The following is a 72,089-nucleotide window of genomic DNA, read 5'->3' on the forward strand; positions in this document are numbered from 1 at the left end:
GGCCCAGTTTTTTGGCCCAGACCGGCCCACTATAATCGGTCGGACACCACCCAGCCAGGGTTTAGAAATTAGGGAGGTAAATTTTTTTTTATACAAACTTTATTATCTAGAGATCAACTTAAGGTCAGTCACTCACAAAGTCATTTACAGGACGTGGGGGCACTTACAGGTGAGTGGCCTAAAGAGTGCACCAAAGCCCTGTGGTCTCTTATGCATTTATAATTTGGTGAATGGGCTAAATGCATACCAAAATGAGTTATACAACCCAACCTATTCATTCAAAATGCATTATCTATAATAAAAAGTTACCTGTTGTTGGTAAAAAAAATAATTTTACTGAAGTATTAACATATTTCACCACTTCTTGGCTCACTGAAAGTACACAAAATAAGGACAGACAAAGACAGAGACACAAAAAGCTGTACAATTGGTATATTGTATATATAAATACCATACTGGTAATGAGCAAATATGAGCAATTAATGCATGGAGCTGTTCCATCTTATTTCATTTGATACTAACTACTCAGTTCATAGAGATTTCAAGTATCCAAATGTGACGTACGTGGGTTGGTCATTATCATTGTTACTGTATTAGGAGACCATGTGAACATCAGATTAGTATCATGAGTTGGGTTATGTTGTTCTTGGTGGTGTGATGTGTCATCTTTTAATGCTGCCTCTTCTCTTCTTCCCAGAGACCACTCATCCTCCTGATTGAGCTGATTGCACCTGCTTGATTACACCTGTGGGCAGTTAGTGGGATGAGTGAATATAAGCGGGAAGATGACACACACGAGAGTCTCATTGCTGGAAGTCACTTGCCTTATGGTGGACCGGGGAGGCTGCTGTCTCGCCTGTCTATGGCATAAAACAACACTGTGTGGCACGGTGCCATTTTATCACATGGAGTGTGGGTTAGACTCCACAGCTGTGGTGGCCTAGGATGGGCCCAAGGTTGTACCGTAACTACTAAGTGTTTGTTTGTGTACCTGTATGTATTGTTTGTCCTCCCTTACCTTTTCCCCTTCTTGCATTATGGTGGAGGTTTGAATTCCTACCACCATAAATATATATACTTTACTAATTGGAAAACGTCTTGTGTTGTGTCTTTTTTCACCTACACCTGGGCCCTGTTTCATGTACGTGGTTCAACTAAGTCGATCAACATGTCCATTATCCAGCTTCAGTTAACCCGATGTTCAAAGCCGGGATTTTCCTGTTTCACAAAGGAGGATTCAGTCTCGTTAACTCAAGCCAGACTTGAGAGTCAGGCTCAAGTCAGGCTAGATGCGCGCTCCCGTTTTAGGTGGAAAGCCAGCACGTATCGATGGCAGAGACCCTGATTCTCAACGGCATTGATTGATTAATTGATTTAAGACTTTATTGACAGATTGCAATAGGCTCAATCGCCTCGCCGACAAGTTAAATGCGTTATCTATAGGCTAATTCTAAGTCCCTCATTACCTCAATCAATCAGATTATATTTCTTTAAACTTGCCTGCTGGATTGAATAATCAAATGAGATCTTGCTAGCGAAAATTATTAGTTAACTGTTATACAGAATTACGATACGGCTCTCTTACCCATTGATTGATGTATAGTCAATCTTTTACTTATCTTCTCTGTGGTGTAACGGGTTCATCTTTTGACTTTCACACGGACGACCGGGGTTCAAGGCCCTAGTCTTTTCCTTCTTTTTGCAATATAGGAATAATTCAATTTGGTGCACGTTGAGAGCTATATAAAGAATGACATCCTCAATGCATGTAGATTTATAATATTTTAACATAAAACCAGGCTACTTTGGCGTATAATCATTAATATTATATTCAAAAAAATCATATTGGAAACACGGGGATTTGAACCCCGGTCGCTGAATTGGCAGGCATGAGCACTACCGCTGGGCCACTGGGCCAGATGGGATAAATTCATTGTTTATACATTAATGAACGAGAGACCCGTGTTTAGAATATCCGTTGTTTTGAATGAAGTTTATCTCTTTATCCTCATTCATTAATGTGACGTCAACGGCTCATTCAATTTCTCAAATCCGTCAAACAGCGCATCTCATCAGACATCTTAATCCCAGTTACAATTAAAATAACCACATCATGTGTACATCGCACGAGCGAGCGCCACCGTCGCCACGGTATATATAACGTGCATTATTTAGGACAAAGTGAATTTAATATCAGCATTTTGGGTCTATTTTACATTTCAAAAGCCCCCTCTGGAAGAATGGAGCACAAAAACGTAATTCAGAATGGTATAATGCAGATCGTAGACTGTGGGAATAGTTTCAGGAAACGGGCTGTCACTTCTTTGCGGGGGCGTGGCGATAGTTCAGGCTAACTTGAACTTGAACTCTGCTTTCGACCAGGCTCAAACTTTTGGATATGTTGTCATGGTGATTTGGAAAATCCAGGTACATGAAATCGGAAAGTCAGGCTAACCCAGTTATCCAGCTAAAGTTATCCGGCTAACTCGGTTATCCCGGTACATGGAACGGGGCCCTGGGACCTTGATTTTGAACATATTTACTGAGAGGGGCTGCTTTTGCTCATGTGCCGCCCTCCAGTTGTTATTATCAGACCTGCGTACATGACATGGGGGCTCGTTAAGTTTGCGCAATTGTATGGTTCCTTGTTGGTAAAATAACGGGGTGACTTGTCGATTGAAGCATATCAGGTGTAATAAGATAGCGTTTTCTAAATTGGTAAGTTAGTGGGTTCCATTGTCCGTGCTACACAGTTGATTGATGTAAACCATTGTTGTTGTGATGCTCTTAACCATTCTATTTTTCTGCCACATAGGTAACAGGGGGGGGTCACCTGCTTGGCTAGAGGGTGGGGGGCACGAGTCGTGATTCCGGTGGAGCGCGCAATGAAATCGGTAAGCGACTGAAGATATGTGTAGCCTTCATCCAGGTAGTGGAGTAGTTTATCTGGGATAGGCTAGAGTGACACAGGTGACTCCTAGTTGAGTGGTTAGGACCATTTGTTATTGTTTTCATTTAGTAGATGTGGTCAGTTGGATTGTTTTGGTTAAGAGGTATAAAAGCAGAATGTGTCTATTATTATTGCGCACGGTCATGGTTAATTAAGTGAGGACGTGATATATATATATATTTTTTTTGGGTGTATCATAGTCACGCATAAAGACATATTATGGCTGCGTCGGCGTTTGTTTTTGAAGTCTTTGTGGCGGATCCAACAGAGGATCAGGTGGAAGGTTGCACTAAGGCGGAATTATGCCTTATTGCTAAGCATTATAATATTACTGTGCAAAGTTCCCAGTCCAAGGCGGATATGAAGGCGGCTGTAATAGCGGGGTTGGTGGAGCAACAGGTGTTCAGCACGGCTCGGGGAGTAGTGAGTCATAGTGACCAGGAGGTTGAACACACTGGCGAATGGGTTGACTCTCCCTTGCGTGATCTTAACCCGGAGGGTGGTGCTATTAGGAAGAATGGTAGTACGCCCAGAGCTGAAAGTGAGGGCGCGGGGGATTCAGATAAAGAATCCACGTCTTCTGGCCATACGCGCTCTAGTCTGCGTTTTGCCCGTCTCCAGATGGAGGAGAGAGCGCTTTTGCGCAGGGAGGAGCGAGACAGAGAGGACAGAGCAGCTGTACGAGACAGAGAGGACAAAACAGCTGTACGAGACAGAGAGGACAAAGCGGCTGTACGAGACAGAGAGGAGAGGGAGAGGGAGAAAGACAGGGGGGTGGGGGGGGGGTGCGCTCCCCTGTCTCTACCAGGCAGCAGTCCAGCTTTGCGCAGCTTGAGGGCTCTCCACATTTTTATTTTTTTTAACTTTCTTTTACTGCATTTTCCATTATTAACTATTTTTTTTAATTTACATTTTTTTATAACTCTTTATTTTTGAAATTTCTATTTATACATAAGCATATACAGTTCATAATAATAATATGACAACCACCACCACAGGACATACAGGACAAACAGGACTCACCGGACAAGACAGTGTTGTATGGTGGGGGGGGGGGGAGCGAGCTGTATTTGCTCTTGATATGTCAGGTCTATTTTGATTGTGTCATGGCAGTCTTTAACCGTCTGACGGCTCATATGTTGTCCATTTCGACCAGCGTCTGTCGTATGTCTCGACCTTCAACCTCAGCAGGAATGTCATTTTTTCCATGTTGCTTATCTCCTCCACTATGCCCATCCATGTCTCTTTGTCTGGAGCAGCTTCTTTGAGCCAGATCCTTGTGATGGCCTTCTTACCAGCTATTGTCATGATTTTGAACAGGTACAAGTCTTCATTGTGTATGGTCTCCTCTGTGATCAAACCCAGGTATATCAGCTGGGGTTCCATGGGGAATTCATAGCTAAGAATTCTGTACATTTCCTGTGTAACACTCTTCCAAAATGGTGCAAAAATGGTACAAAAGCTTTTGTGCCCGTTTCTAGCATTTGCAAAGTTTGGTGTCCCAGCTGTAACGGAAGGTGTGAACGTTTTTGACAGTTCAGGGACCGAATTGGATGACGATGTTTTTGAGGAGGTAGCAAGAGATGCATCCACTGGGGTGCTAATCATCAAATATGACACAGGTTTGATTACATTTGTAATATATATTTAATGAATAAGTTATTTGTCATGTGAAGCTTACATTCGATTAGATAAGGGACATCTTTATGAGGAAACTGTGTATAATCGTTTTATTTATTTATCCTATCTCCACGCTAGCCTCATCTGAGCAGTCTGTCTCCACGCTAGCCTCATCTGAGTGGTCCCAACCATCATCCCTGGATTCGTCAGGGTCCCAACCATCATCCCTGGATTCGTCAGGATCACAGGATACTGTCATCATTTCAGAGGACCCTTAACGAAAACGCCATAGGCTGGATACAGAAGCCAAGCAAGTAAGAGTTGACACACATGTAATATGTATGCATCACCCTGTGATTCACAACTCAGAAATGCATGTTTTTTACTGTCAATGTTATGCCCCCATCTTTTCCATTGTACTGGTCGCGTGCCTGTAAGAATATTGTAGCTCACTTGAGATTGGATGGATCTCTCAAATTATCATCTCCACGAGTCAGAAGCATGCTAGACAGACCTCAGATAGGGTTAAAACTGATATTAAGGATACTTATCCTTTACCTTAACTTTGAATTGCAGTCTACAGTATATTCCTAACACTGAATTGTTTTTTGTGCTTGTGCTTTTGTGCTTCAAGTTGGTGGAATCCATTCTTCGTGAGAAATCTGGTGGAGAACGCATAATAAATGAATACAATCGAACCAAGTCCTTGCACGATGACAACAGAAGGAAAATGGTGAACCTATTGGCAGCTGACTTGACAGAGAAGAATGGGTAATTAGCTCCTTGTTTTTAGTTTGTTCTCAATCTAGCTTTCCGATTAATTTGAAATCTAAATGAAATCCAGGGAATATGACTGAGAAACACATTCTTCTTTAATCTTCCAGTACTTCACCACCCAGACATCTGAAAGAAAAGTATGCCAGAGGAATCGTGACCTTATTCCCCTACCTCAGTGACCCACACTCTAAGAATGGCTATGTGAGTTGCACACAGTAATGGTTGTGGCAATGTTGATACATTTTTAATCCTACTAGAGCATGCTGTTTTTCACTTTTAAATGTGAAGTGTCTGTTTATCTTTCACCCTCCAAGGAGCATTATTATGATGGCCAGAGTGGCAGTGGGTACTTGGCCTGGAGGATTAAAACTATTCAGAGAACCGCTGCTAAAGACAAACGATCATCATTTGGAGGTAACACTAATAATGCATATATTGAGTACAACGAGTTGATTAACAAAACACGCAGCATTATTGATTACTGTATACAGGGCCGTAGCCAGGGTTTAGAAATTAGGGAGGTCCATTTATTTTTTTGGCCCAGACCGGCCCACTATAATCGGTCGGACACCACCCAGCCAGGGTTTAGAAATTAGGGAGGTAAATTTTTTTTTATACAAACTTTATTATCTAGAGATCAACTTAAGGTCAGTCACTCACAAAGTAATTTACAGGACGTGGGGGCACTTACAGGTGAGTGGCCTAAAGAGTGCACCAAAGCCCTGTGGTCTCTTATGCATTTATAATTTGGTGAATGGGCTAAATGCATACCAAAATGAGTTATACAACCCAACCTATTCATTCAAAATGCATTATCTATAATAAAAAGTCACCTGTTGTTGGTAAAAAAAATAATTTTACTGAAGTATTAACATATTTCACCACTTCTTGGCTCACTGAAAGTACACAAAATAAGGACAGACAAAGACAGAGACACAAAAAGCTGTACAATTGGTATATTGTATATATAAATACCATACTGGTAATGAGCAAATATGAGCAATTAATGCATGGAGCTGTTCCATCGTATTTCATTTGATACTAACTACTCAGTTCATACAGATTTCAAGTATCCAAATGTGACGTACGTGGGTTGGTCATTATCATTGTTACTGTATTAGGAGACCATGTGAACATCAGATTCGTATCATGAGTTGGGTTATGTTGTTCTTGGTGGTGTGATGTGTCATCTTTTAATGCTGCCTCTTCTCTTCTTCCCAGAGACCACTCATCCTCCTGATTGAGCTGATTGCACCTGCTTGATTACACCTGTGGGCAGTTAGTGGGATGAGTGAATATAAGCGGGAAGATGACACACACACGAGAGTCTCATTGCTGGAAGTCACTTGCCTTATGGTGGAGCGGGGAGGCTGCTGTCTCGCCTGTCTATGGCATAAAACAACACTGTGTGGCACGGTGCCATTTTATCACATGGAGTGTGGGTTAGACTCCACAGCTGTGGTGGCCTAGGATGGGCCCAAGGTTGTACCGTAACTACTAAGTGTTTGTTTGTGTACCTGTATGTATTGTTTGTCCTCCCTTACCTTTTCCCCTTCTTGCATTATGGTGGAGGTTTGAATTCCTACCACCATAAATATATATACTTTACTAATTGGAAAACGTCTTGTGTTGTGTCTTTTTTCACCTACACCTGGGACCTTGATTTTGAACATATTTACTGAGAGGGGCTGCTTTTGCTCATGTGCCGCCCTCCAGTTGTTATTATCAGACCTGCGTACATGACATGGGGGCTCGTTAAGTTTGCGCAATTGTATGGTTCCTTGTTGGTAAAATAACGGGGTGACTTGTCGATTGAAGCATATCAGGTGTAATAAGATAGCGTTTTCTAAATTGGTAAGTTAGTGGGTTCCATTGTCCGTGCTACACAGTTGATTGATGTAAACCATTGTTGTTGTGATGCTCTTAACCATTCTATTTTTCTGCCACATAGGTAACAGGGGGGGGTCACCTGCTTGGCTAGAGGGTGGGGGGCACGAGTCGTGATTCCGGTGGAGCGCGCAATGAAATCGGTAAGCGACTGAAGATATGTGTAGCCTTCATCCAGGTAGTGGAGTAGTTTATCTGGGATAGGCTAGAGTGACACAGGTGACTCCTAGTTGAGTGGTTAGGACCATTTGTTATTGTTTTCATTTAGTAGATGTGGTCAGTTGGATTGTTTTGGTTAAGAGGTATAAAAGCAGAATGTGTCTATTATTATTGCGCACGGTCATGGTTAATTAAGTGAGGACGTGATATATATATATTTTTTTGGGTGTATCATAGTCACGCATAAAGACATATTATGGCTGCGTCGGCGTTTGTTTTTGAAGTCTTCGTGGCGGATCCAACAGAGGATCAGGTGGAAGGTTGCACTAAGGCGGAATTATGCCTTATTGCTAAGCATTATAATATTACTGTGCAAAGTTCCCAGTCCAAGGCGGATATGAAGGCGGCTGTAATAGCGGGGTTGGTGGAGCAACAGGTGTTCAGCACGGCTCGGGGAGTAGTGAGCAGTGTTGGGACTAACGCGTTACAAAGTAACGCGTTACAGAAACGAAGTTACTTTTTGCCGCAACTAGTACTCTAACGCATTACTTTTGAAATTCAGTAACGCTACTTACGTTACTGAATGGTTCGTCACTGCGTTATTTGCGTTATATACGGCGTAGATTGATAGCGAGCGGTAGTGATTATTATTATTATCCTCATCCCCACCCGCGTAGAATGATACGAGGCGAGTCTGGCCACTGGCCAATCAGAAGTGCGCAAGAAATGCGGCTACGGAAAGAAATAGACCCTCTCTATTGTAAACAAAACAAACGCTCGCTATGAATCGACATAAAAAGAACGCAGTAACAAACTAACAAACCATTTAGCAACTACTTGGAGAGATAATTAATATACAACATGGAAACGAGATAAAGAACATGTTTGAGGCGCTGCTGGAGTCAACTGGACTAACGTAACGTTACTACATCTCAACCACCGCAGACTTTGGTGAGTCAGTGCAATGTGTTCACTGAAACTCAAGTTGATCAACGGATTTTGACTTTACGAAATCTGCCAGGGAATCTCATAATACTAATCAAACAATATAAATATAGTCCTTTCATGCACAATTGATATCCTAACTATTCTAACGTTGCAATGCTTTGATTGATATCTTAAACAACGTTGCAACTTGCAAGATGGTGAATGAATGAATGAATGAAAACTTTATTTAACAGATTGCAGAATGGTACAATACAGTACGGCTCAATACATACAATTGTTAAGGGGATGCAGACCTGAGAAAGACGTTTGTCTTGTTTCCATCAGGGTCCCCCATTTTCAATTCATATAGACATTTATGACATACACAACATACATGACATTTATGGCATAGGGACATAGGTATTTAGTACTGATACATTTGTGACATAAACGGTATTCAAATATACAGTACTGTTCAGTGTTACCCCTAGCTTTGGGTAGGGCGTTCCACATTGTTGTGGCATAATTGCGAAACGTTAGTCCCTTGTTTGAGCCGAATCTGGGTTTTACATGATTTGTGGAGCTCCCTCTGGTGTTGTGCTCGTGGTATTCACTGACCTTTGGAAAGTATTTTGACATGTACATGGGTACCCCGGTCGTATAGTGTATCTTGTAGACTAGGCCCATTGCAAGTTGCTGTACTCTGTCGTCTACTCTAAGCCATCCTAGGTTGTCAAAGTGGGCAGGGGTGAGGTGGGTTCTGGGGTTCAGGTCAAGTAGTAGTCTGACCAGTTTGTTTTGTGATGTTTGTAATTTTGCTTTGGTACCATGAGGTGCAAGCATAGTCGTAGTACCCTTGAATTATAATGGTTATAATGAAACGCTCCGGCGACATCAAGGCTGTTCCTTCAACCGGCGCACTTCTTATTATATGACTCGGGACAACATTTGTTTGTGTCAGATTTGTGTTTGTATCTAGACCACATTGCTTAGCAGAGTTCGGTGATGTGAATGGAAACTGTCAAGTTGATCAACCGATTTTGAGTACTATAGGGCATGGGACTCGGGAGCAATCTTTTTTTTTTTATCTTTTTTTTTAAATAACTAAATAGTTACTTTTCACAGTAACTCATTACTTTTGGGTGTAAGTAACTAGTACAGTAACGAAGTTACTTTGAAATGAAGTAACTAGTAAAGTAACTGAGTTACTATTTTTCAGTAACTAGCACAACACTGGTAGTGAGTCATAGTGACCAGGAGGTTGAACACACTGGCGAATGGGTTGACTCTCCCTTGCGTGATCTTAACCCGGAGGGTGGTGCTATTAGGAAGAATGGTAGTACGCCCAGAGCTGAAAGTGAGGGCACGGGGGATTCAGATAAAGAATCCACGTCTTCTGGCCATACGCGCTCTAGTCTGCGTTTTGCCCGTCTCCAGATGGAGGAGAGAGCGCTTTTGCGCAGGGAGGAGCGAGACAGAGAGGACAGAGCAGCTGTACGAGACAGAGAGGACAAAGCAGCTGTACGAGACAGAGAGGACAAAGCGGCTGTACGAGACAGAGAGGAGAGGGAGAGGGAGAAAGACAGGGAAGAGCGAGGAAGGGAGAAGGAGAGAGATAGAGAGCTCCAGATTACACTAAAGAGGATGGAACTGGAGAGTGTTGGCTCTTCTTCGCCCTCATCTGAAGGTTACCAGGGCAGTTTTAATGTTGGGCAGCATATTGCTATGGTTCCTGTTTTTCGAGAGTCTGAGGTGGAAGCATTTTTTGTTAATTTTGAGCGGGTAGCGTGGGCTTCGCATTGGCCGGAGGATCAGTGGGCACTATTATTGCAATATAAGCTCACGGGTAGGGCTCAGGACGCATGCCAGTTATTATCGAAGGATGACAGCATGGTATATGAGAAAGTGAAGGGTGCTGTCTTGCGCGTATATGAACTGGTGCCGGAGGCGTATAGGCAGCGGTTTAGGGGACTAAGTAAAGCTCCCTCGCAAACACATGTGGCATTTTCCCATGAACAACGGACGATGTTCACTCGTTGGTGTGAAGCGTGTAAGGTGGATGGGGTCGAGGCTTTGAGCGAGTTAATCCTCATTGAACAATTTAAAAAATTTGTGCCCGAACACATGATAATACAGTTAGAGGAGCGAAAGGTTTCTACCCTCCAGGAAGCTGCAGTTTTGTGTGACGAGTTGGCAATGATCCACAAAAATGTTTCTGTACAAAATGGTGTGTATGTAGGAGGGGGCGCGTTTTCTCCGTCGGGGCCGCCGTATCGCGGAGGTGACGAGCGACCATTCCGACCTCGCTCACCGCCGTCTCGAAATGCCTTGGGTGACGAGCGAGTGTGTCATTATTGTAAAAAAGAAGGGCATTTTGTGAAGGACTGTCATGCGCTAAGGGATCGACAGGAGACCAGGGAGTCAGCCCAGGAACCGAAAGGGGTGGGGTTGATTGGTACGGTGTCATGTCCTGACCAGCATAGCTCTTTTGAGCCCTTTTTGTTTGATGGTTGTGTGTCCCTGTCGGTTAAAGTTGGGGACTACCAACGGGTGAGAATACTCCGTGATACAGGAGCCTCTCAATCGTTCATCCTGGCTGCAGAACTCCATCAATCAGGCCTTTGGTAGATTCTTTTTTTTGTGTGTTTTTCCCCATATTCTGTAGAATCCTGTGGAGAATCATCTCGTGGAGGAGGACCAACTGCCAGACGAGATTCCCATGTTGTTGCAGAGACTGCCCTGAGCGAAGAGGAGTGCAAGGAAGCGATCTCACTAATGAAACATTCAGCTGATGAGGACACAGTGAAGAATAAGATGAAACTGACATTTGACTATAGGCACAACAAGGTCCTCGACCCCCAGCAGTCAAGCAGCATACTGTCTGACTTTCCACGTTTCCAAGACGTCAAGGGCTTGGTAATTATCTATAGTTAGTAGAAAAGACTCACGCACATCCCAAGTGTAGTCATGGGTGCTAGACTCAAAATAGATCTGTAATGTTGTGGAAAAAAAGTCTGCACACCGTCTGTAGTGTTCCCAAGTTTTAATATACTTGAACACAACGTTTCAGCCTGTGGTAATTATCTGCCATTATTTTGACGCACAGGACATTAAGCGTTATGATTTCAATTAGGGGTGTTCGATATTGGCTTTTTTACCGATACCGATATTCCGATATTGTACAACTCTTAATTTCCGATACCGATATCAACCGATATCAACCGATACCGATATATGCAGGGTTTCCCCCCCAAAAAAACGGAATAATTTCAGGTAACTAATAATTTCACTGGATGCAATATTGTTATTGTTTTTTTTATTTTTTTTTACTGATACCGATATTTTCCGATATCACATTTTACTGCCGATATCGGCCGATAATATCGGTCGGCCGATAATATCGGCCATCCCTAATTTCAATCTGATACTTGAGCCACTTGTCAATGATCTGAAAGTACTGGAGACAGAGGGACTTCAAATTCCCATGTTTAGACACGTGATTCGTGGTACCATAGTTCAGGTCACTGGGGATAACCTTGGCTTGCATGGTCTGTTTGGGTTTGTGGAGTCATTTGGGGCTCGGTATTGCTGTCGTTTCTGTCTCCTTGAGAAAGCTCGTTTTCAGACTGTATTCTGTGAAGATGATCCGGCTGTTGTACTAAGAACTGTTGAGATGCACGCACAACACTGTCAAACTATACAGACAGATCCTACGCTACCTCATATATATGGCGTGAAACGCAGTTGTTTGTTGAATTCACTTAAGTATTTCAACACAGCCACCAACTTCTCTGTAGATATCATGCATGATATTTTAGAGGGGGTTGCTCAGTTTGAGGTGAAACGTATTCTCAAGTACATTCTTCAGGAGAAACTTCTAAATGCTGAACAACTGGCTGGCAGAATACATGCTTTTGACTATGGTTACAATCAGCAGCGAAACCGTCCGCCAAGAGTCAAGTTGTTGGATGAAAGTAAGGATTTGGGGTTGAATGCCACACAGTCTTGGTGCTTGTTGCGCAATATGCCTCTGCTATTTGGTGATTTAATACAGACTGATGATAAGTACTGGCATCTTCTGCTTTTGCTTCTACAGATTGTTAACATTGTATTTACACCAGTCCTGTCATATGGCATGACCATTTATCTCAAACATGTAATCACTGATCATCATCGGCTCTTCAAGCAGTTATTTCCTAGAAGCAACCTATTGCCAAAGCATCACTTCAAGTTTCAAGTTTTTCAAGTTTCTTTAATAGTTGTCATACAGAAGTACAGAATACTTTCATACAAAATGCTTCTTACTGTTACGCTCCAGAGACTGTGCTAGACAAGATAGTATCAAATAACATAGTATAGCATGTAAATTAGAAGTAGAAAATGAGGTCACAGTGTTCAGTATAGACATATGTACAATGTTCGATGCAGAATAGACGTAACTGAGTTACCATATAATATACAATACTATGCAGTGTACTAATGTACAATACTATATAGTGCAAAGCAGAAATGGGATGAGGTACAATTTAGGTACAATTTACAGTAAGGTGTACGAGTTGTAGTGCAATCCTTCATCAATAAATATAAAGTGTGGGGAGTGGGTGCTACAGTGTGTTTGTTTAAAGTGAGTGTGTGCTATAAAGTGTGGGGAGTGGGTGCTACAGTGTGTTTGTTTAAAGTGAGTGTGTGCGTGTGGATGTGTGTGCTATGTGCGTTTGATGGTTGTTGTTGTGTAGTGTTCATTGTTCGTTGAGCAGCCTGATGGCCTGGGGATAGAAGCTTCTTCTGAGTCTTTCTGTGCTCGCCTTGAGACTCCGGTATCGCTTGCCTGACCGCAGCAGTTCAAAGAGGCAGTTGTTCGGGTGACTGGAGTCTTTAATGATTCTCTTAGCCTTGCCCCTGCACCGCTTGTTGTAAATGTTCTGGAGGGTGGGGAGCCCCCCTCCAATTGTGCGTTTGGCTGAACGTGTCACTCTTTGTAGTCTGCTTCGGTCTTGTGCAGTGCTATTTCCAAACCAGGAGGTGATGTTGCCAGTCAGGATGCTCTCTATTGTACATGAGTAGAAGTTCTTAAGGATCTTCTGACTGACTTGGAACTTCCTTAGGCGCCTGAGGAAGTAGAGGCGTTGTCGTGCCTTCTTCACAACACTGTCAATGTGTGTGGTCCATGTCAAGTCCTCGGATATGTAGGCTCCGAGGTACTTAAAGCTGTTGACTCTCTCAACCGGTGCCCCGTCGATGCTGAGGGGGCTGTAGTCCTTGACCCCCGACTTCCTGAAGTCCACAATCATCTCCTTTGTTTTGCTGACGTTCAGGGAGAGGCTGTTTTCCTGGCACCATCCCGCCAGGACCTTGACCTCTTCCAGGTAGGCCCTCTCGTCGTTGGCAGAGATCAGGCCCACCACCACTGTGTCGTCAGCAAATTTGATGATTGTGTTGCTACTCCGCTGAGCCACACAGTCGTGTGTGTACAGGGAGTAGAGGAGGGGACTCAGAACACAGCCCTGGGGGGCCCCTATGTTGAGGGTGATGGATGAGGAGGTGCAGTTGCCTGCTCTCACCACCTGGGGTCTGCCCATCAGGAAGTCCAAGACCCACTGGCAGAGGTCATAGTTCAAGCCCAGGTCCCTGAGCTTGGCTATGAGTATGGAGGGGACTATGGTATTGAATGCCGAGCTGTAGTCGATGAATAGCATTCTCACATAGTTCCCCTTCCTCTTGTCCAGGTGTGATGCTGCTGTGTGCAGCACATGGGCTATGGCGTCCTCCGTGGACCTGTTGGGGCGGTATGCAAATTGCAGGGGGTCCATGTTGATGGGGAGGGAGGAGCAGATGTAGCCCTTTACTAGCTTCTCAAAGCACTTCATGGCTATGGAGGTGAGAGCTACAGGGCGGTAGTCGTTGAGGCAAGCAGGCTTGGATTTTTTGGGTACAGGGATAATAGTGGACTTCTTCAGGCAGGTGGGGATGACAGCCTGTTCTAAGGACAGGTTAAATATGTCAGTGAATACCGGGGCCAGTTGGTCGGCACAGACTTTTAGGACGCGGCCGGGGATGCCGTCCGGTCCTGCTGCCTTCCTGATATTCACTTTTTTAAAGGTCCGCCTCACCTCATGCTCTGTTACCCTGAACACTGAGTCTCCATCAGCAGCAGACCCCCCCCCCCCCCCCCCCCCCCCCCCATTGCCGTGGCTTGTGGGCTGGTGTTGTTATTACCAGCATCAAACCTCGCATAGAAGGTATTGAGGTAATTTGCTAAGGAGATGTCACTGTTCAGTTTGAGGGAGGTGCTTCGTTTTGAGCCCCTGCCACATAGCTCTGGAGTCAGCCTGTTCAAACTGGAGTTCAATTTTATCCCTGTAGCGCCGTTTGGCCTCTGTCACTGTCCTCCTTACGTTGTATCGCGCCACCTTGTGGTCATTCATGTAATATAAGGAACATTGGCCCAATTCTGCACATGTGGTGCATGCATTATGAAGCTAAACATAACTTCTTTAAGAGACAATTAAAAAGCTTTAAAAACATTACAAAGACATTAGCCCAAAAGCACCAAAGTTGTATGGCAATGTATCGGGAGTCCTTTACCAAAGAAAGATTAACCATAGGTCCAGGAAAGATGGTGGCACTTGTTGAGCTCAAAGAAGGTCCAGAGATTGCTTCCTTATTTGGAGATGTAACCAGTGTTTTTTCTGCCAAGTGGATAAAACATCATGGTACAGAGTACCGCTGTGACTTGATTATCTGTACTGAGGTAGCATTTGAGATGCCTGTGTTTTGTAAGATCAAGACTATTGCTGTGAAAGATGACAGTGTATTGCTCTGTGGAAAACTGATGGAAACCATGTGTTTTGATGACCATTACCATGCCTTTAAGGTCAGAATGCATCCAGACAGAGTTGTAAAGGTCTTGGATATAAATCAGCTGTGTTACTTCAAACCATTTGATATTCAAATGAATTATCGAACGACAGATTGCTCAAAGTATATTGTTCCATATTGCCACTTTATGAAAACCTGCTGAGGTCAATGTGATTGTTTTATTACTGCATCCAGACGGAGTTGTAAAGGTCTTGGATATAAATCAGCTGTGTTACTTCAAACCATTTGATATTCAAATGAATTATCGAACGACAGATTGCTCAAAGTATATTGTTCCATATTGACACTTTATGCAGACCTGCTAATGTGATTGTTTTATTACTGCATCCAGACGGAGTTGTAAATAGGGTTGGGCACCGAAAACCGGTTCTAATAGTAACCGGTTCCTAAGTTCCGGTTCTGGAACCGGAAGTAACATATTTGCATTTCGATTATTAATATTTTTTTATTTGTTTTACTTTGTTAATTAATACCATAGTTACTGTACAACAACCAAATGAAAATGTATCAAGTCAACTGAAAATGTGAATAGTATGATTTTTTTCTTTTTTTTTTTCAAAAAAAATCGGAACCGGAATCGTTCAAATCCAAACGATGCCCAACCCTAGTTGTAAAGGTGTTGGATATAAATCAGCTGTGTTACTTCAAACCACAGATTGCTCAAAGTATTGTTCCATATTGCACTTTATGCAGACCTGCTGAGGTCAATGTAATTGTTGTTTATGTTTTATTTTTTTATAAGCCTGGCTGACCCTGCCTGACCAACAATAAAATTGTTGAATTCATTATTTTGTGGTAACTTGTGATTTTTAATGTATATTGTATGTAAATGTAATTTCACACTATACAAGAGTAAATTAAGTGTAAAATTAACACCAGTGAGGTTTATTTTCACCAATATAGTGTCCGGTTTCATTGACACTGTGCAGTGTTAATGGGTGTTATTTTCAGAGCTGTTTTTTCACTGCAAGTGAGTAAATTATCAACACAGTACTGTGTAATGTCAACACTTCAGCAGAGTTATTTGACCTCAGTGTTAACTTTTAATAACGCAATGCAGTGTTAATGAGCATTGGAATTCAACTCAATCAGAGTTCATTTGTTATCACACAAGAGTAAATTATCAACACTTCTGAGAATAATATTTACACTCTCAAGTGTTATTAAACCTATAGTGTTAAGTTTAAATAACACCATACAGTGTAAGCGAGTGTTAAATTTGTACTCTATTTAGAGTTAATTTAACTCAAAAATTTTAACACAGGAGCAAGAGTCGATTTAACACTATTCGTAGTTGGAGTTCAAGTTTCAAGTTTCAAGTTTCTTTAATAGTTGTCATACAGAAGTACAGAATACTTTTGTACAAAATGCTTCTTACTGTTGCGCTCCAGAGACTGTGCATGACAAGATAAGTATGAAATAAAAACATAGTAAAAATTAGAAGTAAAAAAAAGAGGTCACAGTGTTCAGTTTTGACATATGTACAATGTTCGTAGACGTAGTTACCATACAATATACAATACTGTGCAGTGTACTAATATACAATACAATACAATATAGTGCAAGGCATAAATGGACGAGGTGCAGTTTAGGTACAATTCACAGTAGGTGTACGAGTTGTAGTGCAAATCCTTTATCAATAAATATAAAGTGTAAGTGTGTTTGTGTGATCTAAAGTGTGGAGAGTGGGTGCTGCAGTGTGTTGTTTGTTTGAGTGAGTGTGTGCGTGTGGGTGTGTGTGCTGTGTGCATTTGATGGTTGTTGCATAGTGATTATTGTTCGTTTAGCGATTATTTTCGTTTAGCAGCCTGATGGCCTGGGGATAGAAGCTCCTTCTGAGTCTTTCTGTGCTCGCCATAAGACTCCGGTATCGCTTGCCTGACGGCAGCAGTTCAAAGAGGCAGTTGTTCGGGTGGCTCGAGTCCTTAATAATTCTCTTAGCCTTCCCCTTGCACCGCTTGTTGTAAATGTTCTGGAGGGTGGGAAGCCCCCCTCTAATTGTGCGTTCGGCTGAACGTGTCACTCTTTGTAGTCTGCTACGGTCTTGTGCAGTGCTATTCCCAAACCAGGAGGAGATGTTGCCGGTCAGGATGCTCTCTATTGTACATGAGTAGAAGTTCCTAAGGATCTTCTGACTGACTTGGAACTTCCTTAGGCGCCTGAGGAAGTAGAGGCGTTGTCGTGCCTTCTTCACAACACTGTCAATGTGTGTGGTCCATGTCAAGTCCTCGGATATGTGGGCTCCGAGGTACTTGAAACTGTTCACTCTCTCAACTGGTGCCCCGTCGATGCTGAGGGGGCTGTAGTCCTTGACCCCCGACCTCCTGAAGTCCACAATCATCTCTTTTGTTTTGCTGACGTTCAGGGAGAGGCAGTTCTCCTGACACCACTGTGACAGGTTCTCTACCTCTTCCAGGTAGGCCCTTTCGTCGTTGGCAGAGATCAGGCCCACCACTACTGTGTCATCAGCAAATTTGATGATGGTGTTGTTGTTCCGCTGTGCTACGCAGTCATGTGTGTACAGGGAGTAGAGGAGGGGGCTCAGAACACAGCCCTGGGGGGCCCCTATGTTGAGCGTGATGGATGAGGAGGTGCAGTTGCCGGCTCTTACCACCTGGGGTCTGCCCGTCAGGAAGTCCAGGACCCACTGGCACAGGTCATAGTTCAAGCCCAGGTCCCTGAGCTTGGCTATGAGTTTGGAGGGGACTATGGTATTGAATGCTGAGCTGTAGTCGATGAACAGCATTCTCACATAGTTCCCCTGCCTCTTGTCCAGATGTGATGCTGCTGTGTGCAGCACATGGGCTATGGCGTCCTCCGTGGACCTGTTGGGGCGATATGCAAATTGCAGAGGGTCCAGGTTGATGGGGAGGGAGGAACAGATGTAGCCCTTCACTAGCTTCTCAAAGCACTTCATGGCTATGGAGGTGAGGGCTACAGGGCGGTAGTCGTTGAGGCAAGCGGGCGTAGATTTTTTGGGTACAGGGATGATGGTGGACTTCTTCAGACAGGTGGGGATTAAGTGTAAAATTAACACCAGTGAGGTTTATTTTCACCAATATAGTGTCCGGTTTCATTGACACTGTGCAGTGTTAATGGGTGTTATTTTCAGAGCTGTTTTTTCACTGGGGTCATATACACTCTGGAATAGTGTTAAATTCGACTCTTTAAATGTTAATTTGACACTGCGAATTTTACTGTGTACTAACATTACCCCTGCACCCACCCAGTCTTCCCACATTACAGACTTTTTTACCCATTTTAAATGATTTATTATACCAAATTGAAGATCTTTTTGTATAGTAGGGGTCCATGCTACATGTCTGGTGAGCCCTTTTCCAACTCTCTCTAGCAAATGTCAGTACTGGGTCTCTATAAGGAACTTCCCCTCTCGTCTGGGATAGGAAGGCTTGCACTGATAATGGTTCCACTAGCTCTTTCTCTATCGCTATCCAAGCAGGAGCCCGGATCTCAGATAGGTTGACCTTGGACAGTTGGCTTAGTGAAGAGGCATAATGGTACTATTCGTGGGCATCCCAAACTACCTTCCTAGACTGATGCATATAATTTTGTTTTGTTGAAAGAGGGTTTCTTACCAGCCCACAAGAAGCAGCTCAAGGCCCTATTAAACCTGGTTAGAAGAGGAGGAGGGAATTCCAAAGGCATTATGTATGTTACATAATTAATGTGGGGTACTACAATAATTTTTACAGTATTTATCTTTCCCATCAATGACAGACTAAGTTTTGACCAGTTCAATAGATTATTTGAATTTCTTTGGATAAGTTGTAATAAATTCACCTGCATTATATCCTTCAATCCTGGAGTAATTGTGACACCCAAGTAGGGTTGGGCACCGAAAACTGGTTCTAATTAGGAACCGGTTCCTAACTTCCGGTTCTGGAACCGGAAGTAACATACCTGCATTTCGACCCTAGTTACAGTACAGCAACCAAATTAAACTGTATCAAGTCAACTGAAAATGTGAATGTATGAAAAAAAATTCTCCTGCGAAATAAGCTGTGACCTGCACCTCAAAGAATCGGAATCGAGAATCGTTCAGAACAGGAATCGATATGGAGAATCGGAATCGGAACCGTAATCGTTCAAATCCAAACGATGCCCAACCCTACACCCAAGTAGGCCAAACCAGATGGGATGAATGAATGAATGAATGAATGAATGAATGAATGAATGAATGAATGAATGAATGAATGAATGAATGAATGAATGAATGAATGAATGAATGAATGACAACTTTATTTAACAGATTGCAGAATGGGTACAATACAGTATGGCTCAATACACACAATTGTTAAGGGGATGCAGACCATAGAAAGACGTTTGTCTTGTTTACATCAGGGTCCCCCATTTTCAATTCATAGTGACATTTATGACATAACGCTGTTGGCGGGACAAAACCTCATAACTCCATTTTTTTTTTTATATATAAATCAACTCCGTAGATCAGCCTCCATATGTGTGTGTGGGTTTTACAAAGTTTAAACAATGGGAAAGCATTAAACCGATCATCTGTCTAAACCTCCTAACTCTATTCACCCTCAAATCTGTGTTCGTTTTTTTCATCTGCTGAAAAGTTGGGTTTTTGGAGTTATGAGGTTTTGTCCCGCCAGCAGCGATACACCACATACATGACATCATGACATTTATGGCATAGGGACATACATGACATACAGGTATAATAGTACTGTTACATTCAGGGCCGCCTGGGAGAAATGCGAGGCCCTGTGCGAGATTTAAACCGTTCTACAGTCAATATACAGTGTTATCGCTGCACAGACACAGCTTCATCTAACGAGGCGTCGCAAGGTTTAACTGAGGCTAACGTTAACATGATGGCACACACACAGTGGCACACCCTCCACCAGAGCAAGGCCAGAGAGAGAGAGAGAGAGAGAGAGAGAGAGAGAGAGAGAGAGAGAGAGAGAGAGAGAGAGAGAGAGAGAGAGAGAGAGAGAGAGAGAGAGAGAGAGAGAGAGAGAGAGAGAGAGAGAGAGAGAGAGAGAGAGAGAGAGACAGACAGACAGACAGACAGACAGACAGACAGACAGACAGACAGACAGACAGACAGACAGACAGACAGACAGACAGACAGACAGACAGACAGACAGACAGACAGACAGACAGACAGACAGACAGACAGACAGACAGACAGACAGACAGACAGACACACATTGGAAAGAAACAACCCAAAACCAGAGCAAATTGAAATGCTATTTGGCCCTAAACAGAGAGTACACAGTCAGTGGCAGAATACCTGAGCACTGTGACTGACCCAATACTAAGAAGATCCTTGACTAGGTACAGACTCAGCGAGCACAGCCTAGCCATCGAGAAAGGCCGCCATAGGCAGACCTGGCTCCCAAGCGAAGACAGACTATGCACCCACTGCACACAAGATGAGGTGGAAACCGAGCTCCACTTCTTAACAACCTGCCCACTATACCAAGACATCAGAGACATATACTTCCCACAAATTGCAAACACCCAAAGAGACTTTGAAAACATGGACAATAACTCAAAACTCCCATACCTACTGGGAGAAATACAAGAATGTGCAAACACTAGGGATGCCCCGATCGATCGGCCACCGATCGTTATTGGCCGATAATCAGTATAAATAACAACTTTATAAATGATCGGTGATCGGTGATAATGCTTTATTTTCGCCGATCGTCAAAACCGATCTCACTCGCTGTCGCTGAGTTCTGTCTCAGACACCGGGTGGTGCGGCGTCTGCTCATCCCTCCAGCCCCTCCCGCACGCATGTAAACACGGGTCTAGTCTAGTGGGACGGGACACGGGAGGATGGCGTCTCCCTGAGCTAACGTTAGCTTAGCTACCGTTACAAAATGACCCAGTCAACTATTCACTTTTAGTTTTATACATGATGAGGCATTGTCTAACCGAACGGTATCTCAAGTCAAGTCAAGTCAAGAGTTTTAATTGTCACGGCATACAAGTATACAATGAAATGCGGGTGGTCTTGCCCGCAACGATGTGCAATACAGTGGTACAACATATAATAGAATCCAATAAAAAACAACATTGTGCAATAAACAGGTAACAGGTAACAGGTAACATGGTGTGACATCTCGGTATCTGTACATAGTTATTTACAGAGCATATAGGACATGCTAGGTAGCTTTGGTAGTGCAATACACTGTTCCTGTTATTCTAATTTAAAGTGGCCTTTCCTTTTGGCCATAAGTGTGCATGTGTGCGGCATGAGTGTGTGCCCGCTCATGTTAAAGTGTTAAGTGGCTGCTAGTGTGTGAGCGTGCACAGCGTGCGTGTCGTGTGTGTGTTCATGTGTGCTTGTGTGTGGATAGTTCAGTGTTCTGTGGCACTCAATGTTCATTGTTCAGGGCTCTGATGGCCTGGGCCAGCCGGCCAGCTACCGATAGCTCCTGACATCAACAAACGCTCCAGCAAGTCTAGTAGAGACGTGTATGATACCTCAGCTAGCTCACGTTAGCGCAAGTTAGTTCACTGTTCAAAACGAAATGTCCCATTGAACTAAATAATTCACTGAAGCGTTGTATTAACGTTATATATTCTGCTAGCAGTAGCTACAGATAGCTCCTGATATCAATGTCTTATAACACTGATTCGATGTGATAGTTTTTAGTTCATTGATATAAAATGTCTGATATCTTATATCTGTGCTTAGGCTGTAGGCTGCACACTGCTCTCTGTGTCTCCCTCCCTGCACGTGCGTGACCTGATGACCTCTGGCTGGAGGCTCCGTCCACACACAGGGCCCCCTGTACATCTCACGCACACGCACACACATGCACGCGCACACGCACACACACTCACGTCCACACGCGCACACCCAGCTGTCACGCCCATGAGTTATGGAGATGTTGTTCTCGAGACGAGGGGCCTCTCCCTGAGTTCATCTGGAACCAATTAGCCCCCCTTCTTCGACCAAGCACACACACAGCCTAGCAAGCACACATCACACACACACCCATGTTACACACACAGATACATATACACACATACACCCCTCCTCCTCCTCTGTATAAATGACATGTACTGTGATGTATTCTGCCCTTCTTCTACTGGTGCTGCGACAGGATGTGCCCGCGCGGGGTGACTGTTCTTCTTCTCTGATGAATAAAAGCTCCGTTTGAAATACTCCGTGTTCCGCTTCGTCTTTCGGTCAACTGGTCCACAACTATATCAATTAAGAATTCACGAGGGATAGGAAATCCCTAACAGATGCGTATTCGAGCTGAGGGCATGTTGAATGTGATATGACCACAGTAACGTTATACCAATAGGGTCCAGCTGCAGCGCAGGAGAATCCTGGCCGTAGCTCGAGGCTACTCGAGTATAGGTCCAGCTGCAGCTCCGGAGAATCCTGGCCGTAGCTGGAGGCTACTAGAGTACACACAGACAGTGGAGCTTGTTGCGTGGTGGCGATGTCTCGCAGATAATACAAGTACAAGTCTAATTATATAATATATATATTTTATAATAAAAAAAATTATTATAAAAAAAAAAATTTAATTAAATTTCTTTTAATCAAAAACGATCTGTATCGGATCGGTATCGGCCGATATGGCTCACAACGATCGGTGATCGGTATCGGTGGCAAAAAACGTGATCGGGGCATCCCTAGCAAACACAGCAGCCAGATTTGTGAGCTGCTGTGACAAGAAAAGGACATCCAACGGAATACAACCACCATAAAGACTGTACAAGAAATTCCTTCTGTAATGTACTGATTTCTTTTATTTTATCTGTTTGATTGCTTTGTTTTGTTTGGCTTTGGCAATGTAAACGTATGTTTCCCATGTCAATAAAGCCCATTTGAATTGAATTGAGAGAGAGAGAGAGAGAGAGAGAGAGAGAGAGAGAGAGAGAGAGAGAGAGAGAGAGAGAGAGAGAGAGACAGAGAGACAGAGAGACAGAGAGACAGAGACCACGGCGGGAACTGAATAAATTGGATGAAAAACTCACCCTTAACGCAGAATCAATGGCAAAGTTGGAAGGAGACGACGTCGACGCATTTTCCTACCGTGGAGATGAAAAAGTTCACCAGCATCCATGATATTGTCCCCCCGTTGGGATGAACTTGGAGTCCTAGTTTATCTGCCACACGTTAGCACTCGATAACGTAGCTAACTAGCTAGCGTTAGCTAACGCTAGTTAGCCTTTAGCTAAGCTACTAGCCGACATGGCTAGCCCGACTGAACCACACGTTAGCACTCGCTAGTTAGCTAGCGTTAGCAAACGCTAGTTAGCCTTTAGCTAAGCTACTAGCCGACATGGCTAGCCCGACTGAACCACACGTTAGCACTCGCTAACGTAGCTAACGCTAGTTAGCCTTTAGCTAAGCTACTAGCCGACATGGCTAGCCCGACTGAACCACACGTTAGCACTCGATAACGTAGCTAAAGCTAACTAGCTGTCCCTGCCTTTAGCTAAGCCGACATGGCTAGCCTGACTGAACTTTCTAACATGCAACAACTTTCATCTTCAGTCCATCTGCCGAACGACCGTCCTCTTTGTCTTGGCTGGCATAACCTCCAATGCTGCATGCGCTCCCGTGGAAATAGTCAGACGCACGCCGGCCGACTGTACCTTACCTGTAACCCCTCTCCTTGTTGAAACCAATAGTATATCTGCTGCAGAGCCGCAGAGCTTCAATAGTGTATCTGCAGAGCCACGAAGCTCCAATAGTATTATCTGCAGAGCCGCAGAGCCCGGAACAAGTCAGACACATTCTACAAACGTGTCTAATGTTAAATATATAAGCATATAAGCAAAACTAGATTTTAGGTCTGTGATGAAAAAGGGCCTCGCAATTTTTTTTTTTTTTTTTTTTTTTTTTTGAGATGCCCCCCTTCCCGCGAGGCCCTGTGCGACCGCACTGCTCGCACACCCCCTGAGGCGGCCCTGGTTACATTTGTGACATATATGATATGTGTAACGGAGGTACCGCAGTCTATCCACAGTCACCGTAGTCACGGGTACAAGTAGTGACGTGGCTGTGGACGTTAAGCGGTACTGCAAGTAAAACTCACTCCCCAGAGGCATCCAGACCAAGTAGCAAGAGGTGAGTTCACCTCTTGGTACAGTGGTCTGTGATGTCGCCCCCGGTGCGGGAGACCGGGGTTCAACTCCCACTCAGGGCAATCCCTTAACAGGGGTCGAATCGAAACAAACACAACGCAGTAAGATCACACCGGCTACACGTGGTGCCGCTAGACCCGGATGCCCTGGGTGGAGTACGTTTAGGGGGGTGAGTGTAACGGAGGTACCGCAGTCTATCCACAGTCACGGGTACAAGTAGTGACGTGGCTGTGGACGTTAAGCGGTAGTGCAAGTAAAACTCACTCCCCAGAGGCATCCAGACCAAGTAGCAAGAGGTGAGTTCACCTCTTGGTACAGTGGTCTGTGATGTCGCCCCCGGTGCGGGAGACCGGGGTTCAACTCCCACTCAGGGCAATCTCTTAACAGGGGTCGAATCGAAACAAACACAACGCAGTAAGATCACACCGGCTACATATGCAAATATACAGTACTGTTACCCATAGATCCTGACAGAGAGTATATACATATGATGGGGAGGAGACTATACATTAGGAGGGGGTGGGTGGGTGGGTGGGAGAGAAATATACATACGGTGGGGAGAGAATATATACATACGGTGGGGAGGAGACTGTCTATTAGGAGGGGGTGGGGGGGGTTTGGACATTTACGGTGGCCAGTTTCGAATTGCAGCCTCCCGTAGGTGCTCTTTTAGAGCGGTTTTGAATGTGGGTAGGGATTCGCATTCCTTTACAGCTTTGGCTAGGGCGTTCCACATTGATGTGGCATAATTGCGAAACATGTTTAGTCCCTTGTTTGAGCCGAATCTGGGTTTAACATGATTTGTTGAGCTTCCTCTGGTGTTGTGGTCGTGGTATTCACTGACCTTTGGGAAGTATTTTGACATGTACATGGGTACCTTAGTCGTATAGTGTATCTTGCAGACCAGGCCCACAGGAGCCATTTAAATCTCCAATTCTTGCGGATATCCAGGGGGCACAATCTAGACAACGGCATTGCCTCCGACTTATTTCAATTAATCTTGTAACCTGATATACGTGAAAAGGAGTCAATCACAGATAGAATCTCTGGGGGCTCTCCACATTTCTATCCCATTTCATCCTATCCCATGGTCTCAGGGCGCCCTCTCTCAGGCCCACGGCACAGTGTTTCACTGAGTGAATGGGTGAATGTGAGGCATAAGTTGTAAAGCGCTTTGGATATAAGCTGTTATATAAATGCAGTGCATTTACTGAGACCTGTGGAGGGGAACAGATGCTATATGAATGTTTACTGCCAACATCTATATACCGATGAGAGATGATAGACCAAGCAGCTTCTATAAGAAGCTCAGATGATATACAAGAGTACATCTTATATAACCCACTGCTTGCATGTCAGTCCTACATGCACACACACATGTATACATACAGTCTCAATCTAGGGAGACATTCATCTGAGAAACACAGAAGCTCTCACTAGAATATTCTATATTGTGCAAATTGTGTTTTGCACAAAACCTTCAGGGGGCGGTATATGGCGTTTTTGCACGGCCTGCCAGGTAATGTAGGGTACATTAGGTTTGACAAGAAAAAAAAGACAGTGATGAAAGACCACCATGAACATGCCGATCCTGTTCAAGAGTAGAAACCAAAACTTCTCGTGGTCAGGTTTTAATGTGGTGTTATACTCATAAACAAACAGAGATCACCTTTACATTATCCACTCTAGTTGTGCTTTTGCTAACATCACACAAAGCTGGATTCTCATTGGTAGAGCTTTGGAAGGTCAGCTGCAACCGAGGGGAAATATTTAACACTGGCGCTCGCCATAGGAAAACAGTGCTTCAGTCAGCGTTACCACTCTCCCAATAGAAAAACAATGGTTCAATCAGCGTTACCACTCTCCCCATAGAAAAACAATGGTTCAGTCAGCGTTACCAGTCTCCCCATAGAAAAACAATGGTTCAGTCAGTGTTACCACTCTCCCCATAGAAAAACAATGGTTCAGTCAGTGTTACCACTCTCCCCATAGAAAAACAATGGTTCAGCCAGCGTTACCACTCTCCCCATAGAAAAACAGTGGTTCAGTCAGCGTTACCACTCTCCCCATTCCTGGTTACTGGGGACCTCCTGGTACCCTCATGGATCTCTGCGGTTACCTGGGTCCATATTCACAAAGCCTCTGAAAGTGGGAGTACTACAGTGAACTTGAGGCTGTTACATTTGAATACGGTCATTAAGACAAGTGTTCCTAGTCACTGACCCCAGACCAGCGCTCCTGCTCCTCTGGGAAGCTTTGTGAAGAACGGCCCCTGGACTCCACGCTGGAACACGTTGGCGTAGATTATCTGGGTCGCAGGTCAAGAGAAGCTGAGGAATGACTCCAGTCCCCAGTGACGACGAGGGCAGAAAATAGTCCTTGTCCTTGTAAACACGGTGCTTAGAGCACAGCTCAGCAGTCTGTGCCTGGTGTTACCTGAAGCAGTTCACCGTCCAAGCTACGCCACCTATTGGCAGAGGTGTAAAGTAACTCATTCTATTTACTCTAATTACTGCAATTTAGGTTTTTCTCTTTCAAGTTTTCAAATGTTTTTATGACATGTGGGTTTAAAGTCATTCTTGACCTTGATATAAAAATCAAGGTGCCCTTCCTTTTTCATGATGTTTTACCATTACTGAAAAATGTGGTAGTTATTTTCTGCTGATTCATCATTGGCATCGTCTTCCATTGTATCTGAAAATGTGTCTTAAACACCATAAATTGAAGAAAGTCACATCTGACTGAATGCCATGATAACAACTATGTGTTACTTGTTTTCTGAAGATTTCACCATTGTGATATAATACAGTTATCATTGTGATATAATGCAGTATCATTGTGATATAATACAGTATCATTGTGATATAATGCAGTATCATTGTGATATAATACAGTATCATTGTGATATAATGCAGTATCATTGTGATATAATACAGTATCATTGTGATATAATACAGTATCATCGTGATATATTTAGTGCTGTCAATCCATTAAAATATTTAATCTGATTAATCGCATGATTGTCCATAGTTAACTCGCGATTAATCGCAAATTATCTACCTTTAACGGATCTTTTTCAAGTTCCAAGTTTTAATACTCATATCAACATGAGTCAACTAATGCTTGCTTTATGCAGCCATTTAACACAAAAGGATAACCCTCATGCATTGCAAATTTGCATCAAATTCAAAACAGAGTGATAACACAAAATAACTTAAAAGAAAATAATCATTTAAAACGAATGAATAAAGTGTGCATGAAATAATAGGGGAAAGAAAACGTTAGGAACTTGTTACATTCACACACACACAAGGGCTGAGGACTCACACCCCCGCCCCCCCTCTCTCACACACTCTCCCAGCTCTTTCTCTCTTGCCCCTTCCTCATCTCTCACCCCCCCCTCTCTCTATCTCTCACACACACACACACTTTGAGTCAGAAATAAACATAATATCAATGAGAGTATCAATAATACACCTGAGTGAAGTCTAAAAAAATTATTTAAAAAAGTTACAAAAAATATATAATTTCTTTTTCTAAAAAGTGAATTGTGAGTTTAAAAAAATAGTGGCGTTAGAATTGTGCGTTAACTTTGACAGCCTTAGATATAATACAGTATCATTGTGATATAATGCAGTATAATTGTGATATAATACAGTATCCAAGGAAGAATTTCTCTTCTTCATTTACCTGTTCCACCCGACGGGGTCGGTACCGTAAAGCTGTAAAGGAATGTGGATCACTACCCACTTTCAAAACCTCTCTCAAGGGACACCTACGGGAGACTGCAATTCAACACTGGCCCCTGTAAATATCCTAACCCTCCAATGTACAGTCATTTACCTAGTATGGTTTTGTCAATAGTCCAATGTACAATTTTGTTTGTTTGTACAGTGTCTCCTCCCCCCCCCCCTCAATGTACAGTTTTACTTGTTTATACAGTGTGCCCCCCCCCCACCTCCAATGTAAATTACCCAGTATGGTTGTCAATATCCCAATGTACCCAACCCCCCCCACCCAACCTCCTCCAATGTACAGTTTCTACGTCAAATGTATATACTCCCTTTTCTTGACTCCTTCTGTATCACAAACAGTACTGTATTTGCAAATCTGGTATGTCATAAATGTATAGATGTAGCAGTACTGACTATCTGTATGTCATGTATGTCAAAAATGTCCTGATGAATTGAAAATGGGGGACCCTGATGTAAACAAGACGAAAGTCTTTCTCTGGTCTGCATCCCCTTAACAATTGTGTGTATTGAGCTGTACTGTATTGTACCCATTCTGCAATCTGTTAATAAAGTTTTCAATCAATCAATCAAACCGAGTGTTGCAAAAAAATTTGCGATTTTAAAATCAAACGTCTTCAAGTATTAACATCACTAACGTTATATTATCATCAATACGTTAGTTTAGCAATAGGTTAAAAGTGCCATTAGATAGTTTTATGTTTTCGATTTACTGAAATGTTGAACCATTTTTGTAGTCTTTTTGCGGCCATTTTGTGGAGGGCATGCATAGCTGTCGATCAGCGTTGGAATTTTTTCGAACTACACGTCCTGGCAGATTCTATGGGGGTTCAAAGTTCAGCGTTCTGAATTAATTATATCAATAACTGTTATTATTCGCGATAATAAGCCACAAAAGGTAACGTTTTTGACAAATATTGAAACACAGTTAGTTTCTCCTCCCTATTGTTAGCATGTAGCAACAATTAGATCTGAAATTAGTTTCAAAATGGTTGCACTGTGGTGAAAATAAAAGAGTACAGTAAATTACAGTAGATATCATTATCTGTTCTTATGCACGCCTGGTGATACTAAATCCAAATTGAACTCTGGCATTTGAAAGATAATATATGTATATATATATAAATGTGCGAATTGGCTATAATAAGGTCATTTATAAGCCTCCTATTCTATAATAATATTTCAAATTGCATTGGTCCGGATGGGAGAATTCAGTACTGTATCTACAGAACCTTCTGTTTTATCATCTTCCCTTTATTAATTTCCTTAGATTTTTTTGTACACATGATCTCAAGAAGGTACTGAACGAGATCAGTGGCAGTTTTTTTTATGTTTGGTCATTATTAGCATGGTGTTATTCACTGTCAAAGATGCAAAAAAAATCATAATTCATATTCTCCTTTGTTTCATCACAATTTAAGCAAGCCTAGTAATAGACTGTGAATACATTCCATGAGGTCCATAGATGTACCTAGATACCAAGAATATGCAAATAGCCCTTGTAGAAGTGGAGCAATATTCCAATTACCTAGGTATATATTTTAGGCGGATTTTCACCACGTGTGGAACAGGTTAAGGCACAATAGAGCAACTTTCCAGGGGGGAAAACTATAATTTTCCAGGAAAATAAATGCACCTCAGATATTAGCATCACATTTTAGGCATGGCACTATGGCAGCAGTGAATCTGCAGAAATGAACATATTAAACAACATATTTTTCAGTGATGGTAAACAATTATGAAAAAAGGACACCTTGATTTTTTTTATCAAGGCAAGGATTAACCCACATCTAAAAAAAGACTGGTATTAACCAGCTGGGCGATAAAGACCTTGGTAGGTTCCGCAGGATTAGTTGCGTCACAAATGTCGGTCAGATTTTGAGGAAGTACAGTGAAGCCTCCCCCATCCAGTGAAAGAATGTGAAAAGGGCCTCTGTTCTGCACAAATAACAATCTGTATAGTCATGCTTCCAAGAGGAGTTAAATGGGCACTTCAAACAATACGTTAATTAATAGCAAACGTGAGATAATCAATCAAGCGAGCTAGCTGGCTGCTGTTATTGCTAACAGCTAATGCTAGCAGAGCAGGCAAACGTGAGATAAGCAAACAAGCAAGCTAGCTGGCTGCTGTTATTGCTAACAGCTCATGCTAGCAGAGCAGGCGAACGTGAGATAATCAAACAAGCTAGATGAAATGATGTAGATTAAAAAAAGTCTTGTCTTGTCTCATAGGGACTGCTACCTTATCATTTACTTGAGAGCTGTAATTAACACACAAGGATTCAATGTCCCTGATGACATCACTGGTGGCCATATTCAAACTAACTTACTCTCAATAACTGTCAACTAAATGAATGTGTGCAAAACCGTTTGAGTTGTGTGTGATTAGTGCCCCTTTAACTGTAGAAAAAAATATGTTTTTTTGAGTAGAGGGGACCTTTAACTTTAGTCCTACAGTATACCTCTACTTTTACATTATGATTCTATATGCATCTGGCAACCTGCAAGTGATATTGTGAAAGAGTTCTTTGAATGCAGATCCATATTATGTACATGATTAGCTTGTGCGAAGCAGCCTTTGAAGACCCTGTAATGTATTCAGTGCCACCAGTGACAAGCAAATAATCAAATAGCTGCCATTTATTTGACACACTGAAAGAAAGATTCAAACAAAGAAAGATTCAACAACTTGCAAATATCTTTTTTTCGTGACAAACGTTATAGAACATTAATATATAACATAGATACAAAAGCTTTAAAATAGCTCGATTCACAACAGACAATTTACAAAAAAAATTCTGTGTCCTGTAAAAAAGCATGCGAGCCTGAAAATGATTGATTATTGGAATTAAGTATTTCAACAATGGATTATCAAGATATCTTTTTCCAATTGGCTTATTCACTTTGCTGCCATCTTTACTTTGTTAGATCGCTATGAACACATTCCCATGAATAAGGTGAAGGTGTTTGCTTGGTCCAGTGGCCCTAATTCTTATTATAACACGTCGCACAGCGGACAAAATCAGTTCTCACCTGGGGTAGAAAATTCACAAAAGCAAAACACTTGTTGCTAGGACAACGACCGCATTCAACATTTATCAACGTCCAAATGTTTTCTATAAAAACACATTTCAAAATACAAAATCTAAAATGACTGTAACTTTCTAGTCTCTAGAATGGATAACTTAAGGTTATTCTATAACCCTAGTTATATGAGTATAGCGAGCGCTCTGCTCTATTGGAACTATCCCTTTAATCCATTCTAATAATGAAAAAACGTTCACATGCACACACCCACTTGCCTGGCCACACCCACATCCGCTCCTATATAAGCGGGGTCGTGGCCACACAATCAGCTCCTTCCCAAGTCTTTCACCACCAAAGGAGAAGACCGTGGGGTCCTCAGTGAGTCAGAGCAGAGCGCTCGCTATACTCATATAACTAGGGTTATAAAATAACCTTAAGTTATAGATCGTATAGCTTTACGCTCTGCTCTATTGGAACACAGGAGCTGAGCAGAGCGAAAAGCTCGACAAATGTACCCGCTGAGGCCAGAGGGCAGTTGGCCGACAGGCGGACAGTTCCTCTGGTGGCAGAGGATTTGCGTCGAAGACTCTTCGCCTCGGCTCGTTCTCGTCGTAGGATGGCGAACAGCGGGGGTGAACGGCCTAGTGGCAGTGTTGTGCTGGAGCCAGGAACGCCCCACGACGCACAGAGGACGCCGCGACAGTGAAGCGCTGGTGGAGGGTAGAGTTGTAGTCGACCCTCTGACGGTGAAGACATTATCTCTTTGTTTTTTCCGAAAATTTGCGAGAGAAAAAGATACAATGTCAACGTAGCTCTTTCCAACAAACTACTTTTAGCACTAAACTAAAGTGGTGTATACACGAAAACTTCTCGTGGTGAAAGTAGGGAAGGAGCTGATTGTGTGGCCACAACCCCGCTTATATAGGAGCGGATGTGGGTGTGGCCAGGCAAGTGGGTGTGTGCATGTGAACGTTTTTTCATTATTAGAATGGATTAAAGGGATAGTTCCAATAGAGCAGAGCGTAAAGCTATACAATCTATAACGGCTAGTGCTTGATACTGGTAAGAGCCCAGCTAATAAAAAAATATTTTAAATACAATTACAATTCATGGACAGTTCTGAAGTCTTTTTGACGTCTTCTTTTTGTCCACCAGTCTCTTATGTCTTGTCAAATTGCTGCATTGTCCTCAGTAAACTGCTTCATCAATATTCTCATCGCTGTCCCCTCCAAAGTCCTCTCCGTTGTCAAAGTAGGACATGATGTAGTCTGTCTCCTGTGAGGAAATTCTAAGGTTAATACAACATGATGTGGACACCGTCCTAAACCAGCCATCCCCACGGCAAAGCCCTAGAATGAGAACAGGACTGAAACAGAGAGGAATAGAGGCAGCTAGAATGAGAACAGGACTGAAACAGAGAGGAATAGAGGCTGCTAGAATGAGAATAGGACTGAAACAGAGGAGTATAGAGGCTGCTACTGTAGAATGAGAAGATGACTGAAAAAGAGAGGAATAGAGGCTGCTAGAATGCATAATCTGAGTGGTTTGTTCAGCAAAGATTTTAAGAAGAAATGTATATTATAGTACTGTGTACTTTTCCACTGATGAATTTGAAGTTACCTCCTCAAGCTCCTCCTCATCGTACTCCTCCTCTCCCTCCGCCTCTTCCTCCTCCTGCTTCTTCTTCTCCTCTCCCTCCTCCTCATCTGAGCTCACCTGCTCTTCCTTCTTCTCCAGCGTCTGGTGAACAAAAGTCAAACCAATGAGCAAGAAGATGCATAGGTCGCCACGACTTGGGCTACACAAGAGTTCCGACCCATTTCCCCGTTTCAGAATTCTATGTGGGAATCATGGTTGCTTGATTAGATGATACAGTTTTGGTCGTGTTCAGTATGATTTTTGCCGACACTGGCGGGGAGGGGGGGTAACACAAAGTCTAACACCAGGTCTAACACCGGGTCTAACACCAGGTCTAACACCGGGTCTAACACCGGGTCTAACACCGGGTCTAACACCAGGTCTAACAGCTGGTCTAACACCAGGTCTAACAGCTGGTCTAACAGCTGGTCTAACACCAGGTCTAACACCTGGTCTAACAGCAGGTCTAACAGCTGGTCTAACACCAGGTCTAACAGCTGGTCTAACAGCTGGTCTAACAGCTGGTCTAACACCAGGTCTAACACCAGGTCTAACACCTGGTCTAACACCAGGTCTAACAGCTGGTCTAACAGCTGGTCTAACACCGGGTCTAACACCAGGTCTAACACCAGGTCTAACAGCTGGTCTAACACCAGGTCTAACAGCTGGTCTAACACCAGGTCTAACACCAGGTCTAACAGCTGGTCTAACAGCTGGTCTAACACCAGGTCTAACACCTGGTCTAACAGCTGGTCTAACACCAGGTCTAACACCAGGTCTAACACCGGGTCTAACAGCTGGTCTAACACCAGGTCTAACACCAGGTCTAACACCAGGTCTAACAGCTGGTCTAACACCAGGTCTAACAGCTGGTCTAACACCAGGTCTAACAGCTGGTCTAACACCAGGTCTAACACCAGATCTAACACCAGGTCTAACACCAGGTCTAACAGCTGGTCTAACACCAGGTCTAACACCTGGTCTAACACCAGGTCTAACAGCTGGTCTAACAGCTGGTCTAACACCAGGTCTAACAGCTGGTCTAACACCAGGACTAACACCAGGTCTAACAGCTGGTCTAACACCAGGTCTAACAGCTGGTCTAACAGCTGGTCTAACAGCTGGTCTAACACCAGGTCTAACACCAGGTCTAACACCAGGTCTAACAGCTGGTCTAACACCAGGTCTAACAGCTGGTCTAACACCAGGTCTAACACCTGGTCTAACACCAGGTCTAACAGCTGGTCTAACAGCTGGTCTAACACCAGGTCTAACAGCTGGTCTAACACCAGGCCTAACACCAGGTCTAACAGCTGGTCTAACACCAGATCTAACAGCTGGTCTAACAGCTGGTCTAACAGCTGGTCTAACACCAGGTCTAACACCAGGTCTAACACCAGGTCTAACAGCTGGTCTAACAGCTGAATTGCATACAAATTAGACTCATGCATGAGGTTCATTTAGCGGAATATTATTATTATTCTTCTTAACACTTTCAGCGCCGGACCCGATGATAGTCAGGGTAACTCGCCGAACGTTGAGCGCCAGGACCCCCGAAAACCCAAGTATAGTCAGGTTTTCATCGTTATTTCTTTTATTCGATATTTCCATTCATAAAACATCCCGGGAGCCTGTGGTATCACTGGGGATGGGTCTAAGATTGCAAAAGTCCAATACCGCCACCTGCCGCCTTGCGGCCGCTATTGCACTCCATTTGAAACTATGTGGTTTGATGTGTCGGTCGATCTGCGGCCTGCGGGCGGAGTCTAACTAGTCGGACAGGTCAATCGCTTATAACGCATGCATCGACGAGAATCAAGCAGTCCCGGTTCGTGTTCATTGCTGGATTACGTTGGCAACACGATCGACATCAATACTTAATTGGAATATTCTTTTTGCAGTACATCCTAGTCAAGGTAAGGGCTATTATGGTATCAATCTTGCGTTGATCCGAGCATGCCTTCATTGTGATCCGAAAGTGTTACTGTAACGTTACTCCACAACGTATGCCGTTGGTGACGATCAGAGCATAAAAAAAAATCCCCCCCCCCCCCCCCCCCCCACGCATTCATGATGAAACATAATACCGATAATATACATTTTTTATTTGAGAACAGCAGCTAGTCCAGGGAAGAAACGATAACGCTTTTACTAGAATACATGTTTCCGGCCATTACACAGCCTTTTGGAAATGACACCAGACCACCCTGAAACTACACTCATATTCACGACGGTATAAAGCGGGAATGTATGGATGGAAAAATGATCAGTTTTTTGCATCTTGACCGGAAGAAACTCAATGACAATCGACTATATTAATAGATCCATAGCTATAATATATAATATAGCTTTAGCGCTTTAAACACCACCACGTATTCCCATTCGTTTAAAGCAGTGGCCTTTCAACAGTAACAGTAAACAGCGACCTCTGGCGCTGAAAGTGTTAATCTTATTATTATTAATAATAATAATAATAATAAAATACAAATAACAATAAAAACAACAATAATAACAATAATACTATGAATAATGAAAAACAGCATCACAGTAGGGTTCTGCCCCTTAAGGCCTCCATACCTCCAGCTTCAGGATGATCTCCTGCTTGTCCACCTGCACCTTCTTGCTGGGCGGAGCTACTGACGTCTCCAAGGTAAGAGAGGTGTCTGCAACACACAAGCCTTTCACTTAATCTTTACACATATATTTATCTACAACTGTTTGGATATATCTGCATATATCTTTGTTCTCATACCTGTACACATACCAGTATATATATATTATATCTATATATCTTATTAGTTGTACCACTGGCCAGTATGGCTTACTACCATAGTGTATTTATAATGGTAAGTATCACTCTACATAATGATACTGTACATACATCAGTTTAGCATACATTACTCAGTAGCTTGCTATATATATACAGTATATATATATCACATTTAATCACTTGTACATTGTAACTGCCTCTGTGTTCAGTTTAAGTTTTGGTTCCTACCAGTTTTTGGTTCCTACCAGGTTTTTGGTTCCTACCTAAATGCTGCTAGATTAATGGCAGAACTAATCGTTGAAGCCCACAGTGTCCGGGGACGTTTTATGCCGATGCACGCGTGTCAAGCAGGGCTCCAGACTAACTTTTTACATTGGCTGCACCAATGCGCCTAACTTTTTCATTTAGGTGCACCCAAAAAATTTCACTGCGCCCACTTTGACTACCTAGGATGGCTTAGAGTAGACGACAGAGTACAGCAACTTGCAATGGGCCTGGTCTACAAGATACACTACACCACACAGGTACCCATGTACATGTCGAAATACTTCCCAAAGGTCAGTAAATACCACGCCCACAACACCAGAGGGAGTTCCACAAATCATGTGCAACCCAGATTCGGCACAAACAAGGGACTAAACACATTTCGCAATTATGCCACAACAATGTGGAACGCCCTACCCACAGCCGAAAAAATATGTGAATCCCAACATTCAAAACCTCCCACCTACGGGAGGCTGCAATTCGAAACTGGCCACCATAAATGTCCGCGCCTCACTTGACTTGACTTACTCGCAGGTTTTTTTTTTTTTTGCAAGTGTCTCGACTTTAGGCACATAGCGAATTAATGAAGGCTTTATTTGGCGGATTGCAGAGTGGGTACAATACAGTGCGGCTCGGTACGCGCAGTTGTTTGGGGGATGCAGACCGGAGAGGGACGTTTGTCTTGTTTGTCACCATTTTCAATTCATGGTGAACATTGCTGCGGTTGAGTAGTAGTACCTACTTACTGGTCACGGCGGAGGCTTCAATAACGTTTGAATGATAATCCATTTTGTGAATCCATTTGTTGAAACAACTTTTTTGGCCGACAGCTCCTGCTACCTTAACGTTAGCTGCGCTCTAACGTTACATAGCTTAATTAACGTGTATAACATACCACTGTAACGTTAAGCAGCTTGTGTTCCGCTGGGAAAGCATCACTGCATACACTTTGTTTAATCCAAACGTCCATTCGGAAACGTTGTATTATGAAACCAGTATGATTGTTCTCTTCATTTTTATTTTAATATGAGCTACTAAACTAAACATGTGGTGTCGCACAATGGAAGTGGACACGGTTTCAGGTTTCACAGTCGCGCATGTTTTTTTTTTTTTATCCCGTCATTCAGTGAATAACGGTCAGAGCCAATCAGAGGCAGATCGGCGCTGGTCTTTGCATAATGCACGTGTTAGAACCAATCAAAGGCAGAGTTTTTTTTTCTTTTTCTTTTGAGCGCACATGGCCGGGAAAAAGATGCTACACACACACACACACACACACATACACACAGACCTGCTGGGAGGTGCACCAGTGCGACAAGGGAAAACATCCAGTCGCACTGCACTGATATTTGGTCGCAAAATGCGACCAAAAAGGTCGCACTCTGGAGCCCTGTCAAGAGATAGTTCAGTCACAGTCTTCTTGTAAAGAGATAGCTTCAGTCACAGTCTTCTTGTAAAGAGTTCATAACGTCAAGAAGATGATAAAGTCCCCATAATTTCCTCTCTTATTGCATGCAGCCAATAAGGTAATAAAGTTTTGGTGTTGTGGTTGTTGCTATGTAGGCCCAAGCCATGTAGCTAAGTGCTAACTAAATGTTTGCTATGTAGGCCCAAGCCATGTAGCTAAGTGCTAACTAAATGTTTGCTATGTAGGCCCAAGCCATGTAGCTAAGTGCTAACTAAATGTTTGCTATGTAGGCCCAAGCCATGTAGCTAAAGTGCTAACTAAATGTTTGCTAAATGAGTTATTATTGCAGAAGGACTTAATGTGTTTTGTAGGTTAACAATATTGCAAAGAGATGTGACACTAAGAGACGAGTAGAAATAATATGGATGTATGTTGTTATTGTTTGATCTGTGATTTATTGTATTTCATGTATGTGTTTCACAGTTCTCACGGTCCGGATTTGAAATAAATCCCACCAGTACTATAAAGAATGTGTTGCTGTCATCATTGCATAAGAGGGAATTACATACATTGTATATTAAGAATGCACTTTACTGTTACATTTGCACTCTGGTTAGATACCTTCTTTTTGTTGTACTGTACTTGTGCTGTACGATGACAATACATTTAAATCGAATCTAATCTAATGTTTGTAAGAGACCACGGTTGCTAAACCATCTAGCCTAGCTGTTGGCCAAAAACACCTCTCCCGGAGTTTTAAGCTAGGCTAGTGGTCCATATCCGCTTCCATTCATTTGTGCTAAGCTAGGCTAGTTTTCAGCCGGATAGCTTTCTACTGAACGGAACGGAGAGGAAATTGGCATCCATCTTCTTGTCTGACTCTGGAGAAGACTGTAAGTGCATAATGTTGGCCTGTTCCTTTAAATAAAATATATCATGGTTGTAAAAACCTGAGCAGGCAACTGTGAAACATGTTCTACTCACTCTCTTTCTGGGGTCTCCGGACACGGATGCGCAGCTCTTTAGGCAACCTCTTCCAATCTAAACTCATTTAAAACAAAACAAACAATCAATACATTTTGTTATACAACCTAATTAAAATACAGAACAGGCACATTGACGCCTCCCAGTCAAGTATGGCACAGTCACAGCACTGAAAACCACATTGCACCAGCCAGGGCTCTAGATTTGAACAAGAATATGCATCACATACAGTATGCTGCCTTTGTTTTTTCTAAAAGTGTGAGATTGTAGAAGTGTTAGATGTTTGACTTGGCTGCATTAATCAGATCGCACCAAACGACCAAATCTACTCTCTTGTATGTGTAAACTACTTGGCAATAAAGACCTTTCTGATTCTGATTATTATGGTTGCCAAAGGTTGGAGATCAAGGTTTTAAACTCTGCAACAGAGGGGAGAATCTCAAGCTTTAAGGACTGTTGGAGTTCATTCCATGAGCTAGAGGGGCATCATAGCAAAATACAGATTTACAGAGCAAACATCGTTAACGTTACCGCAAACGGTTTGTCGCGGTAACGGGGTAACTTAGTATTATATAAAAAATTTAAACATTGTGCACTTCCAAATTGTTCCAACCCGTCCACTTTGCATAGAGTTCATAGACTGAAATATGCCGTTCCATGAGTGGAGAGACCTTCTGCAGAAAGAGTGGAGGTAATGCAATTATTACAAATGGTGACTATTCTGACTGACAATATGCATTAAGCATTGGGAATATTGCTGTGCATTGGTATTGCTGCTGCCATGCTCTTTAACACATTGAGCGCCACGCCCCTTCCGGGAAATTAGGCCTAGTACGCCAACGCTTTAACCCTTTCTCCGCCAATAACGTCATACGACGGGTTTCAAGTTCATGCAAATTCTGCCAATAACGGCGTACGACGTGATTCTGATCATAATTTCATATTTTCGCCATGGTATTCATATTTCACTCACGGAGCCTTGTCGGATGCTGTGTGAGCCAGCACAACTCTGCAACTAGGGATGGGTACCTTTCACATTTGAACCGATACCGGTACCGGTACCGATACCTGTGAATCGATACCGGTACCCAACGGTACCTTTTTTCGGTACTTTAGTCTCAAGAAATTTTATTTACCTACCTCAGTCGTAAAAAAAAAATCCAAACTTCAAATAACTACAATTTCGACAGTTTTCGGCTTGTCATTGCTCCGACTGCTTTGTTGTTGAATCAAGTCAAATCCTAGGTAAGCATATATTGTGCGTGTGAACGTTGACATGAAAAGAAAAAAGTAAAAAAAAAAAAAAAAAAAAAAAAAAAAGTAATACAAAATATTTTTTTTAATTTTTTTTAAATTTTTTTAAAAAAAAATTTCCGGTTTCTCACTTGATTCGATACTCGGTAGTACCGACGTGTTTCGGTTCTGTACCTCAAAAGTACCGAATTCGGTACCCATCCCTATCTGCAACGCTTCAATACTGCCACCTGGTGGCTGATCGGCGAGTTGCAACCGGATGTGGATCTCTTGTGATCCCGGTGCGTCTCCCTATTCCGTCCGGCCACTCGTTTATCGTCGCGGGACTCAATACACACACTGTGGATATGGATCTTTGCCATAACTCAATAATCTACATGATTTGGGCGTTTATTAGTAATATACAAACCGGAAATGGATCGCCTCGATCCCCACCACATAACTGGGATCTGTTTGCTTCACTCTCATCGCCCAACGGTACGAGGAGACTGACGTGAGTTTCAGCGTTTTTGTTTATCATTTTCGATACAAACTGCTCTGATCAATATATCACCCATACTACATAAATCATTTAACGTCGGCCATGGAATTATAAACGACCCCCCCCCCCCCCCCCCTCCGTTCACCCACGCATGATCAGTCATAACGTTTAGGACCATGTACAGTTGACATTTTTTATATAGCACGCATCGGTATCAAACGGCATTTGATAATCTAATATATGCATTTATGTCTATATCTCACGTTCTAGGAAATACTGCAGAAAACGATAAAAACATATTTATACTCTAGACGGTATTTTCGTATGAATGTGTGAATGAAAAAGTAAAACGTTCCTACATCCTGAACGATAGATAATCGATGTTGAATGAGCAATAGTAATGTCAATTTAGCAATACAATTTAAAAAGTTATAGCCCTGCAAAGATGGTGAACATCTCCATAGACTTACAGTATAAGATGATCAAAGTGGTGGCAGGGAATGGGTTAATCAATGGGAGGACAGGGATATTTGTGAGTGCTTAAAAATAATATATCTTAAATTATGGCTATGGGTCTAATACACCCGTCGCTTATCAATTACTTGCTTGCAGTCATCATGTACGAAACGGATTGTTTTCTCATCTGTACATTTCCGTTTTATACCGTTTTGAATACGAGTATAGTTTTGGTGATTTCTAGTAATTCCAGAGAAAGACGCGATAATAGGCCTTTAGTGGAATACACAAAACACATTGAAATTTTTCGGCTGATTTATGAATAGTTTTCAAATAAACGCTAGATTATCGATAGTATATGTGTCCTTATGCACGATACAGAAGCGGGCTGAAAAACCGATTATCCGTGCCTTGCTCAGCGCCAACGGCACGCACACACACACACGCTCCGATGGCGGTGAAAGGAACATCTGATTAACCCAAGACTGGTAACATAGATTCCTTACCTCACATCTGATGTTCTGCAAAAAGATTAATCCAATACCTGATCGCCATTCCAAATATTGATCGCGTTTATTGATCCAACGTTATATATCCAAAACACATAATCCACGCTGTGTATTACTTGAGTAGTACTCGAGCACTACTCAAGTAATACATGCGAGTACTGGACCTGGGAAAACATTACTCATGCTCATCCCTAATCTGTAGCATAAGGAAAACATCACTCATGCCCATCACTAATCTGTAGTGTAAGGAAAACACTAAACTATAGCAGTGGAAACTTACCTGGTTTCCACTCAATCATGTTGTCCGCTGGTTCGCTGTTCTGGTACTTGTCAGAATAACGCTCCACGTCTAAAGAAAGAACTGATAGCCATGAGGTGGAAAAAACTGGAGAGGCTAACAATGATTAATTGGTCTCTGACACTGTTGGATATAATTTATATGGAAATCTCTACTGCACGGGTGATTGGGATTGGACAGGCCAGCATTGGACTTTGGGTCTCAGCGGCCGAGAGAGTAAAGGCCACAATCTAGCGGCGGAGAGGGGTCGGGCTGTTGGTCCTGGGGGGTCCTGGGGTGGGAATTATCTTTTGTGGTGTCTATTGTGGTGTCTGTAATAGTATAAGTTGATTTTTTTATGTTATGTTCTGTGTTTATTATTTTTGTTATTGCTAATGTCATTGTTGTTATTATTATTGTGGTATTGTGAGGTCTTGTTATTGTTACTGTATTGTGTTTGTCTTGTGTATAAAAAGAAATACAAATATTTGATAAAAAAAAATTAAAGAAAGAAACCCACCCACTATTTAGGCTACATAGAGTTTTATCAAACAATGTTTAAACAAAAGCACAACGCACTCTGAACCAAATTACATTTGTAGAATATCTATATCCTTTAACTCATTCTGCGCCATCGCTTAACACATTCGGGACCGGCCATGGACATGTCCGTGTTTCGGATCCAACGGTAGAGGGCCAACTACGGACATGTCCGTGGCAAGGTTGTTTTGGCTTTTATTCCATTTTAATAACCTACTCAATGTCACCGAGCGGCACTGCTGATTTACCCTACTCTTGGAATTCGAAAAAGTGCATTACCGGCCAGATCCTCGTAGGGGCGCTGTCTTGATAATGCAGTGTTCCCTGTGGCAGAATGGTCTTTTATTTTTCTTGACTTTGAATGGAGTTTCCTGTTAGCTGGAATCTATACGTGTAGCATGTAGCATGGAATACCTTTTGCGACGCCGAATTCACTATGCAGTAAAGGAATATATCATCAGCCAATGGACATATCGATCTACCAGATGGCGATCGATAACTGGGAAATCCTTTTGGGGATCCAACCGGCCCACGGTAAGATCTTCTTCACGTAAATTACAGCCCGATCGGGCCTTGCTCTCATACTCAACCAGGCGATCAGCGAATGTGGCTACTGAGGCTAACGCCGTTATTGGTAATCAATAATCAGAAACAACGTCCCCCGCCCCCCTTTCATGCATTCATGGTGGACCATGAATACCGACAATATGCATTTCGATTTTTTGCTCTAGCTTCTGTAGTGCCGAAACGCCATTTGATTTAATGTTATTAGCTTAGCGCCCTGTATTTCGCCTTCCAGGAAATATACCAGACCAAATCCCATATAACGCTTATATTCAAGACGCTATAAAATGGGAACGTATTGATGAACAAATTATTTCTTTAAGCCATCTTGGCCTGTGCGTCGATCAAAAGTCTCCGGTCGGATTTTTATTTGTCGGGCAAGGGAAGCGGTTGTCCTGATCAGATTGAGAAGCGTGAAATGCTCCCGGTGCATGATGTGTGGCGGATTATGTTGGCGACACGATGGACACCAATACTGGGACTGGCGATCAGATAGTTGGAATATTCTTTTTGGGGTACATCCTAGTGAAGGTAAGGCCTATATGGTACCAATCCTGCTGTGATCCAACCATGAATTCACTTCGATCACAAGATATGTGTGTAACGTTACTCCACAACGTGTGCCGTTGGTGACGATCAAAGCATAAATAAACGACCCCCCCCCCCACCATTTCATGCATTCATGATGAAACATAATACCGATAATATACAGTAGATGTGATTTCGAAATAGTAGCGTGTACAGGCGAGAAACGGCAACGTTTTTAGTGAATTGCACGTATTGCTGCATAGCGTCGTTTTTTGGGATTAGACAGGATTACTCTAAAACTATACTCATATTCACCACGGTATAAAACGGGAATGTATGGATGAAAAAATTATTTCTTTAACACATATTGAGCGATAGATAGTCGATGTCAAATGGGCCATAGTATTGTATCCATAGCTATCATATAGAATATAGTTATAGCCCTGCAAACACCGCCACGTATACCTATATTTTAGAGTGTCGGCCTGTTAAGTACAAACGATGCTCAACTGCGTGGCGCTGATTGAGTTAATTTGTATTTTGATGACACATTGCGTCCTGTGTTTTTGTCACTATCTTTCGTCATTGCATTTGTTTGTCATCCACGACTAAAATATTTTGAGCAGACCTGTCCATATTGCAGAATATTTATACCGAATTTAGGCACTGTGCCAGTGAAGATATTTTATAATTAATGAATATTTTGAGTGAGCAAGTTGTATTTAATGTTTAGTTAGGATAATATAACCTGCATATTATTATTATATGTGCTGCTTAACTCATTCTGCGCCAACCACGTAATATTACGTGTTTGCTCGCCAACCGTTGAGTGCCAAACACGTAATATTAAGTTTTTAGATAGTTTTTTCTTTTTTTCAATTATAATTTATTATGTTCTTGTGTGATGTACCACACATTTTATTGCTGTCTGATATATTGCAAATATTATTGCTGTCGTCTTGGCCAGGTCTCCCTTGCAAAAGAGATCTTGTATCTCAATGGGACTTCCTCGTTAAATAAAGGTTAAATAAAATAAAAATAAATAATATCCTATACACTCTCACAGACCTCTGTGTTATCATTGGAACTCATTCTGAGACCCCGAGAGTGCAATGCCGGCCGAATCCTGCTAGGTGGCGGTATCACCCACCCTTTGAAACCTTATTTCACACTGTGTGTTACATTATATATGGTCCGGGCAGAGAATTTGGACTCAGGTAAGTTAAACGCTTCATCCGATCACCTTGTAACGCGTTCAGCACACTTCATGCATATTGTGTGCCATTTCATGTCAGATCAGACAATTGGAATATTCTTTTTGGGATACCTCCTAGTAAAGGTAAGGACTATATGACATCAATCCTACTTTGATCCAACAATGATTTCACATCGATCGCAACGATCATATGTAACATACTCCAAAACGTATGCCGTTGCTGGCGATCAGAGCATCAAAAAACGACCCCCCCCCCCCTTGATGCATTCATGATGAAACATAACACCTATTATATACCTTTTGATTTTGAAATAGTAACGTGTCCAGGCAAGCAACACGAACGACTTTAGCTAAATTCACATAGCACTCCCCTCTTAACACATTGAGTGCCACGCCCCTTCCGGGAAGTGCATCTGGCCTTGCCGTCCATTAACCCCATGTAAACGTGCACCTTGTTTGTAGAGCTAAACCTATATTTTATATTATAGCTATGGGTCTAATAACGCCGTCGATTGTCAGTGAGTTGCTTCCAGTCAACGTGCAAAAAACAGATAATTTTTTCATCCGTACATTTCCGTTTTATACCGTTTTGAATATGAATATAGTTTTGGTGCTTCTGAGTAATTCCAGGAAAAAGATGCGAAAACAGCATTTTTGTGTAATTCAATAAACACGTTGTAATTTTTCGCCTGAATATAGAATCTTCCTGAAATCAACGCTAGATTATCATTATTATCCTTCCTTTTCCTTATGCATACATGAAATGTGCCCTGGAGCGCGGCGCTACCCCCCTCCCCTCCTGCACCCAACGGTAAACAGCCACACACATAAAACACAGACAGCTTCAATTGCGGTAGAAAAAAATATCAGATCAACGCAAGATTGGATATATAGAGTCCTTACCTGGTCTCTGATGTAATGCAAAAAAAAGAATCCAATTATCTGATCGCCATTCTAGTTATCCACAGCGATCCTGTCTCCGACGTTATTGGGCATTGCACATGAACGGGCGGGGTCAGTTGTCCAAGCCATCCCTACAAGCGCGTGTTTTGCCGGAGTGTTTAGGACCCAACCCCACGCCGCAGCTCGGTAGAGAAAAGAAACTACACCGTTTCTAATGGAGTGCAATAGTGGCCGAAGGCGTTAGAGGGTGGTATAAGACCGTCTGCCAGCTCAGACACACTCAGAACAGTATGCACAAGGTGCCCTGCTGAATTATGAATGGCAATAGCGAATAAAAGAAATACCGTGAGAAAAACATAGTTCTACGTTTCCGGGCACTCAACCGTCGGGCCACAGAAATGTAGTTCTACGTGAACGGCACCCAAAGGGTTAACCTGCGCCCCCAAAAGTGGCCATTTTAGTTTTCGTTTTTGAGGGCTGCATACTTTTTTTGCAAACCAGAATACTATACTTTATATTTATAGCACATGCATGAGCCTGGTCTCTTTTGAAAGATGACATTCTGAAGTGTACGATACAATAAAGAAAGATCACTTTTAGTGCTAATGAAATAGAGTAACATAGGTCTGAACTTGAGTTGTAGAAAAACTTGTTACTCAAGTTTTTCTGTAGTAGTTAGTAGTCGAGAGGTAGTATTTCCCCAGAAGGTGGTATGGCTTAAAAAAGCCGTATGTAGTACATGTCCAAATTTCATAAAGATCCATTCAGAAATGAGTGATTATGAGTGATTTTGGTAAACTGTGTACAAAAGAAAAACTCAGTTTTCTCATAGACTTCAATTCATTCGGCTGTTTTTCTCTTCCTGTTTTCGCTCGTTAGTTTTTCACTTAGATCCCTGATTCATACATCCCAGGTGGGGTATCATTGGAAAGCCACACTCATTGGCTACAACCCTCCACAATAATTTTCGAGATCGCCAAATGATTGACAGAACTAGAGCCCCAAGAGTCGGGAGTGGTATTTTGCGCAATACCGTGTACTTTGCACAAGCCTCAAATACCGGCATGTAACTCGAGAACCGCTGAACGGATTCTGTCACCTGAAAGGGCTATCGACAGGCAACAAATGGAGCTTCAATTCGATATATTGTATTACAAAATATGCACACCGAGCCACTAGTGGTCGCCAAAGTGCCGGTGGGCAAATCGTCTTAAAAAGGGCCCACATAACATTGCATGTTAACACAATGAGCGCCACGCATCATGAGCATCTTATACGTCTCACTGCCAGTACTGTAAGCCTATGGAGTCGCTCACCTTCTTTGCAGGGCTATAACTTTTTTAAATATTATAGCTATATCGACATTACTATGGCCCATTCAACATCGGGTATCTATCGTTCCCGATGTGGGAACGTTATATTTTCCCATGCATACATTGTCGAGTTAATACCGTCGTGAATATAAGTATGTTTTTAGAGTGTAGAGCAGTAATTCCTAGAACGCGAGTTATAGGCCCCGACGCATATTATACATAATCGATTGGCGTTTCGTTCCGCTATATTAAAAAATTCAAATGCATATGATCGGTATACATTATGTTCCATCATGCGTGGAGGAAAGAGGGGGGGGGGTCATTTATGATTCCTTGATTGTCAGTAACGGCTTTCTTTAGTATGACATCATACGTTGATCAGATAGATTGCAATGAAATAAATGGGGAATCGAGCTGGAATTAACGTTAGATTCCTCTTACCTGTGGCCGATGAGTCTGGAGAAAAAATATTCCAATTATTTGACTTCCATCTGCTAGATCCATTTTCCGTTTGTACGACACAATAAAACGCCGAAAGCATATTGATTCTTGCGTCTCGAAAGCTATCCAATGCACTATAGTGTTTGTCTGGATCCACATAACAAGATAGCTCTGCCCGGAACATTTTCCCCGATGCACAGAACGCAATATCCGACAGAGTCCACAGTCTCCCGGAGCCTTACTGGATGAATTATGAATGCCAATAGCGAATAAAGGAAATAACGATCATAAAAACGAGTAAACTCGTTATTGGCGTTATTAGATTGGCGGCCAATAACGAGTATAGATTGGCGCAGAAACGGTTAAGAGGGCTCCATAACTCAGCTTTTCAGGAATTAGCCCGGATCACTCTGAAACTATACAATATTATCCACGGGATAACACGCGAACGTATACATGCAAAAGTTTACTATTTTTTTACATGTTGGACGAGAGATAGTGACTGTTAAATGAGCCATAGTATTGTCTCCATAGCTATAATATAGAATATAGATATAGCTCTGCAAACATCGTGACGCACAGTGAAAATAGGCAATGGAAAGCTGGCGCATTGACTACACTACAGGGATGAGGGTAATAGCTGGCGCTGAATGAGTTAATATAGCCTACATAAACAAATCTGTCTATTTATCGATACTCCCATCAATCGACAATCATCACGTTGCATTACTGCTGATCAGCACGCCTATCAGAAATAAATGTTTACTGTATGATCATCTCAGAACCAAGCATTTGAAATTACATGGCTTAGTGCTTAGCCTTATTTATAATAGCGTTCACTATCACTGCCAGACTTGGAGCAAATCACGCCACTTTGCGAAGGATATCTCGGCCTGGGGCTGCATATTTCTCGAACAAATCATATACCGTTCATAAGATCTATTTTCTGATATTCCAACGAAACCTCAATCAACAAAATCCATGCATAGATTCTGGCTATACAGGACGAAATGTAAGGTGGCATAGTCAGTCGCTTATAGCCTTATTTTTCACAGCCAGACTTGGAGCAAATCACGCCACTTTGCGAAGGCTATCTCGGCCTGGGGCTGCATATTTCTCGAACAAATCATATACTGTTTATAAATCTATTTTCTGGTGTTCCAACGAAATCTCAATCAACAAAATCCGTGCATAGATTCTGGCTGTACAGGACGAAATGTAAGGTGGCATAGTCAGTCGCTTATAGCCTTATTTTTCACAGCCAGACTTGGAGCAAATCACGCCACTTTGCGAAGGCTATCTCGGCCTGGTGCTGCATATTTCTCGAACAAATCATATACTGTTTATAAATCTATTTTCTGGTGTTCCAACGAAATCTCAATCAACAAAATCCGTGCATAGATTCTGGCTGTACAGGACGAAATGTAAGGTGGCATAGTCAGTCGCTTATAGCCTTATTTTTCACAGCCAGACTTGGAGCAAATCACGCCACTTTGCGAAGGCTATCTCGGCCTGGGGCTGCATATTTCTCAAACAAATCATATACCATTTATAAATCTATTTTCTGGTGTTCCAACAAAATCTCAATCAACAAAATCCGTGCATAGATTATGGCTGTACAGGACGAAATGTAAGGGAGCGTCCTTATTGCATAATTACTACTGTACTACTGTAACTTTTCCCACGACAACACACCCCTCTTGACAATTTAGGCCAGTGAAGATATTTTATAATAAATTTTTTTTTTGAGTGAGCAAGTTGTATTTAATGTTTAGTTAACTTAGGATAATAGAACCTGCATTATCATATACTCCAGAATGAACGTTTCATTGGCCTGCTTCCAGCGTCTACTCCTCACGGACCGACGACACGTTATAAATGAAACGTTTATTCTGGAGCATAAGTGTGTGTGGTGGTACAATTGGAACGTGAGTGCAGTCAATATTGATAATAATAATAAACGTATTTATATAGCATTATGATGCCTGCGTCTAGCAACAATTACTGCTGCCATGATCACCTGTGACGCTGGCATGATGTCCCATAGCGTTTAGGGCTTTGTGCTTAGTTACCACCATGTCTGTGAAGATGGTAGATGCGTAGCGTTAACTGCTCGGTGCAATTGGCGCCGGGCTTTGTGGATAGGGATAATTTTTGGACAAGGCTCATTTGCATAGAAAGGGGAAATGTTCCGCTATTTAAATACGCGCCAATTGCACCGGACGCAATGCTGATGGAACGCAGTTACCACCTCATTTCACCCGTTGCGCGTAGCAAACAGAGTTTCAGAGCTTCAAGCACCGGCTTTGCGTCGGAAAAAGCCGTGCAGACCCTTTGTGGATCCCGCCCTCAGTGTGCGCGTACATCAAGGAGGCAAAAAGGAACATACAGTAAATCCTGGTCAGAACAACAGGGCAGACTACAATATATTTGCATTGGTTAGCCATGCTAGCGATCTAAACAATCAATCCATGCCAAAGCCATGCTGATTTGGCTAAGTGACATCCATCTGTTTTTGTTAGAAACAACTTTTAGTCAGGGGAGTGCCATGGTTTCGCCATGGAGCCCTGTTGTATTTTAACGCAGGTAGTGGACAACTCAGTCATGTGATTCAGTGGGTATTGCTGATTGGCTATAAACAAGAAACCTTTCTATATGTTGAACATCCAGAGATCTCATTGGGTGGAGGCCTCTCACCTGTTTTGGGCGCAGCTGGACGGACGTAGAAGGGCAGCGTCTTCATGGCGCCTCGGAACTCTTGTTTCAGAGCCAACATGTACTCTGCCTCTTCTCCCATCACTAGAGGGACAGGCTTGTGTTCCATTGGCTACACAGGAATACAAGGTTCATATTAAACACAGAGAGCAGTAGAGTTCTGTCCTACTCAGCAAGCCCCAGTATATACAACCTTCCGCCCCAGGCCCAGTATATACAACCTTCAGCCCCAGTATATACAACCTTCAGTACCAGTATACAACCTTCAGTCCCAGTATATACAACCTTCAGTCCCAGTATACACAACCTTCAGTCCCAGTACATACAACCTTCAGTCCCAGTATACACAACCTTCAGTCCCAGTACATACAACCTTCAGTCCCAGTATACACAACCTTCAGTCCCAGTATATACAACCTTCAGTCCCAGTATATACAACCTTCAGTCCCAGTATATACAACCTTCAGTCCCAGTATATACAACCTTCAGTCCCAGTATACACAACCTTCAGTCCCAGTACATACAACCTTCAGTCCCAGTATATACAACCTTCAGTCCCAGTATACACAACCTTCAGTCCCAGTACATACAACCTTCAGTCCCAGTATACACAACCTTCAGTCCCAGTATATACAACCTTCAGTCCCAGTATACACAACCTTCAGTCCCAGTATATACAACCTTCAGTCCCAGTATATACAACCTTCAGTCCCAGTATATACAACCTTCAGTCCCAGTATATACAACCTTCAGTCCCAGTATATACAACCTTCAGTCCCAGTATATACAACCTTCAGTACCAGTATATACAACCTTCAGTACCAGTATATACAACCTTCAGTCCCAGTATATACAACCTTCAGTCCCAGTATATACAACCTTCAGCGTTCAGGGTGCCAGGACAGTGTTGTCATCAGTACCTTCAAACTGTTGTTTCCCATCCTTGACATTGTTGTACAATTTTGTAGCTTTCTGACAACTGTCCTTTTGGTTGATTACTTTTAGTAGGTATTGACGTGTCTTGAAAGAATATAAGCTGCTGACTTAGAATTCCTGGTAAATATCAATAGGTGCTTGTTGCCGATTTGCATATTGATAGATCCTTGGATCTCAATGAGGGTAAAGGGGTAGAAATGCTGCTAAGACATTTCCAGTAGTTTATTGAACAATGTGGTGACAAAAAAACACATTTATACAAATTGCTATTGAATTAAGGGTTTAAAATCCATCTGGAGGGATCTATAAAACTGTTGCAAATGTAAGTTGTTAAAATGATTCTATTACAAAACATATAAGGGGTTTTGAACCAGGGGACGTGTGGTCTGGATTCTGGAGGGTTATAGTACTCACAGGGAATAGTGGAGTAGGCTGGAGGGTTATAGTACTCACAGGGAATAGTGGAGTAGGCTGGAGGATGGAGGGGGGCAGGTTCTCTCCTTTGCCGATCCCTACCACCTCAACGCTGAAGCTCATGTGTCCCCCCCCCCTGCCGCGGTACCGGACAGCCATGACAGACGCTCAGTACACTGTCCTCTGAGGACCGTGGCTTAGTAGCTACCTGGATGGAAACTGTGAGTCAGGTGAGAAGAGAAGTCATCTGATCTGGTCAATGCATAGAAAACAGGGTGGCGACGTTTAAAGGTAGAATCCGTAATGTTTTCAAACAGCGACCTCTAGACAAAAGAATCACTCTTGGTGCTGCATTTTGTTTGCATCTTTAGTTTTGGGGAGGGGTTGGTATTGCTGGTTGATATTGTTGGCCACACCTCACCTCAGGCTGTAGAGAGAGGTCTGGAGAAATGCACTGTATAATAAGTTACTATATAGCTAGAATATCTATATTCATAATATCATATAATATAATATACAGTGAAGTTCTATAGTTATATTATAACTTATCTGGTATTATATTATGAATATTGGTAGAGACTGAGGTGTGGCCACCATCAATAGCAACCACTCCCCTCCCCTATCCACACTCAACTCCAACCCACACATTAGATTCGATTCTATTATGTATGGTCATCATACAGCACAAGTACAGTACAATGAAAATAAGTTAGCATCTAACCAGAGTGCAAATAGTAATGTGTATAACAATATACAGGACAGGTGTGTAATGTACAGTGTATATACAGTAATATACTGGGGGCGACAGTGGCTCAGGAGGTAGCGTGTGGATGTGTCCTTGAGCAAGACACTTAACCCCTAATTGCTCCTGATGAGCAGGTTGGCACCTTGCATGGTTGCCTCCGCTGTCGGTGTGTGAATGTGTGAGTGAATGGGTAAAATGTGAGTAACAAATTGTAAAGCGCTTTGGATAAAAGCGCTATATAAAAAAGCAGCCATTTACCATTTATATACAATGTAACAAGTGATTAAATGGAATATATATAACAAAGCTACTAAGTGAGTAAATATGTTAGTCTGATGTATGTACAGTATTATTATGTACAGTGAGTGATACAGGTATACAGTATACTATACACTATGGTCGTAAGTCATACTAGCCAGTGGTATAACTAATACGAGTAGGTAGGGATGTATAGTCATATAGCATGTATGTAAACAGGAATATATGCAGATATATTCACATCATCAGACACAAACAAAACATTTAAACAAAGTGCAAGATACCAAGAGGGGTTCTTTTGCTTAGAGGACTCTATTTGCCGCCATTATAGTTTTATTTTAGGTGCTATTCTACAGCTGAGACAGATGATAATAACACTAGTGGACATTTATGTTATACATATAAGTTACATAACATCAGGTTACACTTGGGCACTATTGAGCAACGTGGTTGGGAGCAGTCAGTAGGGATTGATGAAATCATCTCTCATTTCAACTACTTCATGCTAAATTATGTCCAACAAGTTTGAAAAGCCTCCATCTATATCAGCCCACAGCACAAAAGATAAGACACACTGTGGACCATTGCATTGGTTTGTCAGCTAGGTTAACGGAAAACGATATAGAAGCTGACCTATTTAAACCCAGAGACGTTTCAAATGATTGCTAACGTTATAACTTCCGTATATTTGCTATAATAGCTTTACCTCAGCTAGCTTAGTGCACAGTTGCTCTTGCAGAAGTAGGAAGAGGCTGTTAGCCGAAAGACAAGTTCTCAAATCAGTCGTTTCTCGCAACATGACAGGCAGCAGTTTAAATATCCGGCTTTCATGTTTGCTGCTAGACGGTCAGGTCCTTTGCAGGTTGTCATCGTTACCTCCAGAGACGGTAAACAATGAGAGAGTCTGCAGACATCTGTGTTATTGTTTACATTTTGGAGCGCTGGCGCGACAATTCACTGTCTGTGTGACTGGTTGTAGACACTGTGTAGACGGCGCCCTCTGCTGGACTGGAGCTGCACTTTGTTAACATCTCAGAACAGTCTGATTGATTGATTGATTGAAAAGTTTATTAACAGATTGCAGAATGGGTACAGTACAGTACAGCTCAATACATACAATTGTTAAGGGGATGCAGACCAGAGAAAGACTTTCGTCTTGTTTACATCAGGGTCCCCCATTTTCAATTCATCATAACATATATGACATACATGACATACAGATAGACAGTACTGCTACATAGATCTATACATTTATGACATATCAGATTTGCAAATACAGTACTGTTTGTGATACAAAAGTGTCCAGAAAAGGAGTGTATATACATTTGGCGTAGAAACTGTACATTGGAGGAGGTTGGTTGGGTGGGGTGGGGTTGGGTGGGTTGGGTGAGGGCTGTACATTGGAGGTGGGGGGGGGGGGGGGGGGGGGGGTTGGGTAGGGGACACACACACATTTTACACTGTGCATTGGAATATTGACAAAGCCTTACTTGGTCATTTACTGTACAACTAGGTTAGGACATTTGTAGGGGCCAGTTTCGAATTGCAGTCTCACGTAGGTGTTTTTTGAGTTTTTTTTTTTTGAGTGTTTTTGAAAGTGGGTAGTGATTCACATTCCTTTACAGCTTTAGGTAGGGCGTTCCACATTGATGTGGCATAATTGCGAAACGTGTTTAGTCCCTTGTCTGCTCTTAGTGTCATCTTTAACATATCAGAACAGTCTGCTCTCAGTGTCATCTTTAACATCTCAGGACAGACTGCTCTCAGTGTCATCTTTAACATCTCAGGACAGTCTGCTCTCAGTGTCATCTTTAACATATCAGAACAGTCTGCTCTCAGTGTCATCTTTAACATCTCAGAACAGACTGCTGTAGAGCAGAGCGCTCGCTATACTCATATAACTAGGGTTATAGAATAACCTGACGTTACTGCAGGTAAACAGAAATTAAATACAGTTAGATATCTAGCTAGCAACTAGCGAGCTAGCTAGCCATTGTGCAATATTAGCCAATCCACCTCCAACCTCTTCACCATTAATTCCTCCAAAGAGCTAGCAACTGGCAAGGCACCCTACGACACTCTTCAGCAATTTGATGCAACACTGTGCCTGCATCATGTCAAAACGCCATATCCTGATTGATCCAGCCCAGCCTTCTACATCTAAGAAGCTGCATTGCCCCACTAACTGGGAACTCTGTGCTCTCTGCCAAGTGGAAACAAGGGAAGCTTTGCAATGCCCTGCCCGCTCAAGCATGCCACACCTAGGCAGTGGTTATGTGTCATTGGCCAGGCATCTTCTTGAATTTCAAGAATTTGGACAGATACCCGCTGAGCTGGACCTAAACAGGCCCACCAAGTTACTGCTGCTAGCCTGTACAAGCTACTGCCCCTGGCCTCCAATCATCACTGCATACCTGAAGCGGCCCCTCCAACATTTGAAGAATTCAAATTCAGTGAAAGTGTGCATTTTGACTACTGGTTGAAAACCTTATCACTTGTAATCCCTGGCGTTAAACGGAATAATGGATGGATAGTCCAAGAGGGGGTCCTGAGGGGTGGGGGGGGGGGGGGGGGGGAGGAGAAGGAAAGAGTGAGGAAGAGCAAGCAAGAGCATATGTGTTGTATTGTATTGTATTTATTATGTGTATATCTTTTAATCTACATTTATTTTGATTTAAGTACTGGACAGTCATTATTGTTATTATTATGTCGGTCATAGTCCTGTGATTTATTGTGGATTTCTACTGTTAATGTATTGTGTGTCTAATTTTATGTTAAAAAGGGGAAAAAAAAAATATTTGTTCAAAAAAAAAAAAAAAAAACTTATCACTTGAGGACCTCATGCTCATATACGTCAGATCACTGCAGGAGGGCAACTTTCAGCTCTATGTGGAAACCCTCACACAGCTACTACCCTGGATGTTTGCTCTGGACCACATTCATTACTCCAGGTGGCTATCAGTGCATGTCTGTGACATGATGGTCCTGTCTGATAAACATCCAGCCATCCTGGAGGAGTTCCGTGTTGGAAAGTTTGTTGTGCATAAAACAAGTCACAAATTCTCTGCTATTGCAATTGACCACTGCCACGAAACAGAACAACGCACTGATGTCAACAACAACACTACTGAAGCTAGCACGGCACTCTGTGAGAATTCGTTTTCTACCCTCAAGAACGTCTTTACAGAACATCGCCTTAGTATGCGTCATCGACGCAAGGCCAATTTAATTCAGTTGGCATTTGAGAAGGACTTAACAAAAAAGTTTAGGAATGAGTGGAGGGGCAGTGTTTTAAGAAGATTTCACTCTGTCCCCAAACGCCGCTTGCCGCTCTACGAATGATGGTGAGTAGTAGCCTTGTTTGCTTTTTTATGCACCTTATTTTTGTCAGTTCAGTTCAGTTTGTCAGTGAATTCAGAAGTGTTGAATAAATGGAGACTTTTCAAAGATATAGAATAGAATAGAATAGAAATGTATTATCCTGAGGGAAATTTGACACTGCAAATCACTCAACATTAAACATTTAGACAGAACAAGTCACGAATAAGAATAACAAAACAAATGGCCTAAGAATATAATAAAATGAAAATGAAGTCTACAGTAGGTGTAATATTGCACAGTGCTGTTTAAAAAGTAAGAGTCCAGGAAGATGGTAACTGTCACTCTGTGCTCAGTGATGCAGTGAGGCACAGTGATGCATTGTATAGTCTGATGGCTGTCGGAATGAAGGACTTCCTCTGCCGTTCAGTGCTGCATTTAGGTAGTGTGAGCCTATAACATGCTCCTCCTGTCAGCCAAGTCTGTGTAGTGGGTGGGAGGGGTTTTCCCTGATGGCCTGGAGCTTAGCAAGGTTCCTCCTCTCCGCCACCCTCGCTAGAGTCCAGCTCCACCCCAACCACGCTACTGGCCTTCCTGACCATATTATCCAGCCTGTTTGTGTCCCCTGCTCTCAGTCCGCTGCCCCAGCAGGTCTGTTATATATATCCGTTCAGTCTGTTTTTGTATAAGTGAATGTTCTTAAGATAGAGAGAAATTTGATTTTTCAATGGCCTCTCTACTGTTTAGTTCAGCACCGTGGGCAGCGCCAAGCAAGCCACAGCGCCGTTGTCCCAGCTGAAACGTATAAAAGGGAACCTGTGTTGAAAAACCATTGTGCCCCCCCGAGAACATTTTATGCCCCCCCCCACTAATTTGTTTCTGCAGCCTGGTCTGGACTGCTCTCAGTCATCTTTAACATCTCAGAACAGACTGCTCTCAGTCATGTTTAACATCTCAGAACAGACTGCTCTTAGTGTCATGTTTAACATCTCAGAACAGACTGCTCTCAGTCATGTTTAACATCTCAGAACAGACTGCTCTTAGTGTCATCTTTAACATCTCAGGACAGACTGCTCTTAGTGTCATCTTTAACATATCAGAACAGTCTGCTCTCAGTGTCATCTTTAACATCCCAGAACAGACTGCTCTCAGTGTCATCTTTAACATCTCAGAACAGACTGCTCTCAGTGTCATCTTTAACATATCAGGACAGACTGCTCTCAGTCATGTTTAACATCTCAGGACATCATAGTTTTGGGACATAGTTGATAAAGGCTGCATCACCGATGCTCTTTTGACTGTTTCTGGTAGCCTCTAGTAGTCCAGCAGCTGATGATCGCAGTGTTCTTGCTGCCCTGTAATTTATTAGAGTGTTGGAGATGTAGCTAGATCCCTGTCCATTTAGAGCTTTGTATGTAAGGAGAAGGACCTTGAAGTAAATTCTAAATGTTACAGGAAGCCAGTGTAGACCAGCTAAGACTGGACTAATGTGCTCTCTCCTTTTGGTTCTAGTTAGCAGTCGGGCTGCAGAGTTTTGGATTAGCTCAAGCCTCTCTGTGGTTTTCTTAGGGAGACCTGTGAAAAGTGCATTACAGTAGTCTAACCGGCTAGATATGAATGCATGAATTAGCTTCTCAGCATCGTTTTGATTAATAAATGGTCGTACTTTTGCTATATTTCTGAGATGGAAGAACGATGTTTTGGTCACTTTGTTAATATGAGAATTGAAGTTCAGTTCTGAATCTATGATAACCCCGAGACTTGTGACCTCAGATTTGATCCAAGGGGTTAGTCCTCCCAGGTTCTTTATTAACATTTCTTTTTTTGTTTTGGGGCAGATAATTAGAATTTCAGTTTTGTTCTCATTTAGTTTCAGGAAGTTCTTACTCATCCATTTATTTATTGCCAATAAGCAGTCTGTGATGGAGTTAATAGCTGTATCATTTGGTTCAGCAGATATGTACAGTTGTGTATCATCCGCATAGCTATGGAAACCTACATTATGTTCTCGGATGATATCACCCAGCGGTAACATGTAAAAGGAGAAGAGTAAAGGACCTAAGCAACTCCTTTGTGCAACTCCATAGTTGTTGTCATATATCTCAGACATGTGGCCTCCTAGTTTAACATAGAATTTCCTCCCTCTGATATGTATGTTTTGGCTTAGGACATAGTCTGAGAAACCGACAAGGTTTTCAAGACGATTGATTAGAATATCGTGATCGATTGTATCGAATGCTGCACTGAGATCTAGCAGGATAAGGATGGAGACCTCATTCTCATCAGAGTTTAGTCTGAGGTCACTGATTATTTTGGGGAGGGCAGTTTCAGTGCTATGATATTTTCTGAATCCCGATTGAAATTCTTCTAAGATGTTGTTTTCTTCAAGAAAGGAATTAATTTGAGCTGAAACTATCTTTTCAAGTACTTTACTAATGAATGGTAGGTTAGATATTGGTCGATAGTTTGCCAGTACATTATTGAATTGAAATTGAAAACCTTTATTTATCCCCGAGGGGAGATTAAGATGTCCTTTACAGCATAAGCAGCATAACAGCAATTAGAAAACAGTTAATACATAACATACATGTGTTAAAAACAAGATGGACAAGTACACAGGGATAAAAATAGCTAAAATAGGACTAAAAAGAGCTAAAAAAGTGGTGAAAAAGAAACAAGTCCAATCATGAATGTGTTGTTAAATAATTAAATTAATTTGTTACAGTCCACAACCCAGCTCGTCCAGTTCACAGCAGTTGGCCCGTCCTGGCCCTGCTTGGTTGTGGAGCCTGATTGCCACCGGCACAAAGGACTGCCCAAAGCGCAGTCCAAGTACTATCCAAGTTTTTTTAGTAATGGCTTTACAACTGCTGTTGTCGCGGATGGGGGTATATGGGTGTCTGTATGGGGGTGTGGATGTACCTGCGGGATCCCAAGAGGAGGACATGTCCCGGGATGGTCTGGAAGAGGACCTAAAGGCTTACCTGGCTGATATAACAGGCAAGTGTATATCGGCCTATGATGGGTATTCGAATCACCGTCACTGTACTGCACCATGCTGTCCCTGCTTTCTTGTCTAGACGGAGTCCAGGAAGTCCTGGTGGGAGAGTGGAGAGCCGTCTTGGGAGGATAGTGATTTTGTGCAGAAGACAGCTACAGCAGGTGAGTGCAGGACCACCAGGGGGGGGTAGCTTACTTAACGTCATGCAGTCTACACATGTGTGCCCTCTTTCTTACGCAGCTGGGGAGCGTCGTTGGAGGGAGCAAGAAGTGGATTGGCTGGCTGGCGTGGCGGTGCCCGGAAGTACTGGCGCTGTTGAAAGGAGGATCAATGGTGGACAGTAGCAGAACGAAACGGGAGTCGAGAGGACGACACCAGCAGTGTTCCCCCCGCTGTGGAACGGGTGGAGCCTCGGACAGGAGAGACATTGTCGCAGCACTGCACGCCGTGAGTAAATGGATACAAGATATCAGAATACGCGCCTGACAAGCGAACTGTTTCCCGAGTGGTAAATGAAGAAATAGAAGAACAGTGACTGCATTGGAATTAGGAATATTATTAGTAGCATGGAGCTGAAGATTATCAGAACGGCATGCAGTAAGCCAGTAAAACTGTAGAAGATTTTAACCCAGTATCTTGGACACTCCATCCTCTGTGAACTACCTCTCTCTCTTTGTTGTATCATATGGAGAATATCTAATTTGTGCATTGTGACGAACCCGGGAACGGGGGGACCTTGCTATTACTGACTTTGCCTTCCATTGCAGTCGGGAGGACATTATTATACGCCCTCGCTTGGAGTATACTAAAACACCCCAGTACGGACAGACCGGTTTTAGCCCCGAAGGCGTGAGGGGCTACGGGAGCGGAAGGGGGTGGCGTCCTTCCGGCCCTCACCTTCGGGCCCCGGTCATAACTAAACCCTTTTTTGTAGTGTTTGTAAACTCAGCGCTTCCACTGCCCAAACCTAGGTTAGGATATGAGAGGAGTATTCTAGGCCTAGTCATCACCCCTAGCGGGGAGCAGCCCCCACTATTTTATCCCAGCCCCCTTAGTTGCTGTGTGACACTTAGTGTGTATTTACATAACCTATGTTCCCTATAATCATTTGCCGTGGCTCCCCGAGAGATGGTGTGATATCGATACCTATTTTAGGCTATTTGCAGTGAACCGTGTTTTGAGGTGTGGTGTGATTCTAGACTAGTGTGTGATAGTCATAGACCCGTGTGCAGGGCAAACCATTTTATTCACGTGTGTAGTGCCTCAGGGGCGGGGATAGGTAGCGTGGGTGGGAGCAACAGCCTGGGGGTGGGTTGACAGGGCATTGAGCGCTTCCTCCTTTTAACTACCCTAGGCCTAGGAGGCGTGGGTCTTTTAAATAGGCTAACTACTAATTATTTATGTACAGTATAACCATTGTATTAGATATCTATTTTTCCTACAATAAAAGCTTTCTTACTGATTCTCGGAGCATTCTCTCGTGTCTGTTTGTGGTCTTGGGGAAATTCGTGGTGGTAGGTCGGCTGACCCCTTTGGGAAGTGTATCCATGCATTTGCACACCTTAGCCTTAGACCTGGATACTTCCCGTGGGGGTCTGGTGACACTGTTTTAAAGGCATCTGGGAAAATACCAGTTCTAAGGGAAGTGTTGATGATATCTAGCACAGGGCTTGAAACACTATTAAACATCCATTTGAAGAAAGCTGTAGGTATAGGATCAATGTCTGAGGTGGAGGAGTTACATTCTGAGACAGTTTTGCAGAGTTCATCTAATGTGATGCATGCATGTGAATCTTCTCATGGTTACATTGCGCGGTTTGCTGTAATCAGCTTTATTTCAATCATGAGTAATGCTGGCCCTGATCAAGGTTATTTTGTTGTTAAAGAATAGTGCAAATTCTTCACACTTAACCGTTGATGACTGAGGATGTGTAGGGGCAGTGTTGAGTAGTAGATTAATAGTGGAAAAAAGGATTCTGGCGTTTCCAGCATTTCAAGTTCAAGTTCTTTAATAGTTGTCATACAGAAGTACAGAATACTTTCATACAAAATGCTTCTTACTGTTACGCTCCAGAGACTGTGCTAGACAAGATAGTATCAAATAACATAATAACATAATATAGCATGAATTTAGAAGAAGAAAATGAGGTCACAGTGTTCGGTATAGACATATGTACAATGTTCTGAGTTACCATATAATATACAATACACAATACTATGCAGTGTACTAATGTACAGTACTATCTAGTGCAAAGCAGAAATGGGATGAGGTACAATTTTAGGTACAATTTACAGTAAGGTGTACGAGTTGTAGTGCAATCCTTCATCCATAAATATAAAGTGTGGGGAGTGGGTGCTACAGTGTGTTTGTTTAAAGTGGGTGTGTGCTATAAAGTGTGTGGAGTGGGTGCTACAGTGTGTTTGTTTAAAGTGGGTGTGTGCGTGTGGATGTGTGTGCTATGTGCGTTTGGTGGTTGTTGTTGTGTAGTGTTCATTCATTGTTCGTTTAGCAGCCTGATGGCCTGGGGATAGAAGCTACTTCTGAGTCTTTCTGTGCTCGCCTTGAGACTCCTGTATCGCTTGCCTGACCGCAGCAGTTCGAAGAGGCAGTTGTTCGGGTGACTGGAGTCTTTAATGATTCTCTTAGCCTTGCCCTTGCAACGCTTGTAGTAAATGTTCTGGAGGGTGGGGAGCCCCCCTCCAATTGTGCGTTCGGCTGAACGTGTCACTCTTTGTAGTCTGCTTTGGTCTTTTGCAGTGCTATTCCCAAACCAGGAGGTGATGTTGCCGGTCAAGATGCTCTCTATTGTACATGAGTAGAAGTTCTTAAGGATCTTCTGGCTGACTTGGAACTTCCTTAGGCGCCTGAGGAAGTAGAGGCGTTGTCGTGCCTTCTTCACCACACTGTTAATGTGTGTGGTCCATGTCAAGTCCTCGGATATGTAGGCTCCGAGGTACTTGAAGCTGTTGACTCTCTCAACCGGTGCCCCGTCGATGCTGAGGGGGCTGTAGTCCTTGACCCCCGACCTCCTGAAGTCCACAATCATCTCCTTTGTTTTGCTGACGTTCAGGGAGAGGCTGTTTTCCTGGCACCATCCCGCCAGGACCTTGACCTCTTCCAGGTAGGCCCTCTCGTCGTTGGCAGAGATCAGGCCCACCACCACTGTGTCGTCAGCAAATTTGACGATTGTATTGCTACTCCGCTGAGCCACACAGTCGTGTGTGTACAGGGAGTAGAGGAGGGGACTCAGAACACAGCCCTGGGGGGCCCCTATGTTGAGGGTGATGGATGAGGAGGTGCAGTTGCCTGCTCTCACCACCTGGGGTCTGCCAGTCAGGAAGTCCAAGACCCACTGGCAGAGGTCATAGCCCAAGCCCAGGTCCCTGAGCTTGGCTATGAGTATGGAGGGGACTATGGTATTGAATGCCGAGCTGTAGTCGATGAATAGCATTCTCACATAGTTCCCCTGCCTCTTGTCCAGGTGTGATGCTGCTGTGTGCAGCACATGGGATATGGCGTCCTCCGTGGACCTGTTGGGGCGGTATGCAAATTGCAGGGGGTCCATGTTGATGGGGAGGGAGGAGCAGATGTAGCCCTTTACTAGCTTCTCAAAGCACTTCATGGCTATGGAGGTGAGAGCTACAGGGCGGTAGTCGTTGAGGCAAGCAGGCTTGGATTTTTTGGGTACAGGGATAATAGTGGACTTCTTCAGGCAGGTGGGGATGACAGCCTGTTCTAAGGACAGGTTAAATATGTCAGTGAATACTGGGGCCAGTTGGTCGGCACAGACTTTTAGGACGCGGCCGGGGATGCCGTCCGGACCTGCTGCCTTCCTGATATTCACTTTTTTAAAGGTCCGCCTCACCTCATGCTCTGTTACCCTGAACACTGCGCCTCCATCAGCAGCCGACCCCCCCCCCCCATTGCCGAGGCTTGTGAGCTGGTGTTGTTATTACCAGCATCAAACCTCGCATAGAAGGTATTGAGGTCGTTTGCTAAGGAGATGTCACTGTTCAGTTTGAGGGAGGCGCCTTTGTAGTCTGTCATCGTTTTGAGCCCCTGCCACATAGCTCTAGAGTCAGCTTGTTCAAACTGGAGTTAAATTTTATCCCTGTAGCGCCGTTTGGCCTCTGACACTGTCCTCCTTACGTTGTGTCGCGCCACCTTGTGGTCATTCATGTTGCCTGCCACTAGGCCGTCATTGTATGCTTTGGTGCGCTCTCTCAGAGCTTAATGATTTTAGAGGAGTAGTCTTTCCTTGCTAAGTGGACGGTTTTATTATAGGCAGTTAAAGCATCTTTGTATATATCACAGCAGATAGTGGTTTTTGTTTTTCTCCATTTTCGCTCAGCTGCACGACATTTCCTTTTTTCTTTGTTGACCGCATTATAGTTCAACCAGGGGGAGGCTCTGGTTTTCTTCTTTTTCGTTTTTAGTGGGGCGACAGAATTTAATACAGATGACAGTGCATCATTGAGATTTTCTACCATTTCATTTAAAGAGCTGTCATGATTGTGTGGTTCATGTAGACTGATAAGATTAATTCACTTTGATTCAGCCTTGTCGTTTAGGAGCCTCTTTTGAACTATGATTTACTTTATTTGATTTACTTTATCATGTGATGGGCGAGCATCTTCTGATCAGGACGGACAGCACGACGTTGGCGTCGTATATCAACAGACAGGGAGGAGTACGCTCCCCCTGTCTCCACCGGGCGGCGGCCGATTCGGTCCGTGGCCGCCCGGGATTCTGTACGCGTTCCCCCCCCATACACCTGATAGCTCAGCTGTTGGAGCGGGTACGTCAGGAGTGCAGGACTTTGATCCTGGTCGCGCCGGACCGGGGCACAGCTGTGTGGTTCCCGGCCCTGATTCAGCTCTTGGTGGCCCCGCCGTGGCCTGTTCCGTGGTCACTGCGGGCCCTCTCTCAGGCACGCGGAACACTGTTTCTGCCTCCTGTTCTGGGGCAGCCTCTAATGGCTTGGCTGCTGAAAGGGTGAATCTGGAGGGGATGCGTCTTAACTCTACTGTGGTTAACACCATCCAGAACGTGCATGCTCCGTCCACTACCGCGGTTTACGCAGGGAAGTGGCGTATGGTTCGAGAGTGGTGTGAGGTTGGGGGCCTGGACCCGGTGTCATGCCCCCTGGACTCGGTTCTGTCCTTCCTCCAGTCTATCCTGGATAGGCGATCGGCCTCGACAATGAAGGTATACGCCACAGCTATATCTTCTTGTCATGTGGGCTTTGAGGGCAGAACACTGTTCAGCCACCCTCTCGTGAGACGTTCCTGCTTGGCGCACGGTGTCTCAAGCCTGTGGAACGTGCTCCGTCTCCGAGTCGGGACCTCCAACTGTTCCTGGAAAGGCTGTTGGGGCCCCCGTTTGAGCCTCTTGAGCAGGCGCCATTGGATCGTCCGTCTTTAAGACCGCGTTCCTTTTGGCTATCACCTCCGCTAAACGCGTGGGTGAGCTGTGTGCTCTCTCTGTGCGGTCAGAGTGCCTGTCTATTCGGGCCGATAGCAGTGCGACTCTGAGGCCTAATCCTGCCTTCGTGCCAAAGAATATCCGGAGCTCTTATCGCTCCAGGGATATTGTCCTTCAGGCGTTTCACCCTCCTCCTCACACTTGTGAGTTGGAGGCGAGCCTTCACCTGTTGTGTCCTGTCCGTGCGCTGAAGGTTTACCTTAGTCGCACACATGCATCTCAGGGCTACCGTTCAACTGTTGTTTGTTACGGTGGCTCCTACGCGGGTAAGAGGCTGTCCAAGCAACGCCTGTCACATTGGTTGTGCGAGGGCATTGCCCTCTGCTACACTTTGGCTGGACAGGTTCCCCCCGCAGGCGTCAGGGCACACTCCACTCGTGGAGTGATGGCCTCCGCTGCCCTGTTTGGGGGGGCCTCGGTGGAGGACATCTGCGCTGCGGCCTCCTGGTCCTCCCCGGGCCCTTTTGTTAGGTTTTACCTCATGGACATGATTGGGGGCTCTGCCCCTTTTGATCTCATAATGGCAGAGCGAGACGCGATTGGCCAGTATGAATATATAACAAAGGTTATCCTATAACCCTAGTTATATGAATACTGGCTGAGCGTCTCGCTCTTCAGCGCCCTGAGGACCTTTGGATGTTTTTGACGCATGGAATTCAGACTTGGAAGGGCGTGGACGTGACCACTTCCTGTGTCTTGTAGGCACACACAGGAGTAGGTGTGGTCACGTGCAAGTGACGTGCATGTGCAACTTTTTCACGTGCAGAATAGGTGCATGAGATGACATCTCATAATGGCAGAGCGAGACGCTCAGCCAGTATTCATATAACTAGGGTTATAGGATAACCTTCGGTCTCTATCATTATTGATGTAGCTGTGTCGTTATTTTTCTTTTTATCCACTTTTTCTCTTTATTTTTCATTTTTTTTCTCCCATCCCAATTTCGTAATTCCAATTCTCCCCTCTCCTGTCTTGAAGGTTGCTAGACTATGCCTCCCACTGGTCGGCTGTAGTGAGGATAGAAGCCTTGCATCACGTGTCCCCTCCGGTACACGAGGAGGCAGCCTGTCGCATCTTTTCACCAGACAGCTCGAACTCTCAGTGGCGAGGAGTAACGCGTGGGAGGCTCACGCTGCCCCCGATACTTCCTGTTTCTGCTGTACAGGCGTCACCCAACCGACCTGTAGGAGTCGCTGTCCACAACGTCCAATCCCCACCCACCGGCTTTCCCACCCTCTAACACTGCCAATCAGGGTTCGAAATTAAGGGGGGCTTGGGGCAAAATGCCCTCGAAAATTTACCAAATGCCCTTGAAAATCAGTTAAGGGGGGCAAGAAAAGCCCCAGACAATTCACTAATTATATATAATTATATATATGCTCTACAGTGCGAGCATTTCACTCGTATTTGCCCCTAATAATATGTGTGTGCGAACCGGAAAAATCATTTACTCGCAGTGTGCGAGTGAAGATTACAAACAGCTCCGCTGTTAATAGTTCAGAAACTACAAGTCCCACATTCCACAAGGCGCATAAACGTCCAATCACAGTAGAGTTTCCTGCGGTGACGCGGCTGATTTCATGCGAGTGAAAGGAAATGAGAACACAGTACGCGCTGGAAAAGAAAGTCACGGTACCGGCATAGGCAAGTTATACATTCAGAATCAGACAACGCAAAAAATTCAGCCAGCCATGAAGCCCATACATTTTTATTATGAGCAAAAGAGAGACGAGGAGAAAGAGGAATCCGGTGAGGCAGCTAATGTTACTGAGGCGGATAACGTTAGCGAAGTTAGCACACGCACATACACGCAGGGCCGCCTCAGGGGGTGTGCGAGCAGTGCGGTCGCACAGGGCCTCGCGGGAAGGGGGGCCTTGCACAAAAAAAATAAAAAAAAATTGGTTTCAATGAGGGGAGGGGTTACAGGTAAGGTAGCGTCTGTTGAGTTCATTGTGTGTGTCTGTGTGCGTGCCGGGGGGGGGGGGGGGGGGGGGGGGGGGCGTGAACCGACTCATTGCCAGACGTGAGCGATTCGACTCACGCTCACGGCAATGAATCGGCTCTTATGAACGAGTCGCTCATGACCGACCCATCACTAATAGGGTGGAAGATTATCAATAATGAAGTGATGTAGGGTGGAAGATCATCAATAATGAAGTGATATAGGGTGGAAGATTATCAATAATGAAATGATATAGGGTGGAAGATTATCAAAATTTAAGTGATATATACATTGGAAGATTATCAATAATGAAGTGATATAGGGTGGAAGATTATCAAAATTTAAGTGATATATACATTGGAAGATTATCAATAATGGCTGATAAGAGCATCTGAGGCCTTTTCGTCTTACATTGGACTATTATATTTGCATCATAACCAGTAACCTTGCATTCATCCTGTATGGCTTGCCATCACTTTTTCAGAATAATTTTCTTTTAAATAGAAATGTTGCATCCCCATCCTCATGGTTCAAAATAGCCCTAACTTGGGATATATGACATCATTTGTATCACTCATCACTATTAGGGCCTATCACTATGTGTGTGTGCGTGCGTGCGTGCGTGCGTGCGTGCGTGCGTGCGTGCGTGCGTGCGTGCGTGCGTGCGTGCGTGCGTGCGTGCGTGCGTGAGTGAGTGAGTGAGTGAGTGAGTGAGTGAGTGAGTGAGTGAGTGAGTGAGTGAGTGAGTGAGTGTGTGTGTATGTGAGTGTCAGTGAGCGAGAGAGCATGTGTGTCACTGTGGGAATGCTTCTGTTGGAATCTAGCAAATCAGTTGCCATAGAAACTGTGTTCCATAATAGCAACGGCCTCTCAATGAGTATTTCATGTGGTCTGAGTCGTAGACAGTAGCTACAAGTAGGCTGTACTTCCTCCTCACTCAGTCTGAATTAGTATTTCATGTGGTCTGAGTTTTAGACAGTAGCTACAAGTAGGCTGTACTTCCTCATCACTTAAGTATTTAATGTGGTCGACACTGGGTCTTATGTGAGCAACGGACAGCCCTCCAGGGTTGTAACTTGTATCAATGTGTGTGTCCTAATGTGTATTAATGTGGGTGTCCTAATGTATATCAACGTGGGGGTCCTAGTATATATCAATATGGGGGTCCTAATGCGTATCAATGTGGGGGTCCTAATGTATATCAATGTGGGTGTCCTAATGTATATCAATGTGGGGTTCCTAATGTGTATCAATGTGTGTGTCCTAATGTGTATTCATATGGGAATCCTAATGTATATCAATGTGTGTGTCCTAATGTGTATTTATGTGGGTGTCCTAATGTATATTAGCAACCTGAGCAACTGAGCAACGTCAGAAGGATCCGCCCCTTCCTGACAAAATAAGCCACCCAACTCCTCGTCCAATCAACAGTCATCTCCCGCCTCGACTACTGCAACGCACTGCTCGCTGGCCTCCCGGCCACTGCCACTAAGCCTCTTGAACTCATTCAGAACGCAGCGGCCCGCCTGATCTCAAACCTACCGAACTCGGCCCATGTCACCCCACTTCTTAGGGACCTGCACTGGCTCCCCATTGCTGCACGATTCCGCTTCAAGGCCCTCGACCTAGCATACCGTGCGGCAAAGGGAACCGCTCCCGCCTACTTCCGGCCAATGGTCTCTAACTACACACCCTCAAGACCCCTACGCTCTGCATCTTCTGGCCGCCTCAGACCTACTCCTATCCAAGCTCTGGGAGGGTCATCAAAGAGAAGTCGCCTATTCTCAGTCCTTGCCCCACAATGGTGGAATGAACTACCCACCCCAGTTAGGACAGCCGAAACCCGTCCAATCTTTCGCAGTCGACTAAAGACGCACTTCTTCAACCATTATCTGAATAAATTTTTTTTTAAAATATCTAACCCAACTAACCTTACTGTCATGCACTTGTCCTAATAAACTAACCTACACTGTAGCACTCAACACTACACTGATGAACATTGTTATTTAGCTGATAGAGTTGTGCCCTTCCTGATGACTTGTCGTACAGAACTTGTAAGTCGCTTTGGATAAAATCGTCAGCTAAATGACTAAATCTAAATGTAAATGTATATCGATGTGGGGGTCCTAATGTGTATTAATGTGGGCGTCCTAATGTATATCAATGTGGGGGTCCTAATATGTATAAATGTGGGGTCCTAATGTGTATCGATGTGAAAGTCCTAGTGTGTGCCAATATGGGGGTCCTAATGTGTATCAATGTGAGGTTCCTAATGTATATCAATGTGGGCATCCTAATGTGCATCAATGTGGGGTCCTAATGTGTATAAATGTGGGGGTCATAATGTAAATCAATGTGGGGGTCATAATGTGTATCAATTTGGGGGTCCTAATATGCATAAATGTGGGGGTCCTAATGTGCATCAATATTGGTTCTAATGTGTATCAATGTGGGGGTCCTAATGTGAATCAATGTGGGTCCTAATGTGAATCAATGTGGGTCCTAATGTGTATCAATCTGGGTCCTAGTGTGTATCGATGTGGGTCCTAATGTGCATCAATGTGAGTCCTAATGTGTATCAATGTGGGGGTCCTAATGTGCATCAAGGTGGGTCCTAATGTGTATCAATGTGGGTCCTAATGTGTATCAATGTGGGTCCTAATGTGCATCAATGTGAGTCCTAATGTGTATCAATGTGGGGGTCCTAATGTGCATTAATGTGGGTCCTAATGTGTATCAATGTGGGGGTCCTAATGTGCATCAATGTGGGTCCTAATGTGTATCAATGTGGGGGTCCTAATGTGCATCAAGGTGGGTCCTAATGTATATAAATGTGGATGTCCTAATGTGTATCAATGTTGGTCCTAATGTGTATCAATATGGGTCCTAATGTGAATCAATATGGGTCCTAATGTGCATCAATGTGGTTCCTAATGTGTATCAATGTGGGGGTCCTAATGTGTATCAATGTGGGGGTCCTAATGTGCATCAATGTGGGTCCTAATGTGCATCAATGTTGGCGTCCTAATGTGCATCAATATGGGTCCTAATGTGAATCAATATGGGTCCTAATGTGCATCAGTTTGGGGGTCCTAATGTGCATCAATGTTGGTCCTAATGTGTATCAATGTGGGGGTCCTAATGTGTATCAATGTGGGTCCTGGTGTGTACCAATGTGGGGGTCCTAATGTGTATCAATGTGGGGGTCCTAATGTGTATCAATCTGGGTCCTAATGTGCATCAATGTGGGTCCTAATGTGTATCAATGTGGGGGTCTAATGTGTATCAATCTGGGTCTTAATGTGTATCTATATGGGGGTCCTAATGTGCATCAAGGTGGGTCCTAATGTGTATCAATGTGGAAGTCCTAATGTGTATCAATGTTGGTCCTAATGTGTATCAATATGGGTCCTAATGTGAATCAATGTGGGGGTCCTAATGTGCATCAATGTGGTTCCTAATGTGTATCAATGTGGGGGTCCTAATGTGTATCAATATGGGGGTTCTAATGTGTGCCGATATGTGGGGGTCCTAATGTGTATCAATGTGGGGGTCCTAATGTGGATTAATCTGGGTCCTAATGTGTATCAATGTTGGTCCTAATGTGTATCAATGTGGGGTCCTAATGTGCATCAATGTGGGTCCTAATGTGTATCAATGTGGGGGTCCTAATCTGCATCAATGTGGGGTCATAATGTGGGTCCTAATGTGAATCAACATGGGTCCTAATGTGCATCAATGTGGGGGTCCTAATGTGTATCAATTTGGGGGTCCTAATATGGATAAATGTGGGCGTCCTAATGTGCATCAATGTTGGTCCTGATGTGTATCAATGTGGGGGTCCTAATGTGCATCAATGTGGGTCCTAATGTGCATCAATGTGGGTCCTAATGTATATCAATGTGGGGGTCCTAATATGTGCCGATATGTCGGGGTCCTAATGTGTATAAATGTTGGTCCTAATGTGTATCAATGTGGGGGTCCTAATGTGCATCAAAGTGGGTCCTAATGTGTATCAATGGGGGTCCTAATCTGCATCAATGTGGGGGTCGTAATGTGGGTCATAATGTGCATCAATGTGGGCGTCCTAATGTGCATCAATATGGGTCCTAATGTGAATCAATATGGTTCCTAATGTGCATCAATTTGGGGGTCCTAATATGGATAAATGTGGGCGTCCTAATGTGCATCAATGTGGGGGTCCTAATGTGTATCAATGTGGGTCCTAATGTGTATCAATGTGGGGGTTCTAATGTGTATCAATGTGGGGGTCCTAATGTGCATCAAGGTGGGTCCTAATGTGTATCAATGTGGGGGTCCTAATGTGCATCAATATGGGTCCTAATGTTAATCAATGTGGGGGTCCTAATGTGCATCAATGTAGGGGTCCTAATGTGTATCAATGTGGAAGTCCTAATGTGTATCAATCTGGGTCCTAATGTGTATCAATGTTGGTCCTAATGTGTATCAATGTGGGGGTCCTAATATGCATCAATATGGGTCCTAATGTGTATCAATGTGGAAGTCCTAATGTGTATCAATCTGGGTCCTAATGTGTATCAATGTTGGTCCTAATGTGTATCAATGTGGGGGTCCTAATATGCATCAAGGTGGGTCCTAATGTGTATCAATGTGGGTGTCCTAATGTGTATCAATGTGGGGGTCCTAATGTGCATCAATGTGGGTCCTAATGTGCATCAATGTGGGTCCTAATGTATATCAATGTGGGCATCCTAATGTGCATCAATGTGGGGTCCTAATGTGTATAAATGTGGGGGTCATAATGTAAATCAATGTGGGGGTCATAATGTGTATCAATTTGGGGGTCCTAATATGCATACATGTGGGGGTCCTAATGTGCATCAATGTTGGTACTAATGTGTATCAATGTGGGGGTCCTAATGTGAATCAATGTGGGTCCTAATGTGAATCAATCTGGGTCCTAATGTGTATCGATGTGGGTCCTAATGTGAATCAATGTCGGTCCTAATGTGAATCAATGTGGGTCCTAATGTGCATCAAGGTGGGTCCTAATGTGTATCAATGTGGGTCCTAATGTGTATCAATGTGGGTCCTAATGTGCATCAATGTGAGTCCTAATGTGTATCAATGTGGGGGTCCTAATGTGCATCAAGGTGGGTCCTAATGTGTATCAATGTGGGGTTCCTATGTGTATCAATGTGGGGGTCCTAATGTGTATCAATGTGGGTCCTAATGTGTATCAATGTGGGGGTCCTAATGTGCATCAATGTGGGTCCTAATGTGTATTAATGTGGGGGTCCTAATGTGCATCAAGGTGGGTCCTAATGTATATAAATGTGGATGTCCTAATGTGTATCAATGTTGGTCCTAATGTGTATCAATATGGGTCCTAATGTGAATCAATATGGGTCCTAATGTGCATCAATGTGGGGGTCCTAATGTGCATCAAGGTGGGTCCTAATGTGTATCAATGTGGGGGTCCTAATGTGCATCAAGGTGGGTCCTAATGTGTATCAATGTGGGGGTCCTAATGTGCATCAATGTGGGATCCTAATGTACATCAATGTGGGGGTCCTAATGTGTATCAATGTGGGTCCTGATGTGTATCAATGTGGGGGTCCTAATGTGTATCAATGTGGGGGTCCTAATGTGTATCAATCTGGGTCCTAATGTGTATCAATGTTGGTCCTAATGTGTATCAATGTGGGGTTCCTAATGTGCATCAATATGGGTCCTAATGTGAATCAATGTGGGGGTCCTAATGTGCATCAATGTGGGTGTCCTAATGTGTATCAATGTGGAAGTCCTAATGTGTATCAATGTGGGGGTCCTAATGTGCATGAATGTGGGTCCTAATGTGTATCAATGTGGGGGTCCTAATGTGCATCAATGTGGGTCCTAATGTGTATCAATGTGGGGGTCTAATGTGTATCAATCTGGGTCTTAATGTGTATCTATGTGGGGGTCCTAATGTGCATCAAGGTCGGTCCTAATGTGTATCAATGTGGAAGTCCTAATGTATATCAATGTGGGGGTCCTAATGTGCATCAATGTGGGTCTTAATGTATATCAATGTGGGGGTCCTAATATGTGCCGATATGTCGGGGTCCTAATGTGTATAAATGTGGGGGTCCTAATGTGCATCAAGGTGGGTCCTAATGTGTATCAATGTGGGGGTCCTAATATGTATCAATGTTGGTCCTAATGTGTATCAATGTGGGGGTCCTAATATGCATCAATGTGGGGGTCGTAATGTGGGTCATAATGTGCATCAATGTGGGCGTCCTAATGTGCATCAATATGGGTCCTAATGTGAATCAATATGGGTCCTAATGTGCATCAATTTGGGGGTCCTAATATGGATAAATGTGGGCGTCCTAATGTGCATCAATGTGGGGGTCCTAATGTGTATCAATGTGGGTCCTAATGTGTATCAATGTGGGGGTTCTAATGTGTATCAATGTGGGTCCTAATGTGTATCAATGTTGGTCCTAATGTGTATCAATATGGGGGTCCTAATGTGCATCAATATGGGTCCTAATGTGAATCAATGTGGGGGTCCTAATGTGCATCAATGTAGGGGTCCTAATGTGTATCAATGTGGCAGTCCTAATGTGTATCAATCTGGGTCCTAATGTGTATCAATGTTGGTCCTAAT

General features: G+C 43.4%; 1 protein-coding gene across 7 annotated transcripts; it reads right to left on the bottom strand.

Annotated features, from left to right (window-relative positions):
- Nucleotides 1-32,090: 32,090 nt before the first annotated feature.
- polr3glb (RNA polymerase III subunit GL b) lies at nt 32,091-52,655 on the bottom strand. 7 transcript variants are annotated; one of them, XM_084335683.1, is made up of 8 exons: nt 52,410-52,655; nt 50,740-50,908; nt 49,333-49,462; nt 41,134-41,214; nt 38,154-38,210; nt 35,305-35,405; nt 32,710-32,829; nt 32,091-32,364 (listed from the first exon to the last, which is right to left on the bottom strand). In XM_084335683.1, the coding sequence occupies exons 2-8, from the start codon at nt 50,857-50,859 to the stop codon at nt 32,278-32,280; spliced, it is 696 nt and encodes a 231-aa protein (XP_084191809.1). In that variant the 5' UTR covers nt 50,860-50,908; nt 52,410-52,655; the 3' UTR covers nt 32,091-32,277. The 7 variants fall into 7 exon arrangements, with proteins under 7 accessions (XP_084191809.1, XP_084191812.1, XP_084191810.1 ...); XM_084335686.1 differs by having other exon boundaries at nt 35,305-35,390; nt 41,134-41,202; nt 50,740-50,919; XM_084335684.1 differs by having other exon boundaries at nt 41,134-41,202; nt 50,740-50,919.
- Nucleotides 52,656-72,089: the final 19,434 nt, after the last annotated feature.

The sequence above is a fragment of the Notolepis coatsorum genome (assembly GCF_963971535.1).
Source record: "Notolepis coatsorum genome assembly, chromosome: 19".
Lineage (NCBI taxonomy): Eukaryota > Metazoa > Chordata > Actinopteri > Aulopiformes > Paralepididae > Notolepis > Notolepis coatsorum.

Bases quoted from the DNA above. Each gene is read 5' to 3' on its own strand.
- polr3glb (XM_084335683.1), bottom strand. From the start codon at position 50,859: ATGGCTGTCCGGTACCGCGGCAGGGGGGGGGGACACATGAGCTTCAGC. The intron at 35,406-38,153 runs GTGAGTAGAACA...ATTAAGTGAAAG, and splicing joins CCGGAGACCCCAGAAAGAGA to GCTTGTGTGTTGCAGACACC. The intron at 32,365-32,709 runs GTAACTTCAAAT...ATTTCCTCACAG, and splicing joins ATGAGGAGGAGCTTGAGGAG to GAGACAGACTACATCATGTC.